Consider the following 60,948-nt stretch of genomic DNA (forward strand, 5'->3'; position numbering starts at 1 on the left):
AGTCTGCCTGTCTCTGTGTGTCTCAGTGTGTGTCTCTCAGTATGTGTGGCTATCAGTGTGTTTTTGTCTCTCTCTCAGTGTGTGTGTCTCTCTCAATCTGTGTGTCTCTCTCATTGTGAGTGTGTCTGGTTCTTAGCCAGTGTGTGTGTGTCTCTGTATGTGTATGTCCCTCAGTGTGTGTGTCTCTCAGTGCGTCTCTCAGTGCGTGTGTCCTTCTCAGTTTGCATGTCTCTGTGTGTCTCTGTGTGTGTCTCTCAGTGTGTTTTTGTCTCTGTCTCCATGTGTGTGTCTCTCTCAGGGTGTGTGTCTCTCACAGTGTGTTTCTCCTTCCCAGTGTGGATGTCTCTCTCTGTCTCAGTGTGTGTGTCTCTCCGACTGTGTGGGTCTCTGTATGCTATGTGTTCACTCTTTCACAGTGTGTGACTTGCTCATGTATGTGTCTTTCTCAGTGTGTGTGTGTTTGTCTGTCGCTCACAGTGTGTGTGGCTAATTCTCAGTGTGTGTGTGTCCTTTTCAGTATGTGTCTCTCTGTGTGTGTTTTTCACTGTGACTCTCACAGTGTCTCTGTTTGTGTGTCTCCCAGTGTGTCTCTCATTCCATGTGTGTGTTTCTGTCTCATTGTGTGTCTGCCTCAGTGTAGTGGGTCCCTTTCTTAGTGTCTGTGTGTTGCTCACTGTGTGTGTATGTCCCTCTAAGTTGTGTGTGTGTCTCTCTCTCAGTGTTTGTGTGTCTCTCTCAGTGTGTGAGTGTGTGACTCGCTCTCCTTGTTTAAGTTTCTCTCCCTCAGTGTGTGTGTGTGTGTGTGTGTGTGTGTGTGTCTAGCTCTCAGGAGTGTGTGTCTCTTCCTGGATGAGGCTGTCTCTCTGAGTGTGTGTGTCCCTCTAGTCTGCCTGTATCTGTGTGTGTCTCTCAGTATGTGTGTCTGTCTCAGTGTGTGTGTCTCTCTCATTGTGAGTGTGTCTGGTCTTGGCGTGTGTGTGTGTGTCTCTCTCTGTATGTATAGGTCTCTCAGTGTGTGTGCCTCTCAGTGTGTTTGTCCCTCTCAGTTTGCATGCCTCTGTATGTCTCTGTGTGTCCCTCCATGTACTTTTGTCTCTCTGTGTGTGTCTCTCGCTCAGTGTTCGTGTGTCTCTCAGTGTGTGAGTGTGTGTATTGCTCTCCCAGTTTGTTTCTCTCCCTCAGTGTGTGTGTATATCTTGGTCTCAGGAGTGTGTATATCTTCCTGGAGGAGGGTGTCTCTCTCAGTGTATATGTCCCTCTAGTCTGCCTGTCTCTCTGTGTCTCTGTGTGTGTCTCTCATAATGTGTGTCTCTGTGTGATTTTGTTTCTCTCTCAGTGTGTGTGTCTCTCTCAGTCACTGTGTCTTTCTCATTGTGAGTGTGTCTCGTTCTTAGCCTTTGTGTGTGTGTGTGTGTCTGTATGTATATGTCTCTCAGTGTGTGTGTCTCTCAGTTAGTGTCTCACTCAATATGTGTGTCCATGTCAGTTTGCATGTCTCTGTGTGTTTCTGTGTGTGTCTCTCAGTGTGTTTTTGTCTCTGTCTCAGTGTGTGTGTCTCTCTCAGGGTGTGTGTCTCTCACAGTGTGTTTCTCCTTCCCAGTGTGGATGTCTCTCGCTCTCTCAGTGTGTGTGTCTCTCAGACTGTGTGGGTCTCTGTATGTTGTGTGTTAACTCTTTCACAGTGTGTGACTTTCTCATGTGTGTGTCTTTCTTAGTGTGTGTGTGTGTTTGTCTGTCCCTCACAGTGTGCGTGGCTAACTCTCAGTGTGTGTGTATCCTTTTCAGTGTGTGTCCCTCTATGTGTGTGTTTCTCTGTGTGACTCTCACAGTGTCTCTGTTTGTGTGTCTCCAAGTGTGTCTGTCCATGTGTGTGTTTCTGTCTCATTGTGTGTCTGCCTCAGTGTAGTGGGTCTCTTTCATAGTGTCTGTGTATGTTGCTCAATGTGTGTGTCTCTTCCTCTAAGTTGTGTGTGTGTCTCTCTCTCAGTGTTTTTGTGTCTCTCTCTCTGTGTGAGGTTGTGTCTCACTCTCCGTGTTTAAGTTTCTCTCCCTTATTGTGTGTGTGTGTGTGTGTGTGTGTGTGTGTGTCTAGCTCTCAGGAGTGTGTGTCTCTTCCTGGATGAGAGTGTCTCTCTGAGTGTGTGTGTCCCTCTAGTCTGCCTGTTTCTGTGTGTGTCTCTCAGTATGTGTGTCTCTCAGTGTGTTTTTGTGCCTCAGTATGTGTGTCTGTCTCAGTGCGTGTGTCTCTCTCATTGTGAGTGTGTCTGGTTCTTGGTGTGTGTGTGTGTCTCTCTCTGTATGTGTATGTCTCTCAGTGAGTCTGTCTCTCAGTGTGTGTGTCCCTCTCAGTTTGCATGTCTCTATGTGTCTCTGTGTGTGTCTCTCAGTGTGTATTTGTCTCTCTCTCAGTGTGTCTCTCAGTGTGTGTGTTTCTCTGTATGTTGTGTGTTCACTCTTTCACAATGTGTGTCTTTCTCATGTGTGTGTTTCTTTCTCAGTGTGTGTGTGTGTCTGTCTGTCTCTCTCAGTGTGCATGGCTAAATCTCAGTGTGTGTGTGTCCCTTTCAGTGTGTGTGTCTCTGTGTGTGTGTTTCTGTCTGTGACTCACAGTGTCTCTGTTTGTGTGTCTCCCAGTGTATCTCTATCTCCATGTGTGTGTTTCTGTCTCATTGTGTGTCTGAATCAGTGTTTTGGGTCTCTTCTTAGTGTCTGTATGTTTCTCAATGTGTGTGTCTCTCCCTGTAAGTTGTGTGTGTGTCTCTCCTTCTAAGTTGTGTGTCTCTCTCAGTGTGTGAGCGTGTGTCTCGCTCTCCCAGTTTGTTTCTCTCCCTCAGTGTGTGTGTGTATATATCTCTCTCTCTGAGGAGTGTGTGTCTCTTCCTGGAGGAGGGTGTGTCTCTCAGTGTGCATGTCCCTCTAGTCTGCCTGTCTCTGTGTGTCTGTGTGTGTGTCTCTCAGTATGTGTGGCTATCAGTGTGTTTTTGTCTCTCTCTCAGTGTGTGTGTCTCTCTCAGTGTATGTGTCTCTCTCATTGTGAGTGTATCTATTTCATAGCCTGTATGTGTGTGTCTCTCTGTATGTATATGTCTCTGAGTGTGTGTGTCTCTCAGTGTGTGTTTCCCTCTCAGTTTGCATGTCTCTGTGTGTCTCTGTGTGTGTCTAACAGTGTGTTTTTGTCTTTCTCTCAGTGTGTGTGTTTCTCTGTATGTTGTGTGTTCAGTCTTTCTCAGTATGTGTCTTTGAATGTATGTGTCTTTATCATGTGTGTGTCTTTCTCAGTGTGTGTGTGTGTTTGTCTGTTTCTCTCAGTGTGCATGGCTAACTCTCAGTTTGTGTGTGTCGCTTTCAGTGTGTGCTTGTCTGTGTGTGTTGTTCTCACTGTGACTCTCAAAGTGTTTCTGTTTGTGTGTCTCCCAGTGTGTCTCTCACTCCATGTGTGTGTTTCTGTCTCATTGTGTGTCTGCCTCAGTGTTGTGGGTCTCTTCTTAGTGTCTGTGTGTTGCTCAATGTGTGTGTCTCTCCCTCTAAGTTGTGTCTGTCTCTCTCTCTCAGTGCTTGTGTGTCTCTCTCAGTGTATAAGTGTGTGTCTCACTCTCCTTGTTTAAGTTTCTCTCCCTCAGTGTGTGTGTGTGTATATCTCACTCTCAGGATTGTGTGTCTCTTCCTGGATGACGATGTCTCTCTCAGTGTGTGTGTCCCTCTCAGTTTGCATGTCTCTGTGTGTCTCTGTCTGTGTCTCTCCATGTACTTTTGTCTCTCTCTTGGTGTGTGTCTCTCTCTCAGTGTTTGTGTGTCTCTCTCAGTGTGTGAGTGTGTGTCTCTCTCTCCTTGTTTAAGTTTCTCTGCCTCAGTGTGTGTGTATAGCTCACTCTCAGGAGTGTGTGTCTCTTCCTGGATGAGGGTGTCTCCCTAACTGTGTGTGTGCCTCTAGTGTGCCTGTCTCTGTGTATCTCTGTGTGTGTCTCTCAATATGTATGTCTCTCAGTGTGTTTTTGGGTCTCAGTATGTGTGTCTGTCTCAGTGTGTGTGTCTCTTTCATTGTGAGTGTGTCTGGTTCTTGGTGTGTGTGTGTGTGTCTCCGTATGTGTATGTCTCTCAGTGTGTGTGTCTCTCAGTGTGTGTGTGTCCCTCTCAGTTTGCATGTCTCTGTGTGTCTCTGTGTGTGTCTCTCAGTGTGTTTTTGCGTCTAAGTGTGTGTGTGTCTCTCAGTGTGTGAGTCTCTCAGAGCGTGTGAGTATCTGTAGGTTGTGTGTTCACTCTTTCACAGTGTGTCTCTCTCTCAGTGTGATTGTGTCTGATTCTCAGTGTGTGTGTATGTGTCCATGTTTTTGTGTATCTCTCTGCAAGGGTATGTCTCTCAGTGTGTGTGTGTCTCTCAGTGTGTGTGTGTCTCTCTCTGTATGTGTATGTCTCTCAGTGTGTCTGTCTCTCAGTGTGTGTGCTGCTCTCAGTTTGCATGTCTCTGTGTGTGTGTCAGTGTGTTTTTGTCTCTCTCTCAGTGTGTGTCTTTCTCAGTGTGTGTCTTTCTCATGTGTGTGTCTTTCTCAGTGTGTGTGTGTGTGTTTGTTTGTCTGTCTCTCTCAGTGTGCATGCCTAACTCTCAGTGTGTGTGTGTCCTTTTCAGTATGTGTGTCTCTGAGTGTGTGTCCCTGTGTGACTCTCACAGTGTCTCTGTTTGTGTGTCTCCCAGGGTGTCTCATTCTCCATGTGTGTGTTTCTGTCTCATTGTGTGTCTGCCTCAGTGTAGTGGCTCTCTTTCATAGTGTCTGTATGTGTTGCTTAATATGTGTGTCTCTCCCTATAAGTTGCATGTGTCTCTCTCTCAGTGTTTGTATGTCTCTCTCAGTGTGTGAGTGTGTGTCTCGCTCACCTTGTTTAAGTTTCTCTCTCAGTGTGTGAGTGTGTGTCTCACGCTCCTTGTTTAAGTTTCTCTCCCTCAGTGTGTGTGTGTGTGTGTCTAGCTCTCAGGAGTGTGTGTTGTTTCCTGGATGAGGGTGTCTCTGTCAGTGTGTGTGTCCCTCTAGTCAGCCTGTCTCTGTGTGTGTCTCTCAGTATGTGTGTCTCTCAGTGTGTTTCGTGTGTCTCTCAGTGTGTGTGTCTCTCTCATTGTGAATGTGTCTGGTTCTTGGCGTGTGTGTGTGTCTCTCTCTGTATGTGTATGCCTCTCATTGTACTTAAGGCCCAGCCCCATATGCAAGGTCCCCAGTCTGAGATCCGGACGTCAGGAAGTCAGGCCCCCTAACCAGGTCTCCAGTCTGAGATCTGGATATGAGGAAGTGAAACCCCGCACATTGGGCTCATCCTACCCCAGGGCCGCCAAGGACCGGCAGCAGCTACAAGCTTCTCTGAGGTCTCCTCCGATTGGGGTCCAGAGCCCGCTCAGTCCTCCCTCAGGGTCCTCAACTTGAAACTCTGGAGGAGCCGGGCTTCTTCCCTCTGCTCACCTGAGGCCACGCCCCCTTTCCCAGGTCCCCAGTTTCTCTGAGACCTGGATGTCAGGAAATGCAACATGTGCTCATCCACCCTCTGTGCTCCCTGAGCCTTAATGTGAGGGTCCCGCCTCTGGTCAACACAAAGGGCATCCCCAGATCTGCCAGGGCTCAAGATGTGGTCCCTGAGGGATGATGAAAGGTAACCCCACTGATCCCTGCCCCTGCTGTCAGCCCTGGGCCACCCTGGTGGTGGGATGAGCACTTGGCAGCCTGTTCTGACTTGCGCATCTGCATCTCAGAGACATTAGGCAACTGTTAGAAGGGGCAGGGCCTCAGATGGGCAGGCGGGAAGATCTTAGTTATTTTGAGGGTCAAGGTGAGGACACTGAGGGAGGACTCAGGGGATGCTGGACCCCAGAGCATAGTGGGCTCTGGGAGGGCATAGGGCAGATGAACATATGCTGTATTTCCTCACATCCGGGGCTCAGAGACCCCACACCAGTGCTCTTGCCTGGAAAATCCCATGGACAGAGGAGCCTGGTAGGCTGCAGCCCACGGGTAAGTAAGAGTGGGACACGACTGAGCAACTTCACTTTCACGCATTGGACAAGGAAATGGCAACCCACTCCAGTGTTCTTACCTTGGGGAATCCCAGGGACGGGGGAGCCTGGTGGGCTTCTGTTTATGGGGTCACACAGAGTTGGACATGACTGAAGCGACTTAGCAGCAGCAGCAGGGCTCAGAGAGACTGAGGACCTGGTATAGGGGGCTGCCTTCCTAACATACAGGGTTCAGAATGGGTTCCTGGTATAGGGAGCAGACTTCCTGACATTTGGGTCTCAGAGAGACCAGGGCTGGGGGCTTAGTGTGGGAGGAGAGAGAATCAGAACTCCTACCCAGATACAAAGTGAGGTCCCTGAGAAGGACTGAAGGGATCCCAGGTTCGCGCCCCTGTCATTGGCCCTGGGAGCCCCTGGGGTGAGAAGAGCACACTAGGCATGTCCTGACTTCCTGACATCGTGGTATCTGAGAGACTGGGGACGTGATGTGAGGAGAAGAGACTCGGGTGCGGAGAGGACAGAGCCCAGGTGAGTCAGCTCTTGCCATCACCTTTAGCATCAGTCCTTCCAATGCATATTTGGGGTTGATTTCCTGTAGAATGGACTGGCTGATCTCCTTGCTGTCCAAGGGACTCTCAAGAGCCTTCCCCAGCACCACAGTGGTCCTATTTTATACATAGTCGTGTGTATCTGTTACTCTCAAACTCCTAATTTATCCCTTCCCCTGCTTTTCCTCTTTGGTAACCATAAATTTGTTCTCTGAGTCTGTTTCTGCTTTGTAAATAATTTCATTTGTATCATCTTTTTAGATTCCACATATAAGTGATACCATAGAATATTTGTCTTTCTCTTTCTGACTTCCTTCTCTTAATATGATAATCTAGGTCCATCTGTGTTGCCACAGATGGTATTACTTCATTATTTTTCATGGCTGAACTGTATTCCTGTGCGTGTGTGTGCATGTGTGTGTGTAAACCTTACATCTTCTTTATCCAATCATCCGTTGATGGACATTTGGGTTTCTTCCATATCTTGTCTCCTGTAAATAGTGCTGCAATGAACATTGGGTGCATGTATCTTTTCCTATTAGAGTTTCTGTCTTTTCCAGATATATATTTAGGAGTGGAATTGCTGGATCATCTGGTAGTTCTGTTTGTAGTTGTTTAAGGATCCTCCATACTGTTCTCCCTATTGACTGTACTCATTTACATTTCACCAACAATGTACAAGGGTTCCCTTTTCTCTGCACCCTCTCCAGCATTTATTCTTCACAGGTTTTATTGATGATGGCCATTCTGACCAGTGTAAGGCGAAATACTTCAGTGGAGTGTTGATTTGTATTAATCTAATAATTAGGACCATATGTTGAGCTTCTTTTCATGTGCCTGTTGGACATCTATGTCATCTTTGAAGAAAGAGTCTTCTTTGGAGAAGGGGTTTTGTGTCAGGGTCACACAGGCTGGGTGGCTCAAACTACAAACCGCATTGGTTCAGGAGGCCAGCAACTGAGGTCAAGGTGTCGACTGACGTTGGTTCTCATGATGGATGTGGAGAGTCTGTCCCATATCTGCCCCCTCACTTCTGGGGCTTTGCTGGCCATGGTGGGCATGTCTGGGCTTGGAGAGCTCTGCCTTCCTCCTCGCCCGGAGTTCTCCTCTGTGTTTGTCTGTCTCTAAATGTGTCCTTTGTATGGAGACAGCCATCCTGTTAGAGGAGGTTCCATCCTAATGAGCTCACTTGACCATCGTCAGCTCTAAGAAGACCTTTCCTTTGTCTGTAAGGTCCAGCGAGGTACAGGGGATTGAGACTCCAGCACCTGACTGAGGGGACACAATGTGACTCCTCACACCCTACAAAGGCTCTGAGGTAGGAACACACTGGAATGTTCTAAGGATGGAAGGATGGCCTTCATAGCTACTGGGGTGAATCCAGTGCTGAAGAAAGCAGGCCACTAGGGTAGGAGCCAAATCAGGTGGGGCCTTGTGGGCCTGTGAGAACTGTGGCTCTGCTGTGTTTGGGGAAAGAAAGGCCCGGAAGGCCCTGAGCTGGGTGCCTCTGGGACTTTGTCCCCGTCCTCACAGACACATGGAAACGGAGGCTCCCTGCAAGGTGCTGAGATGCTGCTGAGGTTCAGGACCGCAGCTCTGCTCCTCTGCCTCCACCCTCCTCCAGTAAACAAGGAACCCCAACCAGGTACAAGGAAAGAAGTGAGAATGGAGGTGCACGTGGTCATGTCCCCTACAGTCATGGGCTATCTCTCTATCCCTCGGCTCCTCCTCAGCGGTTGAACGAGGTGACAGTAACCTAGTGGGTTTTTTGAGGTTTGAATTCTGTGATCCTTGTGTGGTGCCATCCCAGGCCTGGCAAGGACACGTCCGTCCCAGTTGTTTCTGCTCTCTGTTCTTTCTCTAGGCTCTGGGCAGGGGCCAGTGCATCTGCTGACAGTGGAGGCCATGGTGTGGGAAGGGCTGGGAGGAAGGTGGCTCCCAAAGGTGAAGACACCTGGGGAAGACACCTGGCAGGGCGTCTGAGGTCCAGGGCAGCCCCAGGGTCAAGGCCAGATTGGTTAGCACAGATCTGTGCTCAGCATCCCTGGGCTAAGATGGAGGATCTGCAGAGCATGGGCAGTGATGGGGCCAGGGAGCTGAGGGTTGGGGTGGGGCCCAGGGCTGGGGGAAACCAAGCCCAGGACTGTGCCTGTCTGTGCTGGGAGAGGACCAGAGCCCAGCCACTGGGCTGTGAAGCCAGGGGACCCACCCTCTCTCCTGAGTGTTCCCAGGGTTTCGACTCCCCTGTCTTCAAACTCACCTCATGCCTCTCTCCTGCTGTCCCGCCCTCCTTCCTGACCTCCCCACAGACTGCATGTGATGGGCGGGTCCTCTGACTCGCCAACCCCTGTCTACAGACAGTGTGGAGATGGATGGAAGGAGCCAGCCCTCTGTGACCCTCCCCTCTGTGTCAGCAAGCTTGGAGGATGCTCGGACACGTGGGGCTGATGTCCGGCCCAGGGCTGTGAGCTCGGAGGCTGCTGTGTCAGGCTCCTGGCCTTTGTGGATCTGTGTTTCCACAGCCACGTGAGGCCCTAGGAGCCCTTGGAAATGAAGTTTGGCTGTCTGTCCTTCTGAAAGCCTTATCCAGGTTTCTTCTTAAATGGTGTCAGGAACCTGGAAACGTGGTGGCGGCCCAGCTGTGCAGACCTGGCACTGTACCCTGGCCATCCACATTGGGCACCGGACTGGGAGGATGTGGCCTGATGGGAGCTGCTGGAGCAGAGAGCTCCAGTGGATGAGCCCCGCCCAGATCCAGGTCTGCATGTGGCACTTGTCTCTGTGCATGTACATATGTGCATGTGTGTGCCCGGCAGAGAATGTGAGAGGCACCACAGCAGCACCCAGCCTGGGTTCCCCATCCCCACTGCCTGCAGCAGAGCCAGAGCAGATCCCCTGACTCCCTAGGGGTGAGGCCCCACAGCAACACCTGTGTGCTGGTGAATCACTTGGGGACCTGATGTCCACAGGCTCCCTGCTTGGGCCCTCCTGCTCTGCCCCTGCAGCCTGTAGTGGGCAGACTGAGAGCTGCCTGTGGCCTGGTGCGTTCCTGGAGCACCAGGCCTCTCCCTTTCATTTTGCTCCCTCCCTCGCTTGGCCTCGCCCTGAATTCCCTTTGCCGAGGTGAGCCCGCTGAAATGCTCAGACAGAGGATCCAGTTCACCCAGGTTCCCTTCCGTAATGCGGTCTTAGTCTCTAAGCAGGTGTGACTTGGAATCACCTTGTTCTCCTTCTGTGTCCTGTCTTTGCACGCAGGTCTCGTGGACATTGGGGTCACTTTGCTGTGCCCAGAAAACCTAGGTCCAGACAAGGTGGAGGAGCTGGAGAATCAAGCCCTGCTGCCTTGCATGCAACAGAAGTACTGACTGCACTCACCAACCCCTACTGGCTGGTGCAGCCTGCCCCAGGGAGGGCCGGGAAGGACATCTTCCAGGTGGACATCTTCGAGCACCTGATCCCCTTTGGGCAGAAGGCCTGTCCAGACTAGGCTCTCAAGTGGAAGGTGACTGAGACACCAGCACATGGTGACACTGCCCAGTCACCGCCGTGCCCTGGACATGCTCTCCTGGTTCAGTCTGAATTGGCCCTGCCTGGTGGTGGGCTGCCCACTTGGTGCAGGGCCAGGCCCTAGACTCCCATTGTGTGTTGCTGCTCTGGACTCAGCGAGAGTCTCCGGGACTTTGACCTTCACAAAAAAGTGGCATTGCCACTTGTTTCAGCCCTGCTGGGTCTGGGTGGTTGTGAATGTGTTGTTAAGAAACCGATTAGTGCTTTTCCCTCTATGTTCTGGTCCAAACTCCCCAATGTTGGAACAGTGTCCAGTGGGTGATGGGGGAGGGCCAGGGGCTGGACTGAGCATCAGCAGCCTGCAAGGCCTCCGGCACGTGGACAGGCCCACAGGCCCAGAAGCAGGCCTTGGTTTGTCCTTGCAGGTGACCCTTGCCCTGCTGAAAAGTGTCCCTTGGCTCACAAAGTGTGTGTGTTGGACGTGGCGCCTGGCTATTCCACATCCAAAGACAGCCTCTTAAATACAGCTGTGAGCTCAGAACGACAAGGGCTAGTGTTCATCTTGTGGAAACCTTGTACTTGTCTTTGGATTTGGGGTCATGTGTTTGCAAGGCCTTTGGCTGGTGAGGTCACCTTACTTTCCAGTAGGCCTCTTGGGGAGGCCCCTGGATTGGGAGCTGGAGACTCTCAGCTACTGATCAGAAACTTATGGCATCATCGGGGGACCCAGGAGCAGCCCCTTCTGCTTCAGGGTGCATGACTCATGGAAGGTGACATGACTCAAGGTCAGGAGCCCGGCCGGGCTGTCTGCTGAGTGGCAGGCAAGGCACAGGGACCAGTCCGTCCTGGGTTCGCTTCAGCGCTCAGCTTGTGGGTCAGACCCTTGGCCGAGCGTATGAAATGCTGCTGCTTCAGATGAGAATGGACCATGAGGACTGATCTGAAGCTTTCCTGGGGCGTGGGCTTCCAGCTCATGTGGCTCATCCAGTGCCGTGTGTGAATAGCATGGACAGATAGAAAGAACACAGACTCAAAGTTCTTGTTCAATTCTTTATTTACTCCAGTGAAGTTTTGCTTTACTTTATTAGAGCCAGAAATAGATTTTTGATTACAAGAGAGTGCTTTTGAGTGTCCCTGGGGACCTGGCAGCTCAGGGACTGGGGTTGTCCTTGAACTGCTCACAGAGGGCACGCTTGTAATCTGAGGACTCCTGCTCCTCTTCCACCTCAGGAGCCTCGTTTGGGGGCACAACTGAAACGGCCGCCTTCACGATGGAATAATAGGTGCCGTACATAATCATCACCAAACCATAACCTGGGTACTCTGGGGGGCTCTCGGACAGTTCCCCAGTGGTGTCCCTTCCATCAGTAGCTGGGGGTACAGATGTGGCATTGCTGGACGTACCCTCTCCACTGGGGCTTCTCTGTTCTCTGGGAAGATGGTTTGCCCGGCCTGCATGGCTACACTGCCCATAAACCAGAGGCCACAGAACACAAAAGAGTGCTGGCCGTGGGTTCCGTGAGCAGTTGGGGCTCCCTTCTGGGCCTTCTTGTCAGCCTCTTGGGTGGACTCATTGTGATGGAATCGAGGAGAGTGTCTGGTCGTCAACGCTCACTTCTTTCTCTTTGGAGTCGTTGTGCCAGCGGCGGGCTGAGCAGTTGTTATGGGGTTGCCTTTTGTCCAGATGTTCTGCAGGAAGAGAGGCTTGTCTCTCTGAAAGTTGGAGCTGTGATAGGTCTGAAAGGACATGGATTACTTTAGCCATTGTGGAGAAGAATAGCCATTCCTCGATGCCCTCCTCCCCACCACAGTCATGGCCTTCCCTAAGGAGGGAGATAAGGTCTCTTCATTCCTGGCAGGTTATGAGCCCCTAGCGAGTGTGCTCCCTAGAGCTCCCCTGGGGTCGGTCTCGCTTGAGGAGTTACTGGCGGTCCCTGACATCAAGTGGCCTCTCAGGATCTGGAGTCACCCATGTGGATCCTGTCTAAGGGGATTTATGGAACACGAAAGGCCCTGCTTTCTTCTCTTTCCTTAACCACCCTCTCATGAGAAAACAGTTCTCCTGGGAAATGAAAGCTGTCCCGCACTCGGCTCGTCTAGTCTAGTCTCCCTGGAAGGGCTTTCTTCTTTACCATCATCCTCTTTTTCCCCTCAGAGCTACCCAAAGGATGGATTTTACTGAACTCATACAGTTCCAGTTCACAGATGAAACTCTGGATGCTGTCTGTCTCAAAGATCCTGCCCACACCTCTGCCCTGGAGGACCTCTGTCTGGAAGAGATCTGCCTTGATGACCACTGTGTCTCCCTTGTTGTTCCAGTGCACAGAGGTGAAGGCCACATCCTCCACGATTATCCAGAGCTTCCTGGGGAAGGACAGCCTGAGGAGGGGGTTGTTCTCTTTCTTGTTGGCTGTTTCTGGGTTTGGGCCCTGTGGAGGGGCGGGTTGTCTTGGGAGCCCAAATCTAGGCTCTCAGGGTGGTCACCCTGCTTTGCCAAAACCTCCTCTGAATACACATTTGCATCGGGGAAGAATGGGGGTGTGTGTCTCCTGTTGCGGGCTCCCCGTCAGTTGATGGGGCCAGCGGAACTGTGTGCCTTGTTGGAACTCCGACTAGCCATGGAGCCAGTCTAGCTCAGGGGTATTCTGTACCCAAGCAGTGAACGCTCAGGGCAGAAGGGCCTCAGACCAGGGTTGGGGGGCCCCATAAATACTCTCTGGAGATTCTTGAATCTGGCAGCCAATTAAGTGGTCAGCTCCCTTAATTGTTTCATGATGTCACCGAGGTGATGTGGAGAGGCAGCCCTGCACCCAGTGTAGGGGAGGGGGGATGTGGACAGGGATGGGGTTCCCAGCTTGTTTCTTGTCTGAAAGTACAGAAAAACATGTTTCAGGTTGCCTGCAAAAGCTCTCATCTGCTGCCAGGCACCTTGTTTCAGGGGGCCAGGCCCTGGATGGGTTGACAAACGTGCCCCTGGCTCCACCTCCCTCCCTACCAATGGGCAGGCCTGTGGCTGGCTTCTGCTAAAGGGCCAGGCCCTGGTGAGCCCTGGTTCAGCTTCCACCAAGAGAGACCCCAGGGGTCAGATGGGCTCCTGGCGACTGTCCCTCCCAGAAGACCGGGTCCGTAGTGGGCTGGATGGCCTAGCCTGAGTTGTTGGTCACACCCCACCCCCAACCCCCATCCCTGTCTCCTTGCCCCTCTTCTGGCTTTGGTCTCTTCCAACTGGTGCTGCCGGTAGGTAGGTCCTGCTCAGATGGCCCCAAAGTCAGAGTCCTGTTGTCCTGTCCCCAGCAACCCCCAGGTCAAGCCCTCCCCAGAATAGGGCTGTGCTTGAGCAACAGTGAGAGTGACCTCACGTTCCACTTGACTGTTCCCCAAGCACCTGAGACACAGACTCCTCATGACGCCATGTAAGAGGGTACAGCCAGGTGCTCTGCTGAACTCGCAGCCTCCTGAGTTCTGCCCATCCCCAGACGTCATTCCCACTGAACACTACAGGTTGTTGCCTTCAGTTTCCATTTCTTCCTATAAAGACCGCTCTCATGGCTCACCTTGGGAACACCTGGGTGTGTGCTTTCCCTGCCCCCTTCCCAGAGTCCCAGACTCTGGGATTTAGACTCCCTGGAGGCTGACTCGAAATCCCTGTTTCCTTTCATAACTGGGGTGGTTTGGCTTCTGCTATCCCCAGTCCTGGCCTCCCACATCCAACTTGGGTGTCCCATGGGTACATGCCCTTTGAAGGACTTGATTGGGGGCTCAAGGTACAGCCTGTTCTGTTGAAAACAAGCATTTCACCGGTCCTCTCTGAGGCCCCCTCTGATCTTCTCCACCCCTGCCCCTGCCCCTGCCCCCACCAGCACTGTGGACCTGTTCTCCCTTACCCAGATGGCTGGTACATTGAATGATTTTGTTGGCTCACAGGTTAGGTGCTTTTCAAGGGGTCTCCTTTATACACACTCACTCCCAGGGGCAGTTCTTGAGTTGTTGAGCTAGATGTGACCAAAGGATGCCCCCGTCTACTTGTACTTGAAAATGGATGAGAGTCTGGGTGTGGAACTGGATGAAACCCAAGTGAGAGTCACCTGTCTTCACAGTACATGGACGATAGGGCAGTGGGTTTGGAGATGTGTGTTCTCTGACCTTTGTGGGCCACTCTTCTTCAAAATCACCATGTAGGGGACAGACCAGCACCTTGGAAAGGCCCACGTGTGAGGACCCTAGGGCACTGTCCCCCTAAGGACAGTGTCTCCCTAGTTCTGCCACTCAGCAGGGTCATTTGCCCTGTGTGAGGGCCACAGCCTGGTGTCTGAAAGGGGAGAGCTAAGAGGGTATGGAAGAGGCTCTCCCAGGGCATTTCGGCCTGAGGACTGGTGGCCAGAATGGAGCTTGCAGGCCTCGACTTGGGCTTGCTCCCTTGCCTTTGTGCTCCTAAACAGGTTGACAAGGCATTCCTTCAGGTCGGTTCATCTGACTGGAACATGACCCTGGAGGCTGTGATTGTCGGTGGAGACCTCTGGTCGTTCCTCTGAAGGGGACCGGAGACTGGTATCTGTGGGCAGCCTGGCTAGGTGGCCTTTCCTGCCCCCACCCACCCTGACTCGGGTCCTGAGGGAGCTGCGTTTTCTGGTCCCCACCCTCCAGGCACCACCTGGGGCCTGGCAGTGGGTTCACATGTCACCGAGGAGTCTTCGTCAGCTGGTGCTCGGAACACATGTATTGTGCACACACAAGCTCTCATGACATCACAGGCCTGCCCTTCTCAGCCTAGCTCTCCTGCCCCTGCACTCGGCGTCCCCGCCCCGGTGTCCGCAGTGCAGAGGCCCTCCAGCTGCTGCCCTCCCTCACTGAAGCTGGAGAGACCTGGAGCCTCGGGGGTCTGCCTGTGTTACCTTCCCTCCCATATCGGAGGAGGCTCCTATAGGAGCCTTATCCCAGTGGGTACTGGGACCATACAGTCAGGCCCTCCTCCCTCCTGCTCAGTGAGAAGCTGGTCAGCCTGGAAGGTTCAGTTGGGCAGGAGGCCCCATGGCAGCAGCAAGGACAGGGCACTGCCCTCACTTGGGAGGTACTGGGACTGGACAGAGACACCGGCCCCTGGCAGAGTCAGTTCTCAGCAAAGCACAGAGCAGCCCACAGTGCTTCTGATTCGCCTTGTCCCCTTCCTTCTGCCGGCCTGCTTTTTGTCACCCCAGAGACATCGTGTAGCACTAAGAGGAGGACGTGAGATGTCGGAAGGATGGGCCACAGCCTGGGCTGGGCGGGGAGGGCCGGGGCTCCAGAGGAATTGAGACCAGGGCTCTAAGCCCACGCTGGCCCTCACTAGCAGGTGGTTTTGGGAAGATGCCCAAGCCCCATGGCCTCAGTTCTTCGTCTGGGAGGCGAGCGGGTGTGAGGAGCCCTGTGTGTTGGGTTGCAGGATGGGCCCGAGGGACAGTACAGAGCTCGCAGGGCCTGGCGGCTGTTGGCACTGTGATGACAGGACAGGAATCTCGCACACTGCTGCCCCCAGACACTCCTCCACTCTCCACTGTGGGATGGGGTTGGCTGCTTTGTGGTCTAGGCATGTCAGAGAATAGGACCCTCAATAGGATGTGGAATAGCTAATCAGCCAAACAGGATGTTTCATAAATAAAACTAAGAAACTTTTCTACTTAGACCATAGTGGACCATAGTGTTTGTCACTCAGTCATGTCTGACTCTTTGCAATTCTGTGGACTGTAGCCTGCCAGTCTCCTCTGTCCATGGAATTCCTCAGGCAAGAATACTGGAGTGGGTTGCCATGCCCTTCTCTAGGCAATCTTCCTGACCCAGGAATCGAACCTGGGTCTCCCACAATGCAAACAGATTCTTCATCATTTTAGCTACCTGTTAAGCCCCATTTCCAGTTAGAGGACCTGTTAAATTTGGGTGTGGAGGAGTGTACCACCAGGACTCAAGCTGCTATAGGAAATAGAAGCAAGAACCAGTCTTTGCCTCTGCCTCAGCTGGTCTTCCAACCAAACCATTACTTTCCTTCATTGCAGCCCCAACAAAGGTCAATTCATTGATTATGATGGGCAAGTACAATCAAGATAATTTAAAGCTAATTAACACCTTATGATCTGAATCCCTTGGACCAGGAAAAAGAGGGTAGTTTCATGGATTTCTTGGGCACCACTTCAAGGGAGTGCGACCAAGTTCTGCAGAATTCCTAGCAGATATGGGGTATGACGGAAAAGGCAATGGCACCCCACTCCAGTACTCTTGCCTGGAAAATCCCATGGATGGAGGAGCCTGGTAGGCTGCAGTCCATGGGGTCGCTAAGAGTCGGATACGACTGAGCGACTTCACTTTCACTTTTCACTTTCACCCATTGGAGAAGGAAATGGCAACCCACTCCAGTGTTCTTGCCTGGAGAATCCCAGGGACGGGGGAGCCTGGTGGGCTGCCGTCTATGGGGTCGCACAGAGTCGGACACGACTGAGGTGACTTAGCAGCAGCATGGGGTATGAAAACACCTCATTTGCCCCTGTGATCAACAGCAATGTGACAAGAGCCAGGGCCCCTTCCTTCCTGCCCAAGAAAGAGATCTCTCTGGACTTTATCCAAGATGCAAAAGGACACCTCACAGCAATGATCCATTTCAGAATTTCCCGTCACCCCCCAGACACACTGTCTGCAAGTCTGAGGGCTGCCACCACCCAGCCTCATCACAATCACCTCCCACAGAAGGAACCCAGCTTTCCCAAGCTCCAAACCACCCTGGCTCAGGCACCAACAGCCCAACACTCCTCCTGTAACCCCACCACCCCGCCCTGGGTTGCATTGTTCATTGCGACTAGGGGATGTCTTTCCACCTTCCTCATGTGACTGCAGCTCCTAGACCGTCACTCTAGGTGTGGGGGTGTCCTGCTTCTCCTAGTGTCCCCACTGCTAACACAGCATTTCACAGAGCAGAGGCTCCATAAAGGTCTTTGGAATACACGAGCCAGTGAGCAGGGGGCTCAATTAATTATCTGCTACTTCCTAAAATAACCCAGGCAAATCCAAATAGAGAGAGATAATTTAGTTTTAGAAAATGACACACAAGAAGGACAGAACCATGAATTCACTACAATTACTTTTATCATCTAATTCTTCCTGCATCAATATTACTGCTAAGTAGGCTCACTTTTCCACAACAGTTCCAATTCCAATTCCATTGCATCCTGTTCAGGACCACAAAACACAATGGAAGAGTCTCCAGTCTCTCTTACAAAACAGTGAAGCTCTTGTTCTTGAACTGGGTAAGTACAAACACACTGTGATCAACATCATTCACTAAGTTAAGACACTGAAGTCTATTTAGCCTTCTACGAAAATAATCAAAGTTTGAAAGTTCTCTAAAGAAAACAGATGAATCCCCATGTCATCATAGAGAACAGGAACCCAAAGATGCTATACACCAGTTTCCCCAGCTGGCCTGGGCCAGCACTTCTGAGAAGGCTGATCTCTCCCTCTTCAATCACAGAGGGAAGGATCACCTGGATGCTGCTCTGGCTCAGGCCGCCTCGTCCTCCTCCCTTGCAGCCTCTGTAGACAGGGGTGGGAAGGCCCTCAAAGCCCTTTGTTTGACCCTGAGCAGAAATGCCATGACTTCCCACTTGCTGGTCTCCGCATAGGCCTGGGGAACCCACAGGAACTCAGAGCGGGCAGGGTGGCTGTCAGGCACCTGCCGGTATGCCAGGTACCCCTCCTGCACCCACGTGTGGGTAAGCAGCTCCCTGGGCTCCCCAAAGTTGCAGTGCTCACTCTTGACACACACACCCATCCTGCTGAGTGCTCCCCAGACCTTCTCCTCAGGGGCGTGGTCTGCATTCCACATGATGAGGCTGAGGACCAGCACCAGGAGGCTGGCCCTGGGCAGGCCCTGCCCACTGTTCAGCATCACATCATAGGTGAGGCCCATGGTGGGGACCATGATGTAGATGTGCTCCCTGGGTTCCACCTTCTTCACCTCCACACCACAGACCAGCTGCAGGCACTGTGAGGCTTGGCTGAAGACTGCCGGAAAGTGCTCCTGGTTATCCCTGAGGGCCTTCTTTAGCATTTTCACCTGGGAGGTCAGCTCCTTGGCTGGATACTTGAGCAGCAGGAACTTAATCAGGTTGGCCACCATCTCATTCAGAGCTACCGGGGGCAAGGGCAGAGACTGGTGGGGGGGCAGATGCAGTCTCCCCTGCCTCAGGCCCCAAGAGCTGAGCCTCCACTGGGCCCTGGGCCTGGGTCCTAAGTTCTTCCTCGGGCTTGCTCAGCTCACTCATCTCGACCATGAGGGCGATGCCTGGGATCAAACCACAGCCTGAGGCAGGAGTGAGGCGGGGGTGGGGGGGGGGGAGATGGGCACATATGGGGACCACGGGCCTGGATGGTGGAGAGAGGGGCTGTGAACAGCCTCAGCTGAAAACCACAGCCTGGACGGCCACAGGCCACTTACACATCTCCTCTTGAAAGGTGCTCTCAGACTTCACAGGGGCAAGCCTCCAGGGCATCCAGTCCCCTGGCTACCTGAAGAAGGAAGTGAGGTGTCTCCCCAGGGTGCAGTCAGCACAGTCCAAGATTTCCACAACTGACAAGGTAGTGGGATTAGGCCCTTGTGGGGTCCCCTCTGTTCTGGGATGGGGAGCCCCTGGTGCACACTCAGGGCACCCTCCTCATCTTGACTCCTGGTACTGCCTGGACCACCTCTGCTCTCTGACTTCAGGACATGGCCCTCAGACCTCTGCTTTTGCCTCCTGGTTCCTGGAGCTCCTGTGAGAGAAAGGGAGGAGGCAGCTGGGGGTATCCTGTGGCACAGCCCTGAGCCTTCTCTGACGGTACGAGCAGTGGACTCTGTGAGGTCCCCTCAGTTTTGTGTGGTGGGAGGTCCCCTCAGGGCTCTCTTGCAGTGCTCACCTTTCCCCTGGTACAATCTGGTCCCTACCCTCTGGGGACCTGCGAGGAAACTCAGAACAAGACCCTAGCCTGAACAAAAAGTGCTGAGGGGCCCCACATGAGGCTGCACCTGCCCAGGGAATCCCGCGGGTCCTAGGCTGGGGAGATGCTCGGTCCTCAACTCCTCCTCACGTCCTGCCTGGCCTCCCAGCACTGACCACAGGGGCGGGGGTCTGCTTAGTCCTCCATCAGGGTTGGTGTGTCCAGCCTCTGCTAACCTGAAGCCATCCGCACTCCACCCGAAAAACCTCATCTCACGAGGTCCCTAGGCCAGATGTCAAGAAACTGCTCACCCTGCTCACCCTGCTCTGGGCCCTCCAAGACCCTCCTGCAAGGGCCAAGATCCCTCCCTGTTGGGGTCTAACTGCCTCTGTCCCTCCTCGCATGGAGCCTGTACTCCAGGCAAGACCTGCAAGTGTCCTGTCTGCAATCTGGAGGCTCTGCTGCTTTCACCTGTCCCTCTGACAGGGATGTCAGGCAATGCGGCATGAGGTCGTCCTGCCTGGGGACTACCAGGGTTCCCTCTGGTCTGAGATCTGACTACCCTCAGTCCTCACTCAGGGTGTTCACCTTGACTTCTGGTGGACCTAGGCTCTGTCCTCTCCCCACCAGGAAAGGTGGGAAGAGGTCCCTGCTCCTCACACCAGGTCCCTACTCTCACAGACCCGGATCTCAGGAAGACAGGACAGACCAAGTGTGCTCTTCTCACCCCGAGGGCTCCCAGGGCCGATAACAGGGGCTGAGATCTGTGGGGTTCCATCAGTCTTACCTTGGGGTCCCTAGAGTCTTCACTTGGGGTCCCTTCAGTCGTCCCTCAGGGACCTCAACTTGTCTCTGTGTAGGACTTTGGATTCTCTCCTCTCCCCACTCATGCCCCATCCCTTATGTCAGGACCCCAGTTTCTCTGAGACCTGGATGTCAGGAAGTCAGCCCCCTATACCAGGTCCCCAGTCTCTCTGACACCCGGATGTCAGGAAACACAGCATGGTTCGTCTGCCCTGTGTCCTCCCAGGGCCCACTCTGCTCTGCGGTCCAGCAGCCCCTGAGTCCTCCCTCAGTGTCCTCACCTTGACCCTCAAAATAACTAAGATCTTCCCGCCTGCCCTTCTGAGGCCCTGCCCCTTCTAACAGTTGCCTAATGTCTCTGAGACGCAGATGCGCAAGTCAGAACAGGCTGCCAAGTGCTCATCCCACCACCAGGGTGGCCCAGGGCTGACAGCAGGGGCAGGGATCAGTGGGGTTGCCTTTCATCATCCCTCAGGGACCACATCTTGAGCCCTGACAGATCTGGGGATGCCCTTTGTGTTGACCAGAGGCGGGACCCTCACATCAAGGCTCAGGGAGCACAGAGGGTGGATGAGCACATGTTGCATTTCCTGACATCCAGGTCTCAGAGAAACTGGGGACCTGGGAAAGGGGGCGTGGCCTCAGGTGAGCAGAGGGAAGAAGCCCGGCTCCTCCAGAGTTTGAAGTTGAGGACCCTGAGGGAGGACTGAGCGGGCTCTGGACCCCAATCGGAGGAGACCTCAGAGAAGCTTGTAGCTGCTGCCGGTCCTTGGCGGCCCTGGGGTAGGATGAGCCCAATGTGCGGGGTTTCACTTCCTCATATCCTGATCTCAGACTGGAGACCTGGTTAGGCGGCCTGACTTCCTGACGTCCGGATCTCAGACTGGGGACCTTGCATATGGGGCGGAGCCTTAGGTGGTCCAATTCCCAGGTCTGGTGGGGTGTCAGGTTGAGGACCCTGAGGAGGAACTAGAGGACCCTGAACTCCAATCAGAGGACACCTCAGAGAAGCTCATCTCTGCCGTCAGTCCAGGGCAACTGTGGGGGTAGGATGAGCGCAGCAGGCATGGTCTGACTTCCTGACATCCGGGTCTTGGAGAGACTGGGGCCCTGGTATAAGGGGCGGGGCTTCAGCTGGGGAGAGGCGAGAATCCCAGGTCCCGGCCGGAGGCAGGTGAGGTGCCTGAAGGAGGACTGAGGGGACCCTGCATGAGGACCGACGGAACCCCACAGATCCCCGCCCCTGTAGTCGGCCCTGGGAGCACATTCTGTCTGTCTGCCTTTCTCACATGCTGGTCTCAGAGAGACTGGGGATCTTGTGAAAGCGGAGGGGTCTCAAAATGGCGGACGGGACAGTCTCCGGTCCTGCCTGAGGGCCAGGCTGCATGCAAGGATGGACTGAGGCGGAAAGACCCCAACAGGGAGGCAGGGATCCTAGCCCTTGTGGGGACTCTTGGAGGCCCTAGAGTGGGGTGAGCAGTTTCTTGACTTCTGGCTTAGGGACCTCGGGAGGTGAGGTTTTTTCTGGGCGGAGGGCAGAGGCTTCAGGTCGGCAGAGGCTGAACTCCCCAAACCCGAGGGAGGACTAAGCAGACCCCCACCCCTGTGGTCAGTGCTGGGAGGCCAGGCAGGACGTGAGGAGGAGCTGATGACCGAGCATCTCCCCAGCCTAGGACCCACAGGAAGCCCTGGGCAGGTTCAGCAGCGTGTGGAGCCCCTCAGCGCTTTCTGTGGAGGCTGGGGTCTTGTTCTGAATTTCCATGCAGGTCCCCAGAGGGGAGGGACCAGGTCGTGCCAGGGGCAAGGTGAGCACTACAAGGGAGCCCTGAGGGGACCTCCCGCCACACAACTGGGGGGACCTCACAGAGTCCACCCCTCGTACTGTCACAGAAGGCTCAGGGCAGTGCCACAGGATACCCCCGAGCTGCCCCCTCCCTTTTTCTCACAGGAGCTGCAGGAACCAGGAGGCGAAGGCAGAGGGCTGCAGCTGGTGTCCTGAGGTCAGAGGGCAGAGGAGGTCCAGGCAGCACCAGGGGTCAAGGTGAGGAGGGTACCCTGAGTGTGCACCAGGGGCTCCCCACCCCAGAACAGAAGGGACCCCACAGGGGCCTAATCCCCCACCTTGTCAGCCTTGGAAATCTTGGACTGTGCTGACTGCACCCTGCGGAGCCACCTCACTTCCTCCTTCCGGTAGCCAGGGGACTGGCTGCCCTGGAGGCTTGCCCCTGTGAGGTCTGAGAGCACCCACCCCTCAAGAGGAGACCTGTAGGTTGCCTGTGTCAGTCCGCCCAGGGTGTGGTGCTCAGCTGAGGCCATTCACAGCCCCTCTCTCCCCCAGCCTGGCCTGTGGTCCCCATCTGTCACCCTGGCTGACTCCTGTCTGTGGTTTGATCCCAGGTATCGCGCTCGTGGTCGAGATGAGTGAACTGAGCAAGCCCGAGGAAGATTTTCAGGACCCTGGCGAGGCCCAGGGCCCGGTGAATGTGCAGCTCTTGGGGGCTGAGGCAGGGGTGGCTGCATCCGCCTCGGCCTCCTCCCCCACAGTGTCCTCCTTAGGCACTGGGGAGTCCTTGCCCCAGGAAGCGCTGAATGAGATGATAGCTAGCCTAATGAAGTTCCTGCTCCTCAAGTATCGAGCCAAGGAGCTGACCTCCCAGGCGGAAATGCTGAATAAGGTCCTCAGGGATAACCAGGAATACTTCCCGGTGGTCTTCAACCAAGCCTCGCAGTGCCTGCAGCTGGTCTTTGGCGTGGAAGTGAAGGAGGTGGACCCCAGGGAGCACATCTACATCATGGTCCCCATCCTGGGCCTCACCTGCAACGCAATGCTGAACAGTGGGCAGAGCATCCCCAAGGCTGGCCTCCTGGTGCTGGTCCTTAACCTGATCATGCGGAATGGAGACCGTGCCCCTGAGGAGAAGGTCTGGGGAGCACTCAGCAGATTGGGTGTGTGTGTCGGGAGTGTGCACTGCATCTTTGGGGAGCCCAGGGCGCTTCTGACCCACGCGTGGGTGCAGGAGGGGTACCTGGAGTACCGGCAGGTGCCTTACAGCCACCCTGCTCGCTATGAGTTCCTGTGGGGTCCCCGGGCTTATGCGGAGACCAGCAAGTGGGAAGTCATGGCATTTCTGCTCAGGGTCAAACAAAGGGCTTTGAGGACCTTCCCACTGCAGTCTGCAGAGGCTGCAAGGGAGGAGGATGAGGTGGCCTGAGCCAGAGCAGCATCCAGGTGATCCTTGGCTCTGAGATTGAAGAGGGAGCGGTCAGCCTTCTCAGAAGTGAGGGCCTGGGGCAGTTTGGGGAACCAGTGTATCAGCTTCTTTGCATTCCTGTTCTGTACGATGACGTGGAGATTCACCAGTTCTCCTTAGAAAATTTTCAAACTTTGATTGTTTTCATAGAAGGCTAAATAAACTTCAGTGTCTTAGCTTCATGAATGATGCTGATCACAGTGCGTTTGTGCTTACCCAGTTCGTGAGCAAGAGTTTTGCTGTTTCGTAAAAGAGATCGGAAACTCTTCCATTGTATTTTGTGGTCCTGAACAGGATGCAATGGAATTGGAATTAGAACTGTTGTGGAAAAGTGAGCTTGCTTAGCAGTAATATTGATGATGGAAGAGATGATAAAAGTAATTGTAGTGAATTCATGGTTCTGTCCTTCTTGTGTGTCATTTTCAAAAACTAAATAATCTCTTGTTCATTTGGATTTGCCTGGGTTATTTAAGGAATCAGCAGATAATGAATTGAGCCCCCCGCTCACTGGCTTGTGTATTCTGAAGACCTTTATGGAGCCACTGCTCCATGAAAGGCTGGGTTAGCAGTGGGGACACTAGGAGAAGCCGGACACCCCCCACACCATGAGCGATGATCTAGGAGCCGTAGTCACACGAAGAAGGTGGAGAGAAGTCCCCTAGTCACACTAAACCGGGCAACACAGGGCGGGGCGGTCAGGCTCCTAGAGGAATGCTGGAATGTCAGTGTCTGAGCCAGGGCGTTCTGGGGGCTTTGGGAAGCTGGGTTCCTTCTGTGGGAGGTGATCGTGATGAGGCTGCGTGGTGGCATCCCTCAGACTTGCAGGCAGTGTGTCTTGGGGGTGACGGGAAAGTCTGAAACAGATCATTGCTGTGAGGTATCCTTTTGCATCTTGGATAAAACACAGAGAGATCTCTTTCTCGGGCAGGAAAGAAGGGGTCCTGACTGTTGTTGCATTGGTGTTGACCACAGGGGAAAAGGACGTGTTTTCTACCACTGCCCCACCATCTGCTTGGAATCCTGGAGAAGAGCAAATGTTGCTTTGAAGTATGGCCCAGCAGTCCCTGGGCTGGCCCTCTACTCTCTGTCCTGGGAAAGCGGATTACCAAGTATATTGAAATGACCATTTATTTGGTCATCTGGACTTTATTTTGGCCACTTGTGCACATGCTCTAGATTTCAGAGGGATGAAATGAGTGAAGAGAAGCTGCCAAGTGGAGAAATCCTGCTGGGTGACTGGATCCTGGGAACTTTGATTCCCAGCTGGGAAAGACACTGCTCCGCACCCCTCAAACACATGCATACACCCAGGTTGAATAATATAACCCCTAAGAGGAAAACACACAGAGCAGCGATTTTGACGGTTTTTTTATTTATCTTAGACTCAGAGTCTGAGATCCAAATGACAAAAGAGATACGTACTAGCCAGAAAAGATGCAACATCCACCAGTGTCCATGGCTTCAGGCAGGTTCAGAAGTGTGGAGGCAGCAGAGACTCAACAGGTTAAGGCTGTGCCTGGCATCAGATGACAGGAGCGAGTTCCGGGCCTAAGGAGGTGGTGAGGTTACTGCAGTGCGGTGTGCGGGTGGGTGCAGGGGGCTGAAGGGGCCGCTCTCCCTGCTGAGTGCCAGAGAACAACGGGAACAGATGTGATTCTGGCCGCGTACGTGGCATCTGCCACATAGTCAGTGGACACTTGGAAATGGTTGAGAATTTCAAGACCCGTGTGACCTGCTCAGACTCTCTTCCCCAAAACAAAGGAGATTGTGTCATTATAAGTTCTAACCGCTGCTCTTTGTTGAGCATCTGCTAGGCAGTGTGGAATTGGAGAGCTGTCAGGCATTCAGTTGGGGAAGGCAATGGCACCCCACTCCAGTACTCTTGCCTGGAAAATCCCATGGATGGAGGAGCCTGGTAGGCTGCAGTCCATGGGGTCGCTACGAGTCGGACATGACTGAGCAACTTCACTTTCACTTTTCACTTGCATGCATTGGAGAAGGAAATGGCAACCCACTCCAGTGTTCTTGCCTGGAGAATCCCAGGGACGGGGGAGCCTGGTGGGCTGCTGTCTGTGGGGTGGCGCAGAGTCGGACACGACTGAAGCGACTTAGCAGCAGCAGCAGCAGCAGCAGGTGTTCAGTCACTTCTTGTCTTCCTCTCTCCATGCACACATGGGGACACGGCCCTGCCAAGGCCTCTTCACTTTGGAAGGGTCATGTGATGACCCGTGACCAGTGAATTTGGAAAAGAAGCATTTTTTTTTTTTTTTTTTGTCACGACCATTTGTTTTGAAGGGACACGGGTGCCTGGGAGTTAATCATCAAGTCAGGACAACACACAGACATAGACAACTCTGAGTGAGGCTTCTCTCCCAGAGACTAAAGTCCTGCACTTCTGATCCTTGAGAGAGGCTGGCCCACAGGGAGCTGGCTGAAGGAATTCCACCCACCCCCACCCACAGCCTGCCACCACCCCCGGTGAGAGGCACTGAAAGCCCCTTCGGGGCTCTGCCCGGTCTCCCATCAGGAGGACAGCAGCCAGCTGCCAAAGGTCTCTGTTGGGGTTGGGAGCATACTCCCCATGGGCCCCAGTCATGAGGCCTCCCACCCCTGCTGCCCACAGTGCCCCCTCTCCCTCAGAACCTGGCCTTGGGTTTTGTCCTGCCTGCCCCCCTCCCCCACCCTCCCCCACTGAGAACGGCTTAGGCCCTGGTCCTGATGACCTCATGTGTGTATCTTTATCTGGAAGTCCCAGGGCAGCATCGCCTTCCACGGTGCTTCATCTCGAACCCGCAGGACTTGACGCAGCCCCTGGGCGAGTCTCCTCATGGTGGGTCAGTAGTAATCATTGCCATGGATGTGCGGGGCACATCTATATAATCCTGAGGTGTATCAGACCATTCCCTGTGGAATCCCACGTGTTGGAGTAAACTCAGGGTCTTTGAATGTGACTGTTAGGTCATGGCTTTTGAGCCTGAGTAAGAGAGGCAGAGGGGTGTCTGGTCAGCCACCCGTGGAGACAGCTAGGAGCCAGTCGGGCTGTTTGAGCAGAGGACAGGCTCTAGCAGATGGCAGGGATCGTACCCAGGACGCTCTCCTAGGTGCCAGAGGCCACAGACTCCAATGAGGATTTGGAAAGGAACCAGGGAGGAGAGGAATCTGGCCTCCCAGGGGTGCAGGCTGTGCAGAGGGTCGGCTGCCCCAGAGAGGTGGAAGCAGCAAGGCCCTGGGGATCCCATCTGACTTGCCCGGGACTGGCCAGGAGAGGGAGGGGGGAGCAGATGCTGCTGCAGGTGAGCTGCCACCCCGGCCTCCATGAGGACATCCGTGCTCTGGGGCCAAGGCCAGGACCACAGCCCCAGGTTTCACTCCAGGATGGATACGTGACAGCTCTCATAACAGGTACTCCTCATGCCCCTTATTGGATATGACTGTTAGGTGTGGTTGGGTTCTTGCTCTGGGTACATAAGAACCTCAGGCCTTTGGCTGCTAGGAGGCCCAAACTGCCCCCTGTCCCCCACCGACTTTTCTGGAGGTCAATTCCAGGATCCAGCATCTTCTGCAACAGCCTCTGTGTGGAAACACACCACCCTGTTCCCAAGCTGATCTTGCCCAGGGCATCAGCGATTGGACAGGCGCCTCCCCTGGCTTAAGGAGTCTCAGTGAATGTTCTGCTCTTCTGAGAAGGCCCTGTGTTTCCTCATGGCTTCCCTGGAGGCTCTGTTAAAGAATCCGCCTGCAATGTGGGAGACGCAAGTTTGATCCCTGGGTGGGAAGGTACTCTAGAGGAGGAAATGGCAGTCCACTCAAGTATTCTTGCCTGGGAAATCCCACGGACAGAGGAGCCCGGGGGACTGCATTCCATGGGGTCGCAAAGAGTCGGATATGGCTGTGCGACTGAGCACACTCTCATGTATGCACAGCTAAAGGTTTGCTCTGGACTCTTTTATCTTTGGCAAGACACTGACCCGTGCTGGAACTTGCCAGACTTCTTCTGTGGCAGATAACACTGGCAATCGTCTTAAAGTGGATTTTGGGCAATACAGGGTTCCAGGTCTACCCCTGGCCTCCAGGTGGTGGCTCTTCCCATATCCAGGCAAAACATCATGAGGTTGGATCAGGGTAGTGTTTGTGGGGCTTGATAAAAAAGTGGATCCAGAGATGTTTCTGTGGTGGAAGAGGCCCAGTTAGTATATTCTATGGGGTTGGAGGTTAAGGGAGAGGAAAAGCTGAAGATAATTTAGCAAGGGTTGTTTCAGACTTACAGGTTCTGTGTGCTTGCATTTGGTTTCCTTTCTTTTTCCTTTTTTTTTTTTTTTTAAATTGTGTCTTTTTCTTTTTTTTTCTTTTTTACTTTACAATATTGTATTGGTTTTGCCCTTTTTTAAACATACTCAGCATCTTTTCTCCAAAGTTTCGTTGTCTTTTTTTTTTTTTTATTTTGAAACTGTCAATAGACTTTAATTTGAGCTTTTCCATTGTAACCCTTTAAGATTTGAATAATATTTGTGAAAATCGTGGACTTCTCATATGCCCTCACCCAGTTTCCCCGCTTACTAATATCTTACATTAATATGATACATTTATTACTGAGGAATTACTGAGGAAGTATTAATGAGGAAGTATTGATGCATTATTTATTATCAACTAAAGCCCATACTTTACTCAGATTTCTATAGGTTTTACCCACTCCAGGATCCTGGCCAGGAAACCAGCCTAACATTTAGTTGTAATGTCTCCTTGGCTTCCCCATAGCTTTAACATTTCTTTGTTTTGGATGATATTGACAGTTTTGAGGAGTACTCAGTAGATGTTTTGTACAATGTCCCTTGATTGGGATTTGTCTGATATTTTACCCGTACCTAGTCTTGGAGTACGGAGAAGGCAATGGCACCCCACTCCAGTACTCTTGCCTGGAAAATCCCATGGATGGAGGAGCCTGGTAGGCTGCAGTCCATGGGGTCACTAAGAGTTGGGCACGACTGAGCGACTTCACTTTCACTTTTCACTTTCATGCATTGGAGAAGGAAATGGCAACCCACTCCAGTGTTCTTGCCTGGAGAATCCCAGGGACGGGGGAGCCTGGTGGGCTGCCGTCTATGGGGTCGCACAGAGTCGGACACGACTGAGGTGACTTAGCAGCAGCATGGGGTATGAAAACACCTCATTTGCCCCTGTGATCAACAGCAATGTGACAAGAGCCAGGGCCCCTTCCTTCCTGCCCAAGAAAGAGATCTCTCTGGACTTTATCCAAGATGCAAAAGGACACCTCACAGCAATGATCCATTTCAGAATTTCCCGTCACCCCCCAGACACACTGTCTGCAAGTCTGAGGGCTGCCACCACCCAGCCTCATCACAATCACCTCCCACAGAAGGAACCCAGCTTTCCCAAGCTCCAAACCACCCTGGCTCAGGCACCAACAGCCCAACACTCCTCCTGTAACCCCACCACCCCGCCCTGGGTTGCATTGTTCATTGCGACTAGGGGATGTCTTTCCACCTTCCTCATGTGACTGCAGCTCCTAGACCGTCACTCTAGGTGTGGGGGTGTCCTGCTTCTCCTAGTGTCCCCACTGCTAACACAGCATTTCACAGAGCAGAGGCTCCATAAAGGTCTTTGGAATACACGAGCCAGTGAGCAGGGGGCTCAATTAATTATCTGCTACTTCCTAAAATAACCCAGGCAAATCCAAATAGAGAGAGATAATTTAGTTTTAGAAAATGACACACAAGAAGGACAGAACCATGAATTCACTACAATTACTTTTATCATCTAATTCTTCCTGCATCAATATTACTGCTAAGTAGGCTCACTTTTCCACAACAGTTCCAATTCCAATTCCATTGCATCCTGTTCAGGACCACAAAACACAATGGAAGAGTCTCCAGTCTCTTTTACAAAACAGTGAAGCTCTTGTTCTTGAACTGGGTAAGTACAAACACACTGTGATCAACATCATTCACTAAGTTAAGACACTGAAGTCTATTTAGCCTTCTACGAAAATAATCAAAGTTTGAAAGTTCTCTAAAGAAAACAGATGAATCCCCATGTCATCATAGAGAACAGGAACCCAAAGATGCTATACACCAGTTTCCCCAGCTGGCCTGGGCCAGCACTTCTGAGAAGGCTGATCTCTCCCTCTTCAATCACAGAGGGAAGGATCACCTGGATGCTGCTCTGGCTCAGGCCGCCTCGTCCTCCTCCCTTGCAGCCTCTGTAGACAGGGGTGGGAAGGCCCTCAAAGCCCTTTGTTTGACCCTGAGCAGAAATGCCATGACTTCCCACTTGCTGGTCTCCGCATAGGCCTGGGGAACCCACAGGAACTCAGAGCGGGCAGGGTGGCTGTCAGGCACCTGCCGGTATGCCAGGTACCCCTCCTGCACCCACGTGTGGGTAAGCAGCTCCCTGGGCTCCCCAAAGTTGCAGTGCTCACTCTTGACACACACACCCATCCTGCTGAGTGCTCCCCAGACCTTCTCCTCAGGGGCGTGGTCTGCATTCCACATGATGAGGCTGAGGACCAGCACCAGGAGGCTGGCCCTGGGCAGGCCCTGCCCACTGTTCAGCATCACATCATAGGTGAGGCCCATGGTGGGGACCATGATGTAGATGTGCTCCCTGGGTTCCACCTTCTTCACCTCCACACCACAGACCAGCTGCAGGCACTGTGAGGCTTGGCTGAAGACTGCCGGAAAGTGCTCCTGGTTATCCCTGAGGGCCTTCTTTAGCATTTTCACCTGGGAGGTCAGCTCCTTGGCTGGATACTTGAGCAGCAGGAACTTAATCAGGTTGGCCACCATCTCATTCAGAGCTACCGGGGGCAAGGGCAGAGACTGGTGGGGGGGCAGATGCAGTCTCCCCTGCCTCAGGCCCCAAGAGCTGAGCCTCCACTGGGCCCTGGGCCTGGGTCCTAAGTTCTTCCTCGGGCTTGCTCAGCTCACTCATCTCGACCATGAGGGCGATGCCTGGGATCAAACCACAGCCTGAGGCAGGAGTGAGGCGGGGGTGGGGGGGGGGGAGATGGGCACATATGGGGACCACGGGCCTGGATGGTGGAGAGAGGGGCTGTGAACAGCCTCAGCTGAAAACCACAGCCTGGACGGCCACAGGCCACTTACACATCTCCTCTTGAAAGGTGCTCTCAGACTTCACAGGGGCAAGCCTCCAGGGCATCCAGTCCCCTGGCTACCTGAAGAAGAAAGTGAGGTGTCTCCCCAGGGTGCAGTCAGCACAGTCCAAGATTTCCACAACTGACAAGGTAGTGGGATTAGGCCCTTGTGGGGTCCCCTCTGTTCTGGGATGGGGAGCCCCTGGTGCACACTCAGGGCACCCTCCTCATCTTGACTCCTGGTACTGCCTGGACCACCTCTGCTCTCTGACTTCAGGACATGGCCCTCAGACCTCTGCTTTTGCCTCCTGGTTCCTGGAGCTCCTGTGAGAGAAAGGGAGGAGGCAGCTGGGGGTATCCTGTGGCACAGCCCTGAGCCTTCTCTGACGGTACGAGCAGTGGACTCTGTGAGGTCCCCTCAGTTTTGTGTGGTGGGAGGTCCCCTCAGGGCTCTCTTGCAGTGCTCACCTTTCCCCTGGTACAATCTGGTCCCTACCCTCTGGGGACCTGCGAGGAAACTCAGAACAAGACCCTAGCCTGAACAAAAAGTGCTGAGGGGCCCCACATGAGGCTGCACCTGCCCAGGGAATCCCGCGGGTCCTAGGCTGGGGAGATGCTCGGTCCTCAACTCCTCCTCACGTCCTGCCTGGCCTCCCAGCACTGACCACAGGGGCGGGGGTCTGCTTAGTCCTCCATCAGGGTTGGTGTGTCCAGCCTCTGCTAACCTGAAGCCATCCGCACTCCACCCGAAAAACCTCATCTCACGAGGTCCCTAGGCCAGATGTCAAGAAACTGCTCACCCTGCTCACCCTGCTCTGGGCCCTCCAAGACCCTCCTGCAAGGGCCAAGATCCCTCCCTGTTGGGGTCTAACTGCCTCTGTCCCTCCTCGCATGGAGCCTGTACTCCAGGCAAGACCTGCAAGTGTCCTGTCTGCAATCTGGAGGCTCTGCTGCTTTCACCTGTCCCTCTGACAGGGATGTCAGGCAATGCGGCATGAGGTCGTCCTGCCTGGGGACTACCAGGGTTCCCTCTGGTCTGAGATCTGACTACCCTCAGTCCTCACTCAGGGTGTTCACCTTGACTTCTGGTGGACCTAGGCTCTGTCCTCTCCCCACCAGGAAAGGTGGGAAGAGGTCCCTGCTCCTCACACCAGGTCCCTACTCTCACAGACCCGGATCTCAGGAAGACAGGACAGACCAAGTGTGCTCTTCTCACCCCGAGGGCTCCCAGGGCCGATAACAGGGGCTGAGATCTGTGGGGTTCCATCAGTCTTACCTTGGGGTCCCTAGAGTCTTCACTTGGGGTCCCTTCAGTCGTCCCTCAGGGACCTCAACTTGTCTCTGTGTAGGACTTTGGATTCTCTCCTCTCCCCACTCATGCCCCATCCCTTATGTCAGGACCCCAGTTTCTCTGAGACCTGGATGTCAGGAAGTCAGCCCCCTATACCAGGTCCCCAGTCTCTCTGACACCCGGATGTCAGGAAACACAGCATGGTTCGTCTGCCCTGTGTCCTCCCAGGGCCCACTCTGCTCTGCGGTCCAGCAGCCCCTGAGTCCTCCCTCAGTGTCCTCACCTTGACCCTCAAAATAACTAAGATCTTCCCGCCTGCCCTTCTGAGGCCCTGCCCCTTCTAACAGTTGCCTAATGTCTCTGAGACGCAGATGCGCAAGTCAGAACAGGCTGCCAAGTGCTCATCCCACCACCAGGGTGGCCCAGGGCTGACAGCAGGGGCAGGGATCAGTGGGGTTGCCTTTCATCATCCCTCAGGGACCACATCTTGAGCCCTGACAGATCTGGGGATGCCCTTTGTGTTGACCAGAGGCGGGACCCTCACATCAAGGCTCAGGGAGCACAGAGGGTGGATGAGCACATGTTGCATTTCCTGACATCCAGGTCTCAGAGAAACTGGGGACCTGGGAAAGGGGGCGTGGCCTCAGGTGAGCAGAGGGAAGAAGCCCGGCTCCTCCAGAGTTTGAAGTTGAGGACCCTGAGGGAGGACTGAGCGGGCTCTGGACCCCAATCGGAGGAGACCTCAGAGAAGCTTGTAGCTGCTGCCGGTCCTTGGCGGCCCTGGGGTAGGATGAGCCCAATGTGCGGGGTTTCACTTCCTCATATCCTGATCTCAGACTGGAGACCTGGTTAGGCGGCCTGACTTCCTGACGTCCGGATCTCAGACTGGGGACCTTGCATATGGGGCGGAGCCTTAGGTGGTCCAATTCCCAGGTCTGGTGGGGTGTCAGGTTGAGGACCCTGAGGAGGAACTAGAGGACCCTGAACTCCAATCAGAGGACACCTCAGAGAAGCTCATCTCTGCCGTCAGTCCAGGGCAACTGTGGGGGTAGGATGAGCGCAGCAGGCATGGTCTGACTTCCTGACATCCGGGTCTTGGAGAGACTGGGGCCCTGGTATAAGGGGCGGGGCTTCAGCTGGGGAGAGGCGAGAATCCCAGGTCCCGGCCGGAGGCAGGTGAGGTGCCTGAAGGAGGACTGAGGGGACCCTGCATGAGGACCGACGGAACCCCACAGATCCCCGCCCCTGTAGTCGGCCCTGGGAGCACATTCTGTCTGTCTGCCTTTCTCACATGCTGGTCTCAGAGAGACTGGGGATCTTGTGAAAGCGGAGGGGTCTCAAAATGGCGGACGGGACAGTCTCCGGTCCTGCCTGAGGGCCAGGCTGCATGCAAGGATGGACTGAGGCGGAAAGACCCCAACAGGGAGGCAGGGATCCTAGCCCTTGTGGGGACTCTTGGAGGCCCTAGAGTGGGGTGAGCAGTTTCTTGACTTCTGGCTTAGGGACCTCGGGAGGTGAGGTTTTTTCTGGGCGGAGGGCAGAGGCTTCAGGTCGGCAGAGGCTGAACTCCCCAAACCCGAGGGAGGACTAAGCAGACCCCCACCCCTGTGGTCAGTGCTGGGAGGCCAGGCAGGACGTGAGGAGGAGCTGATGACCGAGCATCTCCCCAGCCTAGGACCCACAGGAAGCCCTGGGCAGGTTCGGCAGCGTGTGGAGCCCCTCAGCGCTTTCTGTGGAGGCTGGGGTCTTGTTCTGAATTTCCATGCAGGTCCCCAGAGGGGAGGGACCAGGTCGTGCCAGGGGCAAGGTGAGCACTACAAGGGAGCCCTGAGGGGACCTCCCGCCACACAACTGGGGGGACCTCACAGAGTCCACCCCTCGTACTGTCACAGAAGGCTCAGGGCAGTGCCACAGGATACCCCCGAGCTGCCCCCTCCCTTTTTCTCACAGGAGCTGCAGGAACCAGGAGGCGAAGGCAGAGGGCTGCAGCTGGTGTCCTGAGGTCAGAGGGCAGAGGAGGTCCAGGCAGCACCAGGGGTCAAGGTGAGGAGGGTACCCTGAGTGTGCACCAGGGGCTCCCCACCCCAGAACAGAAGGGACCCCACAGGGGCCTAATCCCCCACCTTGTCAGCCTTGGAAATCTTGGACTGTGCTGACTGCACCCTGCGGAGCCACCTCACTTCCTCCTTCCGGTAGCCAGGGGACTGGCTGCCCTGGAGGCTTGCCCCTGTGAGGTCTGAGAGCACCCACCCCTCAAGAGGAGACCTGTAGGTTGCCTGTGTCAGTCCGCCCAGGGTGTGGTGCTCAGCTGAGGCCATTCACAGCCCCTCTCTCCCCCAGCCTGGCCTGTGGTCCCCATCTGTCACCCTGGCTGACTCCTGTCTGTGGTTTGATCCCAGGTATCGCGCTCGTGGTCGAGATGAGTGAACTGAGCAAGCCCGAGGAAGATTTTCAGGACCCTGGCGAGGCCCAGGGCCCGGTGAATGTGCAGCTCTTGGGGGCTGAGGCAGGGGTGGCTGCATCCGCCTCGGCCTCCTCCCCCACAGTGTCCTCCTTAGGCACTGGGGAGTCCTTGCCCCAGGAAGCGCTGAATGAGATGATAGCTAGCCTAATGAAGTTCCTGCTCCTCAAGTATCGAGCCAAGGAGCTGACCTCCCAGGCGGAAATGCTGAATAAGGTCCTCAGGGATAACCAGGAATACTTCCCGGTGGTCTTCAACCAAGCCTCGCAGTGCCTGCAGCTGGTCTTTGGCGTGGAAGTGAAGGAGGTGGACCCCAGGGAGCACATCTACATCATGGTCCCCATCCTGGGCCTCACCTGCAACGCAATGCTGAACAGTGGGCAGAGCATCCCCAAGGCTGGCCTCCTGGTGCTGGTCCTTAACCTGATCATGCGGAATGGAGACCGTGCCCCTGAGGAGAAGGTCTGGGGAGCACTCAGCAGATTGGGTGTGTGTGTCGGGAGTGTGCACTGCATCTTTGGGGAGCCCAGGGCGCTTCTGACCCACGCGTGGGTGCAGGAGGGGTACCTGGAGTACCGGCAGGTGCCTTACAGCCACCCTGCTCGCTATGAGTTCCTGTGGGGTCCCCGGGCTTATGCGGAGACCAGCAAGTGGGAAGTCATGGCATTTCTGCTCAGGGTCAAACAAAGGGCTTTGAGGACCTTCCCACTGCAGTCTGCAGAGGCTGCAAGGGAGGAGGATGAGGTGGCCTGAGCCAGAGCAGCATCCAGGTGATCCTTGGCTCTGAGATTGAAGAGGGAGCGGTCAGCCTTCTCAGAAGTGAGGGCCTGGGGCAGTTTGGGGAACCAGTGTATCAGCTTCTTTGCATTCCTGTTCTGTACGATGACGTGGAGATTCACCAGTTCTCCTTAGAAAATTTTCAAACTTTGATTGTTTTCATAGAAGGCTAAATAAACTTCAGTGTCTTAGCTTCATGAATGATGCTGATCACAGTGCGTTTGTGCTTACCCAGTTCGTGAGCAAGAGTTTTGCTGTTTCGTAAAAGAGATCGGAAACTCTTCCATTGTATTTTGTGGTCCTGAACAGGATGCAATGGAATTGGAATTAGAACTGTTGTGGAAAAGTGAGCTTGCTTAGCAGTAATATTGATGATGGAAGAGATGATAAAAGTAATTGTAGTGAATTCATGGTTCTGTCCTTCTTGTGTGTCATTTTCAAAAACTAAATAATCTCTTGTTCATTTGGATTTGCCTGGGTTATTTAAGGAATCAGCAGATAATGAATTGAGCCCCCCGCTCACTGGCTTGTGTATTCTGAAGACCTTTATGGAGCCACTGCTCCATGAAAGGCTGGGTTAGCAGTGGGGACACTAGGAGAAGCCGGACACCCCCCACACCATGAGCGATGATCTAGGAGCCGTAGTCACACGAAGAAGGTGGAGAGAAGTCCCCTAGTCACACTAAACCGGGCAACACAGGGCGGGGCGGTCAGGCTCCTAGAGGAATGCTGGAATGTCAGTGTCTGAGCCAGGGCGTTCTGGGGGCTTTGGGAAGCTGGGTTCCTTCTGTGGGAGGTGATCGTGATGAGGCTGCGTGGTGGCATCCCTCAGACTTGCAGGCAGTGTGTCTTGGGGGTGACGGGAAAGTCTGAAACAGATCATTGCTGTGAGGTATCCTTTTGCATCTTGGATAAAACACAGAGAGATCTCTTTCTCGGGCAGGAAAGAAGGGGTCCTGACTGTTGTTGCATTGGTGTTGACCACAGGGGAAAAGGACGTGTTTTCTACCACTGCCCCACCATCTGCTTGGAATCCTGGAGAAGAGCAAATGTTGCTTTGAAGTATGGCCCAGCAGTCCCTGGGCTGGCCCTCTACTCTCTGTCCTGGGAAAGCGGATTACCAAGTATATTGAAATGACCATTTATTTGGTCATCTGGACTTTATTTTGGCCACTTGTGCACATGCTCTAGATTTCAGAGGGATGAAATGAGTGAAGAGAAGCTGCCAAGTGGAGAAATCCTGCTGGGTGACTGGATCCTGGGAACTTTGATTCCCAGCTGGGAAAGACACTGCTCCGCACCCCTCAAACACATGCATACACCCAGGTTGAATAATATAACCCCTAAGAGGAAAACACACAGAGCAGCGATTTTGACGGTTTTTTTATTTATCTTAGACTCAGAGTCTGAGATCCAAATGACAAAAGAGATACGTACTAGCCAGAAAAGATGCAACATCCACCAGTGTCCGTGGCTTCAGGCAGGTTCAGAAGTGTGGAGGCAGCAGAGACTCAACAGGTTAAGGCTGTGCCTGGCATCAGATGACAGGAGCGAGTTCCGGGCCTAAGGAGGTGGTGAGGTTACTGCAGTGCGGTGTGCGGGTGGGTGCAGGGGGCTGAAGGGGCCGCTCTCCCTGCTGAGTGCCAGAGAACAACGGGAACAGATGTGATTCTGGCCGCGTACGTGGCATCTGCCACATAGTCAGTGGACACTTGGAAATGGTTGAGAATTTCAAGACCCGTGTGACCTGCTCAGACTCTCTTCCCCAAAACAAAGGAGATTGTGTCATTATAAGTTCTAACCGCTGCTCTTTGTTGAGCATCTGCTAGGCAGTGTGGAATTGGAGAGCTGTCAGGCATTCAGTTGGGGAAGGCAATGGCACCCCACTCCAGTACTCTTGCCTGGAAAATCCCATGGATGGAGGAGCCTGGTAGGCTGCAGTCCATGGGGTCGCTACGAGTCGGACATGACTGAGCAACTTCACTTTCACTTTTCACTTGCATGCATTGGAGAAGGAAATGGCAACCCACTCCAGTGTTCTTGCCTGGAGAATCCCAGGGACGGGGGAGCCTGGTGGGCTGCTGTCTGTGGGGTGGCGCAGAGTCGGACACGACTGAAGCGACTTAGCAGCAGCAGCAGCAGCAGCAGGTGTTCAGTCACTTCTTGTCTTCCTCTCTCCATGCACACATGGGGACACGGCCCTGCCAAGGCCTCTTCACTTTGGAAGGGTCATGTGATGACCCGTGACCAGTGAATTTGGAAAAGAAGCATTTTTTTTTTTTTTTTTTGTCACGACCATTTGTTTTGAAGGGACACGGGTGCCTGGGAGTTAATCATCAAGTCAGGACAACACACAGACATAGACAACTCTGAGTGAGGCTTCTCTCCCAGAGACTAAAGTCCTGCACTTCTGATCCTTGAGAGAGGCTGGCCCACAGGGAGCTGGCTGAAGGAATTCCACCCACCCCCACCCACAGCCTGCCACCACCCCCGGTGAGAGGCACTGAAAGCCCCTTCGGGGCTCTGCCCGGTCTCCCATCAGGAGGACAGCAGCCAGCTGCCAAAGGTCTCTGTTGGGGTTGGGAGCATACTCCCCATGGGCCCCAGTCATGAGGCCTCCCACCCCTGCTGCCCACAGTGCCCCCTCTCCCTCAGAACCTGGCCTTGGGTTTTGTCCTGCCTGCCCCCCTCCCCCACCCTCCCCCACTGAGAACGGCTTAGGCCCTGGTCCTGATGACCTCATGTGTGTATCTTTATCTGGAAGTCCCAGGGCAGCATCGCCTTCCACGGTGCTTCATCTCGAACCCGCAGGACTTGACGCAGCCCCTGGGCGAGTCTCCTCATGGTGGGTCAGTAGTAATCATTGCCATGGATGTGCGGGGCACATCTATATAATCCTGAGGTGTATCAGACCATTCCCTGTGGAATCCCACGTGTTGGAGTAAACTCAGGGTCTTTGAATGTGACTGTTAGGTCATGGCTTTTGAGCCTGAGTAAGAGAGGCAGAGGGGTGTCTGGTCAGCCACCCGTGGAGACAGCTAGGAGCCAGTCGGGCTGTTTGAGCAGAGGACAGGCTCTAGCAGATGGCAGGGATCGTACCCAGGACGCTCTCCTAGGTGCCAGAGGCCACAGACTCCAATGAGGATTTGGAAAGGAACCAGGGAGGAGAGGAATCTGGCCTCCCAGGGGTGCAGGCTGTGCAGAGGGTCGGCTGCCCCAGAGAGGTGGAAGCAGCAAGGCCCTGGGGATCCCATCTGACTTGCCCGGGACTGGCCAGGAGAGGGAGGGGGGAGCAGATGCTGCTGCAGGTGAGCTGCCACCCCGGCCTCCATGAGGACATCCGTGCTCTGGGGCCAAGGCCAGGACCACAGCCCCAGGTTTCACTCCAGGATGGATACGTGACAGCTCTCATAACAGGTACTCCTCATGCCCCTTATTGGATATGACTGTTAGGTGTGGTTGGGTTCTTGCTCTGGGTACATAAGAACCTCAGGCCTTTGGCTGCTAGGAGGCCCAAACTGCCCCCTGTCCCCCACCGACTTTTCTGGAGGTCAATTCCAGGATCCAGCATCTTCTGCAACAGCCTCTGTGTGGAAACACACCACCCTGTTCCCAAGCTGATCTTGCCCAGGGCATCAGCGATTGGACAGGCGCCTCCCCTGGCTTAAGGAGTCTCAGTGAATGTTCTGCTCTTCTGAGAAGGCCCTGTGTTTCCTCATGGCTTCCCTGGAGGCTCTGTTAAAGAATCCGCCTGCAATGTGGGAGACGCAAGTTTGATCCCTGGGTGGGAAGGTACTCTAGAGGAGGAAATGGCAGTCCACTCAAGTATTCTTGCCTGGGAAATCCCACGGACAGAGGAGCCCGGGGGACTGCATTCCATGGGGTCGCAAAGAGTCGGATATGGCTGTGCGACTGAGCACACTCTCATGTATGCACAGCTAAAGGTTTGCTCTGGACTCTTTTATCTTTGGCAAGACACTGACCCGTGCTGGAACTTGCCAGACTTCTTCTGTGGCAGATAACACTGGCAATCGTCTTAAAGTGGATTTTGGGCAATACAGGGTTCCAGGTCTACCCCTGGCCTCCAGGTGGTGGCTCTTCCCATATCCAGGCAAAACATCATGAGGTTGGATCAGGGTAGTGTTTGTGGGGCTTGATAAAAAAGTGGATCCAGAGATGTTTCTGTGGTGGAAGAGGCCCAGTTAGTATATTCTATGGGGTTGGAGGTTAAGGGAGAGGAAAAGCTGAAGATAATTTAGCAAGGGTTGTTTCAGACTTACAGGTTCTGTGTGCTTGCATTTGGTTTCCTTTCTTTTCCTTTTTTTTTTTTTTTTAAATTGTGTCTTTTTTTTTTTTTTTCTTTTTTACTTTACAATATTGTATTGGTTTTGCCCTTTTTTAAACATACTCAGCATCTTTTCTCCAAAGTTTCGTTGTCTTTTTTTTTTTTTTTATTTTGAAACTGTCAATAGACTTTAATTTGAGCTTTTCCATTGTAACCCTTTAAGATTTGAATAATATTTGTGAAAATCGTGGACTTCTCATATGCCCTCACCCAGTTTCCCCGCTTACTAATATCTTACATTAATATGATACATTTATTACTGAGGAATTACTGAGGAAGTATTAATGAGGAAGTATTGATGCATTATTTATTATCAACTAAAGCCCATACTTTACTCAGATTTCTATAGGTTTTACCCACTCCAGGATCCTGGCCAGGAAACCAGCCTAACATTTAGTTGTAATGTCTCCTTGGCTTCCCCATAGCTTTAACATTTCTTTGTTTTGGATGATATTGACAGTTTTGAGGAGTACTCAGTAGATGTTTTGTACAATGTCCCTTGATTGGGATTTGTCTGATATTTTACCCGTACCTAGTCTTGGAGTACGGAGAAGGCAATGGCACCCCACTCCAGTACTCTTGCCTGGAAAATCCCATGGATGGAGGAGCCTGGTAGGCTGCAGTCCATGGGGTCACTAAGAGTTGGGCACGACTGAGCGACTTCACTTTCACTTTTCACTTTCATGCATTGGAGAAGGAAATGGCAACCCACTCCAGTGTTCTTGCCTGGAGAATCCCAGGGACGGGGGAGCCTGGTGGGCTGCCGTCTATGGGGTCGCACAGAGTCGGACACGACTGAGGTGACTTAGCAGCAGCATGGGGTATGAAAACACCTCATTTGCCCCTGTGATCAACAGCAATGTGACAAGAGCCAGGGCCCCTTCCTTCCTGCCCAAGAAAGAGATCTCTCTGGACTTTATCCAAGATGCAAAAGGACACCTCACAGCAATGATCCATTTCAGAATTTCCCGTCACCCCCCAGACACACTGTCTGCAAGTCTGAGGGCTGCCACCACCCAGCCTCATCACAATCACCTCCCACAGAAGGAACCCAGCTTTCCCAAGCTCCAAACCACCCTGGCTCAGGCACCAACAGCCCAACACTCCTCCTGTAACCCCACCACCCCGCCCTGGGTTGCATTGTTCATTGCGACTAGGGGATGTCTTTCCACCTTCCTCATGTGACTGCAGCTCCTAGACCGTCACTCTAGGTGTGGGGGTGTCCTGCTTCTCCTAGTGTCCCCACTGCTAACACAGCATTTCACAGAGCAGAGGCTCCATAAAGGTCTTTGGAATACACGAGCCAGTGAGCAGGGGGCTCAATTAATTATCTGCTACTTCCTAAAATAACCCAGGCAAATCCAAATAGAGAGAGATAATTTAGTTTTAGAAAATGACACACAAGAAGGACAGAACCATGAATTCACTACAATTACTTTTATCATCTAATTCTTCCTGCATCAATATTACTGCTAAGTAGGCTCACTTTTCCACAACAGTTCCAATTCCAATTCCATTGCATCCTGTTCAGGACCACAAAACACAATGGAAGAGTCTCCAGTCTCTCTTACAAAACAGTGAAGCTCTTGTTCTTGAACTGGGTAAGTACAAACACACTGTGATCAACATCATTCACTAAGTTAAGACACTGAAGTCTATTTAGCCTTCTACGAAAATAATCAAAGTTTGAAAGTTCTCTAAAGAAAACAGATGAATCCCCATGTCATCATAGAGAACAGGAACCCAAAGATGCTATACACCAGTTTCCCCAGCTGGCCTGGGCCAGCACTTCTGAGAAGGCTGATCTCTCCCTCTTCAATCACAGAGGGAAGGATCACCTGGATGCTGCTCTGGCTCAGGCCGCCTCGTCCTCCTCCCTTGCAGCCTCTGTAGACAGGGGTGGGAAGGCCCTCAAAGCCCTTTGTTTGACCCTGAGCAGAAATGCCATGACTTCCCACTTGCTGGTCTCCGCATAGGCCTGGGGAACCCACAGGAACTCAGAGCGGGCAGGGTGGCTGTCAGGCACCTGCCGGTATGCCAGGTACCCCTCCTGCACCCACGTGTGGGTAAGCAGCTCCCTGGGCTCCCCAAAGTTGCAGTGCTCACTCTTGACACACACACCCATCCTGCTGAGTGCTCCCCAGACCTTCTCCTCAGGGGCGTGGTCTGCATTCCACATGATGAGGCTGAGGACCAGCACCAGGAGGCTGGCCCTGGGCAGGCCCTGCCCACTGTTCAGCATCACATCATAGGTGAGGCCCATGGTGGGGACCATGATGTAGATGTGCTCCCTGGGTTCCACCTTCTTCACCTCCACACCACAGACCAGCTGCAGGCACTGTGAGGCTTGGCTGAAGACTGCCGGAAAGTGCTCCTGGTTATCCCTGAGGGCCTTCTTTAGCATTTTCACCTGGGAGGTCAGCTCCTTGGCTGGATACTTGAGCAGCAGGAACTTAATCAGGTTGGCCACCATCTCATTCAGAGCTACCGGGGGCAAGGGCAGAGACTGGTGGGGGGCAGATGCAGTCTCCCCTGCCTCAGGCCCCAAGAGCTGAGCCTCCACTGGGCCCTGGGCCTGGGTCCTAAGTTCTTCCTCGGGCTTGCTCAGCTCACTCATCTCGACCATGAGGGCGATGCCTGGGATCAAACCACAGCCTGAGGCAGGAGTGAGGCGGGGTGGGTGGGGGGGGGGAGATGGGCACATATGGGGACCACGGGCCTGGATGGTGGAGAGAGGGGCTGTGAACAGCCTCAGCTGAAAACCACAGCCTGGACGGCCACAGGCCACTTACACATCTCCTCTTGAAAGGTGCTCTCAGACTTCACAGGGGCAAGCCTCCAGGGCATCCAGTCCCCTGGCTACCTGAAGAAGAAAGTGAGGTGTCTCCCCAGGGTGCAGTCAGCACAGTCCAAGATTTCCACAACTGACAAGTAGTGGGATTAGGCCCTTGTGGGGTCCCTCTGTTCTGGGATGGGGCAGGCCCTGGTGACACACTCAGGGCACCCTCCTCATCTTGACTCCTCTGGTACTGCCTGGACCACCTCTGCTCTCTGACTTCAGGACATGGCCCTCAGACCTCTGCTTTTGCTCCTGGTTCCTGGAGCTCCTGTGAGAGAAAGGGAGGAGGCAGCTGGGGGTATCCGTGGCACAGCCCTGAGCCTTCTCTGACGGTACGAGCAGTGGACTCTGTGAGCGTCCCCTCAGTTTTGTGTGGTGGGAGGTCCCCTCAGGGCTCTCTTGCAGTGCTCACCTTTCCCCCTGGTACAATCTGGTCCCTACCCTCTCTGGGGACCTGCGAGGAAACTCAGAACAAGCCTAGCCTGAACAAAAAGTGCTGAGGGGCCCACATGAGGCTGCACCTGCCCAGGGATCCCGCGGGTCCTAGGCTGGGGAGTGCTCGGTCTCAACTCCTCCTCACGTCCTGCCTGGCCTCCCAGCACTGACCACAGGGGCGGGGGTCTGCTTAGTCCTCCATCAGGGTTGGTGTGTCCAGCCTCTGCTAACCTGAAGCCATCCGCACTCCACCCGAAAAACCTCATCTCACGAGGTCCCTAGGCCAGATGTCAAGAAACTGCTCACCCTGCTCACCCTGCTCTGGGCCCTCCAAGACCCTCCTGCAAGGGCCAAGATCCCTCCCTGTTGGGGTTCTAACTGCCTCTGTCCCTCCTCGCATGGAGCCTGTACTCCAGGCAAGACCTGCAAGTGTCCTGTCTGCAATCTGGAGGCTCTGCTGCTTTCACCTGTCCCTCTGACAGGGATGTCAGGCAATGCGGCATGAGTCGTCCTGCCTGGGGACTACCAGGGTTCCCCTCTGGTCTGAGATCTGACTACCCTCAGTCCTCACTCAGGGTGTTCACCTTGACTTCTGGTGGACCTAGGCTCTGTCCTCTCCCCACCAGGAAAGGTGGGAAGAGGGTCCCTGCTCCTCACACCAGGTCCCTACTCTCACAGACCCGGATCTCAGAAGACAGGACAGACCAAGTGTGCTCTCTCACCCCGAGGGCTCCAGGGCCGATTAACAGGGGCTGAGATCTGTGGGGTTCATCAGTCTTACCTTGGGCGTCCCTAGAGTCTTCACTTGGGGGTCCCTTCAGTCGTCCCTCAGGGACCTCAATTGTCTCTGTGTAGGGACTTTGGATTCTCTCTCTCCCACTCATGCCCCATCCCTTATGTCAGGACCCCCAGTTTCTCTTGAGACCTGGATGTCAGGAAGTCAGCCCCTATACCAGGTCCCCAGTCTCTCTGACACCCGGATGTCAGGAAACACAGCATGGTTCGTCTGGCCCTGTGTCCTCCCAGGGCCCACTCTGCTCTGCGGTCCAGCAGCCCCTGAGTCCTCCCTCAGTGTCCTCACCTTGACCTCAAAATAACTAAGATCTTTCCCGCCTGCCCATCTGAGGCCCTGCCCCTTCTAACAGTTGCCTAATGTCTCTGAGACGCAGATGCGCAAGTCAGAACAGGCTGCCAATGCTCATCCCACCACCAGGGTGGCCCAGGGCTGACAGCAGGGGCAGATCAGTGGGGTTGCCTTTCATCATCCCTCAGGACCACATCTTGAGCCCTGACAGATCTGGGGATGCCCTTTGTGTTGACCAGAGGCGGGACCCTCACATCAAAGGCTCAGGGAGCACAGAGGGTGGATGAGCACATGTTGCATTTCCTGACAATCCAGGTCTCAGAGAAACTGGGGACCTGGGAAAGGGGGCGTGGCCTCAGGTGAGCAGAGGGAAGAAGCCCGGCTCCTCCAGAGTTTGAAGTTGAGGACCCTGAGGGGAGGACTGAAGCGGGCTCTGGACCCCAATCGGAGGAGACCTCAGAGAAGCTTGTAGCTGCTGTCGGTCCTTTGGCGGCCCTGGGGTAGGATGAGCCCAATGTGCGGGGTTTCACTTCCTCATATCCTGATCTCAGACTGGAGACCTGGTTTAGGCGGCCTGACTTCCTGACGTCCGGATCTCAGACTGGGGACCTTGCATATGGGGCGGAGCCTTAGGTGGTCCAATTCCCAGTCTGGTGGGGGTGTCAGGTTTGAGGACCCTGAGGAGGAACTAGAGGACCCTGAACTCCAATCAGAGGACACCTCAGAGAGCTCATCTCTGCCGTCAGTCCAGGGCAACTGTGGGGGTAGGATGAGCGCAGCAGGCATGGTCTGACTTCCTGACATCCGGGTCTTGGAGAGACTGGGCCCTGGTATAAGGGGCGGGGCTTCAGCTGGGGAGAGGCGAGAATCCCAGGTCCCGGCCGGAGGCAGGTGAGGTGCCTGAAGGAGGACTGAGGGACCCTGCATGAGGACCGACGGAACCCCACAGATCCCCGCCCCTGTAGTCGGCCCTGGGAGCACATTCTGTCTGTCTGCCTTTCTCACATGCTGGTCTCAGAGAGACTGGGGATCTTGTGAAAGCGGAGGGGTCTCAAAAATGGCGGACGGGACAGTCTCCGGTCCTGCCTGAGGGCCAGGCTGCATGCAAGGATGGACTGAGGCGGAAAGACCCCAAACAGGGAGGCAGGATCCTAGCCCTTGTGGGGACTCTTGGAGGCCCTAGAGTGGGGTGAGCAGTTTCTTGACTTCTGGCTTAGGACCTCGGGAGGTGAGGTTTTTTCTGGGCGGAGGGCAGAGGCTTCAGGTCGGCCAGAGGCTGAACTCCCCAAACCCGAGGGAGGACTAAGCAGACCCCCACCCCTGTGGTCAGTGCTGGGAGGCCAGGCAGGACGTGAGGAGGAGCTGATGACCGAGGCATCTCCCCAGCCTAGGACCCACAGGAAGCCCTGGGCAGGTTCGGCAGCGTGTGGAGCCCCTCAGCGCTTTCTGTGGAGGCTGGGGGTCTTGTTCTGAATTTCCATGCAGGTCCCCAGAGGGAGGGACCAGGTCGTGCCAGGGGCAAGGTGAGCACTACAAGGGAGCCCTGAGGGGACCTCCCGCCACACAACTGGGGGGACCTCACAGAGTCCACCCCTCGTACTGTCACAGAAGGCTCAGGGCAGTGCCACAGGATTACCCCCGAGCTGCCCCCTCCCTTTTTCTCACAGGAGCTGCAGGAACCAGGAGGCGAAGGCAGAGGGCTGCAGCTGGTGTCCTGAGGTCAGAGGGCAGAGGAGGTCCAGGCAGCACCAGGGGTCAAGGTGAGGAGGGTACCCTGAGTGTGCACCAGGGGCTCCCCACCCCAGAACAGAAGGGACCCCACAGGGGCCTAATCCCCCACCTTGTCAGCCTTGGAAATCTTGGACTGTGCTGACTGCACCCTGCGGAGCCACCTCACTTCCTCCTTCCGGTAGCCAGGGGACTGGCTGCCCTGGAGGCTTGCCCCTGTGAAGTCTGAGAGCACCCACCCCTCAAGAGGAGACCTGTAGGTTGCCTGTGTCAGTCCGCCCAGGGTGTGGTGCTCAGCTGAGGCCATTCACAGCCCCTCTCTCCCCCAGCCTGGCCTGTGGTCCCCATCTGTCACCCTGGCTGACTCCTGTCTGTGGTTTGATCCCAGGTATCGCGCTCGTGGTCGAGATGAGTGAACTGAGCAAGCCCGAGGAAGATTTTCAGGACCCTGGCGAGGCCCAGGGCCCGGTGAATGTGCAGCTCTTGGGGGCTGAGGCAGGGGTGGCTGCATCCGCCTCGGCCTCCTCCCCCACAGTGTCCTCCTTAGGCACTGGGGAGTCCTTGCCCCAGGAAGCGCTGAATGAGATGATAGCTAGCCTAATGAAGTTCCTGCTCCTCAAGTATCGAGCCAAGGAGCTGACCTCCCAGGCGGAAATGCTGAATAAGGTCCTCAGGGATAACCAGGAATACTTCCCGGTGGTCTTCAACCAAGCCTCGCAGTGCCTGCAGCTGGTCTTTGGCGTGGAAGTGAAGGAGGTGGACCCCAGGGAGCACATCTACATCATGGTCCCCATCCTGGGCCTCACCTGCAACGCAATGCTGAACAGTGGGCAGAGCATCCCCAAGGCTGGCCTCCTGGTGCTGGTCCTTAACCTGATCATGCGGAATGGAGACCGTGCCCCTGAGGAGAAGGTCTGGGGAGCACTCAGCAGATTGGGTGTGTGTGTCGGGAGTGTGCACTGCATCTTTGGGGAGCCCAGGGCGCTTCTGACCCACGCGTGGGTGCAGGAGGGTACCTGGAGTACCGGCAGGTGCCTTACAGCCACCCTGCTCGCTATGAGTTCCTGTGGGGTCCCCGGGCTTATGCGGAGACCAGCAAGTGGGAAGTCATGGCATTTCTGCTCAGGGTCAAACAAAGGGCTTTGAGGACCTTCCCACTGCAGTCTGCAGAGGCTGCAAGGGAGGAGGATGAGGTGGCCTGAGCCAGAGCAGCATCCAGGTGATCCTTGGCTCTGAGATTGAAGAGGGAGCGGTCAGCCTTCTCAGAAGTGAGGGCCTGGGGCAGTTTGGGGAACCAGTGTATCAGCTTCTTTGCATTCCTGTTCTGTACGATGACGTGGAGATTCACCAGTTCTCCTTAGAAAATTTTCAAACTTTGATTGTTTTCATAGAAGGCTAAATAAACTTCAGTGTCTTAGCTTCATGAATGATGCTGATCACAGTGCGTTTGTGCTTACCCAGTTCGTGAGCAAGAGTTTTGCTGTTTCGTAAAGAGATCGGAAACTCTTCCATTGTATTTTGTGGTCCTGAACAGGATGCAATGGAATTGGAATTAGAACTGTTGTGGAAAAGTGAGCTTGCTTAGCAGTAATATTGATGATGGAAGAGATGATAAAAGTAATTGTAGTGAATTCATGGTTCTGTCCTTCTTGTGTGTCATTTTCAAAAACTAAATAATCTCTTGTTCATTTGGATTTGCCTGGGTTATTTAAGGAATCAGCAGATAATGAATTGAGCCCCCCGCTCACTGGCTTGTGTATTCTGAAGACCTTTATGGAGCCACTGCTCCATGAAAGGCTGGGTTAGCAGTGGGGACACTAGGAGAAGCCGGACACCCCCCACACCATGAGCGATGATCTAGGAGCCGTAGTCACACGAAGAAGGTGGAGAGAAGTCCCCTAGTCACACTAAACCGGGCAACACAGGGCGGGGCGGTCAGGCTCCTAGAGGAATGCTGGAATGTCAGTGTCTGAGCCAGGGCGTTCTGGGGGCTTTGGGAAGCTGGGTTCCTTCTGTGGGAGGTGATCGTGATGAGGCTGCGTGGTGGCATCCCTCAGACTTGCAGGCAGTGTGTCTTGGGGGTGACGGGAAAGTCTGAAACAGATCATTGCTGTGAGGTATCCTTTTGCATCTTGGATAAAACACAGAGAGATCTCTTTCTCGGGCAGGAAAGAAGGGGTCCTGACTGTTGTTGCATTGGTGTTGACCACAGGGGAAAAGGACGTGTTTTCTACCACTGCCCCACCATCTGCTTGGAATCCTGGAGAAGAGCAAATGTTGCTTTGAAGTATGGCCCAGCAGTCCCTGGGCTGGCCCTCTACTCTCTGTCCTGGGAAAGCGGATTACCAAGTATATTGAAATGACCATTTATTTGGTCATCTGGACTTTATTTTGGCCACTTGTGCACATGCTCTAGATTTCAGAGGGATGAAATGAGTGAAGAGAAGCTGCCAAGTGGAGAAATCCTGCTGGGTGACTGGATCCTGGGAACTTTGATTCCCAGCTGGGAAAGACACTGCTCCGCACCCCTCAAACACATGCATACACCCAGGTTGAATAATATAACCCCTAAGAGGAAAACACACAGAGCAGCGATTTTGACGGTTTTTTTATTTATCTTAGACTCAGAGTCTGAGATCCAAATGACAAAAGAGATACGTACTAGCCAGAAAAGATGCAACATCCACCAGTGTCCGTGGCTTCAGGCAGGTTCAGAAGTGTGGAGGCAGCAGAGACTCAACAGGTTAAGGCTGTGCCTGGCATCAGATGACAGGAGCGAGTTCCGGGCCTAAGGAGGTGGTGAGGTTACTGCAGTGCGGTGTGCGGGTGGGTGCAGGGGGCTGAAGGGGCCGCTCTCCCTGCTGAGTGCCAGAGAACAACGGGAACAGATGTGATTCTGGCCGCGTACGTGGCATCTGCCACATAGTCAGTGGACACTTGGAAATGGTTGAGAATTTCAAGACCCGTGTGACCTGCTCAGACTCTCTTCCCCAAAACAAAGGAGATTGTGTCATTATAAGTTCTAACCGCTGCTCTTTGTTGAGCATCTGCTAGGCAGTGTGGAATTGGAGAGCTGTCAGGCATTCAGTTGGGGAAGGCAATGGCACCCCACTCCAGTACTCTTGCCTGGAAAATCCCATGGATGGAGGAGCCTGGTAGGCTGCAGTCCATGGGGTCGCTACGAGTCGGACATGACTGAGCAACTTCACTTTCACTTTTCACTTGCATGCATTGGAGAAGGAAATGGCAACCCACTCCAGTGTTCTTGCCTGGAGAATCCCAGGGACGGGGGAGCCTGGTGGGCTGCTGTCTGTGGGGTGGCGCAGAGTCGGACACGACTGAAGCGACTTAGCAGCAGCAGCAGCAGCAGCAGGTGTTCAGTCACTTCTTGTCTTCCTCTCTCCATGCACACATGGGGACACGGCCCTGCCAAGGCCTCTTCACTTTGGAAGGGTCATGTGATGACCCGTGACCAGTGAATTTGGAAAAGAAGCATTTTTTTTTTTTTTTTTGTCACGACCATTTGTTTTGAAGGGACACGGGTGCCTGGGAGTTAATCATCAAGTCAGGACAACACACAGACATAGACAACTCTGAGTGAGGCTTCTCTCCCAGAGACTAAAGTCCTGCACTTCTGATCCTTGAGAGAGGCTGGCCCACAGGGAGCTGGCTGAAGGAATTCCACCCACCCCCACCCACAGCCTGCCACCACCCCCGGTGAGAGGCACTGAAAGCCCCTTCGGGGCTCTGCCCGGTCTCCCATCAGGAGGACAGCAGCCAGCTGCCAAAGGTCTCTGTTGGGGTTGGGAGCATACTCCCCATGGGCCCCAGTCATGAGGCCTCCCACCCCTGCTGCCCACAGTGCCCCCTCTCCCTCAGAACCTGGCCTTGGGTTTTGTCCTGCCTGCCCCCCTCCCCCACCCTCCCCCACTGAGAACGGCTTAGGCCCTGGTCCTGATGACCTCATGTGTGTATCTTTATCTGGAAGTCCCAGGGCAGCATCGCCTTCCACGGTGCTTCATCTCGAACCCGCAGGACTTGACGCAGCCCCTGGGCGAGTCTCCTCATGGTGGGTCAGTAGTAATCATTGCCATGGATGTGCGGGGCACATCTATATAATCCTGAGGTGTATCAGACCATTCCCTGTGGAATCCCACGTGTTGGAGTAAACTCAGGGTCTTTGAATGTGACTGTTAGGTCATGGCTTTTGAGCCTGAGTAAGAGAGGCAGAGGGGTGTCTGGTCAGCCACCCGTGGAGACAGCTAGGAGCCAGTCGGGCTGTTTGAGCAGAGGACAGGCTCTAGCAGATGGCAGGGATCGTACCCAGGACGCTCTCCTAGGTGCCAGAGGCCACAGACTCCAATGAGGATTTGGAAAGGAACCAGGGAGGAGAGGAATCTGGCCTCCCAGGGGTGCAGGCTGTGCAGAGGGTCGGCTGCCCCAGAGAGGTGGAAGCAGCAAGGCCCTGGGGATCCCATCTGACTTGCCCGGGACTGGCCAGGAGAGGGAGGGGGGAGCAGATGCTGCTGCAGGTGAGCTGCCACCCCGGCCTCCATGAGGACATCCGTGCTCTGGGGCCAAGGCCAGGACCACAGCCCCAGGTTTCACTCCAGGATGGATACGTGACAGCTCTCATAACAGGTACTCCTCATGCCCCTTATTGGATATGACTGTTAGGTGTGGTTGGGTTCTTGCTCTGGGTACATAAGAACCTCAGGCCTTTGGCTGCTAGGAGGCCCAAACTGCCCCCTGTCCCCCACCGACTTTTCTGGAGGTCAATTCCAGGATCCAGCATCTTCTGCAACAGCCTCTGTGTGGAAACACACCACCCTGTTCCCAAGCTGATCTTGCCCAGGGCATCAGCGATTGGACAGGCGCCTCCCCTGGCTTAAGGAGTCTCAGTGAATGTTCTGCTCTTCTGAGAAGGCCCTGTGTTTCCTCATGGCTTCCCTGGAGGCTCTGTTAAAGAATCCGCCTGCAATGTGGGAGACGCAAGTTTGATCCCTGGGTGGGAAGGTACTCTAGAGGAGGAAATGGCAGTCCACTCAAGTATTCTTGCCTGGGAAATCCCACGGACAGAGGAGCCTGGGGGACTGCATTCCATGGGGTCGCAAAGAGTCGGATATGGCTGTGCGACTGAGCACACTCTCATGTATGCACAGCTAAAGGTTTGCTCTGGACTCTTTTATCTTTGGCAAGACACTGACCCGTGCTGGAACTTGCCAGACTTCTTCTGTGGCAGATAACACTGGCAATCGTCTTAAAGTGGATTTTGGGCAATACAGGGTTCCAGGTCTACCCCTGGCCTCCAGGTGGTGGCTCTTCCCATATCCAGGCAAAACATCATGAGGTTGGATCAGGGTAGTGTTTGTGGGGCTTGATAAAAAAGTGGATCCAGAGATGTTTCTGTGGTGGAAGAGGCCCAGTTAGTATATTCTATGGGGTTGGAGGTTAAGGGAGAGGAAAAGCTGAAGATAATTTAGCAAGGGTTGTTTCAGACTTACAGGTTCTGTGTGCTTGCATTTGGTTTCCTTTCTTTTTCCTTTTTTTTTTTTTTTAAATTGTGTCTTTTTCTTTTTTTTTCTTTTTTACTTTACAATATTGTATTGGTTTTGCCCTTTTTTAAACATACTCAGCATCTTTTCTCCAAAGTTTCGTTGTCTTTTTTTTTTTTTTTATTTTGAAACTGTCAATAGACTTTAATTTGAGCTTTTCCATTGTAACCCTTTAAGATTTGAATAATATTTGTGAAAATCGTGGACTTCTCATATGCCCTCACCCAGTTTCCCCGCTTACTAATATCTTACATTAATATGATACATTTATTACTGAGGAATTACTGAGGAAGTATTAATGAGGAAGTATTGATGCATTATTTATTATCAACTAAAGCCCATACTTTACTCAGATTTCTATAGGTTTTACCCACTCCAGGATCCTGGCCAGGAAACCAGCCTAACATTTAGTTGTAATGTCTCCTTGGCTTCCCCATAGCTTTAACATTTCTTTGTTTTGGATGATATTGACAGTTTTGAGGAGTACTCAGTAGATGTTTTGTACAATGTCCCTTGATTGGGATTTGTCTGATATTTTACCCGTACCTAGTCTTGGAGTACGGAGAAGGCAATGGCACCCCACTCCAGTACTCTTGCCTGGAAAATCCCATGGATGGAGGAGCCTGGTAGGCTGCAGTCCATGGGGTCACTAAGAGTTGGGCACGACTGAGCGACTTCACTTTCACTTTTCACTTTCATGCATTGGAGAAGGAAATGGCAACCCACTCCAGTGTTCTTGCCTGGAGAATCCCAGGGACGGGGGAGCCTGGTGGGCTGCCGTCTATGGGGTCGCACAGAGTCGGACACGACTGAGGTGACTTAGCAGCAGCATGGGGTATGAAAACACCTCATTTGCCCCTGTGATCAACAGCAATGTGACAAGAGCCAGGGCCCCTTCCTTCCTGCCCAAGAAAGAGATCTCTCTGGACTTTATCCAAGATGCAAAAGGACACCTCACAGCAATGATCCATTTCAGAATTTCCCGTCACCCCCCAGACACACTGTCTGCAAGTCTGAGGGCTGCCACCACCCAGCCTCATCACAATCACCTCCCACAGAAGGAACCCAGCTTTCCCAAGCTCCAAACCACCCTGGCTCAGGCACCAACAGCCCAACACTCCTCCTGTAACCCCACCACCCCGCCCTGGGTTGCATTGTTCATTGCGACTAGGGGATGTCTTTCCACCTTCCTCATGTGACTGCAGCTCCTAGACCGTCACTCTAGGTGTGGGGGTGTCCTGCTTCTCCTAGTGTCCCCACTGCTAACACAGCATTTCACAGAGCAGAGGCTCCATAAAGGTCTTTGGAATACACGAGCCAGTGAGCAGGGGGCTCAATTAATTATCTGCTACTTCCTAAAATAACCCAGGCAAATCCAAATAGAGAGAGATAATTTAGTTTTAGAAAATGACACACAAGAAGGACAGAACCATGAATTCACTACAATTACTTTTATCATCTAATTCTTCCTGCATCAATATTACTGCTAAGTAGGCTCACTTTTCCACAACAGTTCCAATTCCAATTCCATTGCATCCTGTTCAGGACCACAAAACACAATGGAAGAGTCTCCAGTCTCTCTTACAAAACAGTGAAGCTCTTGTTCTTGAACTGGGTAAGTACAAACACACTGTGATCAACATCATTCACTAAGTTAAGACACTGAAGTCTATTTAGCCTTCTACGAAAATAATCAAAGTTTGAAAGTTCTCTAAAGAAAACAGATGAATCCCCATGTCATCATAGAGAACAGGAACCCAAAGATGCTATACACCAGTTTCCCCAGCTGGCCTGGGCCAGCACTTCTGAGAAGGCTGATCTCTCCCTCTTCAATCACAGAGGGAAGGATCACCTGGATGCTGCTCTGGCTCAGGCCGCCTCGTCCTCCTCCCTTGCAGCCTCTGTAGACAGGGGTGGGAAGGCCCTCAAAGCCCTTTGTTTGACCCTGAGCAGAAATGCCATGACTTCCCACTTGCTGGTCTCCGCATAGGCCTGGGGAACCCACAGGAACTCAGAGCGGGCAGGGTGGCTGTCAGGCACCTGCCGGTATGCCAGGTACCCCTCCTGCACCCACGTGTGGGTAAGCAGCTCCCTGGGCTCCCCAAAGTTGCAGTGCTCACTCTTGACACACACACCCATCCTGCTGAGTGCTCCCCAGACCTTCTCCTCAGGGGCGTGGTCTGCATTCCACATGATGAGGCTGAGGACCAGCACCAGGAGGCTGGCCCTGGGCAGGCCCTGCCCACTGTTCAGCATCACATCATAGGTGAGGCCCATGGTGGGGACCATGATGTAGATGTGCTCCCTGGGTTCCACCTTCTTCACCTCCACACCACAGACCAGCTGCAGGCACTGTGAGGCTTGGCTGAAGACTGCCGGAAAGTGCTCCTGGTTATCCCTGAGGGCCTTCTTTAGCATTTTCACCTGGGAGGTCAGCTCCTTGGCTGGATACTTGAGCAGCAGGAACTTAATCAGGTTGGCCACCATCTCATTCAGAGCTACCGGGGGCAAGGGCAGAGACTGGTGGGGGGGCAGATGCAGTCTCCCCTGCCTCAGGCCCCAAGAGCTGAGCCTCCACTGGGCCCTGGGCCTGGGTCCTAAGTTCTTCCTCGGGCTTGCTCAGCTCACTCATCTCGACCATGAGGGCGATGCCTGGGATCAAACCACAGCCTGAGGCAGGAGTGAGGCGGGGGTGGGGTGGGGGGGGGGAGATGGGCACATATGGGGACCACGGGCCTGGATGGTGGAGAGAGGGGCTGTGAACAGCCTCAGCTGAAAACCACAGCCTGGACGGCCACAGGCCACTTACACATCTCCTCTTGAAAGGTGCTCTCAGACTTCACAGGGGCAAGCCTCCAGGGCATCCAGTCCCCTGGCTACCTGAAGAAGAAAGTGAGGTGTCTCCCCAGGGTGCAGTCAGCACAGTCCAAGATTTCCACAACTGACAAGGTAGTGGGATTAGGCCCTTGTGGGGTCCCCTCTGTTCTGGGATGGGGAGCCCCTGGTGCACACTCAGGGCACCCTCCTCATCTTGACTCCTGGTACTGCCTGGACCACCTCTGCTCTCTGACTTCAGGACATGGCCCTCAGACCTCTGCTTTTGCCTCCTGGTTCCTGGAGCTCCTGTGAGAGAAAGGGAGGAGGCAGCTGGGGGTATCCTGTGGCACAGCCCTGAGCCTTCTCTGACGGTACGAGCAGTGGACTCTGTGAGGTCCCCTCAGTTTTGTGTGGTGGGAGGTCCCCTCAGGGCTCTCTTGCAGTGCTCACCTTTCCCCTGGTACAATCTGGTCCCTACCCTCTGGGGACCTGCGAGGAAACTCAGAACAAGACCCTAGCCTGAACAAAAAGTGCTGAGGGGCCCCACATGAGGCTGCACCTGCCCAGGGAATCCCGCGGGTCCTAGGCTGGGGAGATGCTCGGTCCTCAACTCCTCCTCACGTCCTGCCTGGCCTCCCAGCACTGACCACAGGGGCGGGGGTCTGCTTAGTCCTCCATCAGGGTTGGTGTGTCCAGCCTCTGCTAACCTGAAGCCATCCGCACTCCACCCGAAAAACCTCATCTCACGAGGTCCCTAGGCCAGATGTCAAGAAACTGCTCACCCTGCTCACCCTGCTCTGGGCCCTCCAAGACCCTCCTGCAAGGGCCAAGATCCCTCCCTGTTGGGGTCTAACTGCCTCTGTCCCTCCTCGCATGGAGCCTGTACTCCAGGCAAGACCTGCAAGTGTCCTGTCTGCAATCTGGAGGCTCTGCTGCTTTCACCTGTCCCTCTGACAGGGATGTCAGGCAATGCGGCATGAGGTCGTCCTGCCTGGGGACTACCAGGGTTCCCTCTGGTCTGAGATCTGACTACCCTCAGTCCTCACTCAGGGTGTTCACCTTGACTTCTGGTGGACCTAGGCTCTGTCCTCTCCCCACCAGGAAAGGTGGGAAGAGGTCCCTGCTCCTCACACCAGGTCCCTACTCTCACAGACCCGGATCTCAGGAAGACAGGACAGACCAAGTGTGCTCTTCTCACCCCGAGGGCTCCCAGGGCCGATAACAGGGGCTGAGATCTGTGGGGTTCCATCAGTCTTACCTTGGGGTCCCTAGAGTCTTCACTTGGGGTCCCTTCAGTCGTCCCTCAGGGACCTCAACTTGTCTCTGTGTAGGACTTTGGATTCTCTCCTCTCCCCACTCATGCCCCATCCCTTATGTCAGGACCCCAGTTTCTCTGAGACCTGGATGTCAGGAAGTCAGCCCCCTATACCAGGTCCCCAGTCTCTCTGACACCCGGATGTCAGGAAACACAGCATGGTTCGTCTGCCCTGTGTCCTCCCAGGGCCCACTCTGCTCTGCGGTCCAGCAGCCCCTGAGTCCTCCCTCAGTGTCCTCACCTTGACCCTCAAAATAACTAAGATCTTCCCGCCTGCCCTTCTGAGGCCCTGCCCCTTCTAACAGTTGCCTAATGTCTCTGAGACGCAGATGCGCAAGTCAGAACAGGCTGCCAAGTGCTCATCCCACCACCAGGGTGGCCCAGGGCTGACAGCAGGGGCAGGGATCAGTGGGGTTGCCTTTCATCATCCCTCAGGGACCACATCTTGAGCCCTGACAGATCTGGGGATGCCCTTTGTGTTGACCAGAGGCGGGACCCTCACATCAAGGCTCAGGGAGCACAGAGGGTGGATGAGCACATGTTGCATTTCCTGACATCCAGGTCTCAGAGAAACTGGGGACCTGGGAAAGGGGGCGTGGCCTCAGGTGAGCAGAGGGAAGAAGCCCGGCTCCTCCAGAGTTTGAAGTTGAGGACCCTGAGGGAGGACTGAGCGGGCTCTGGACCCCAATCGGAGGAGACCTCAGAGAAGCTTGTAGCTGCTGCCGGTCCTTGGCGGCCCTGGGGTAGGATGAGCCCAATGTGCGGGGTTTCACTTCCTCATATCCTGATCTCAGACTGGAGACCTGGTTAGGCGGCCTGACTTCCTGACGTCCGGATCTCAGACTGGGGACCTTGCATATGGGGCGGAGCCTTAGGTGGTCCAATTCCCAGGTCTGGTGGGGTGTCAGGTTGAGGACCCTGAGGAGGAACTAGAGGACCCTGAACTCCAATCAGAGGACACCTCAGAGAAGCTCATCTCTGCCGTCAGTCCAGGGCAACTGTGGGGGTAGGATGAGCGCAGCAGGCATGGTCTGACTTCCTGACATCCGGGTCTTGGAGAGACTGGGGCCCTGGTATAAGGGGCGGGGCTTCAGCTGGGGAGAGGCGAGAATCCCAGGTCCCGGCCGGAGGCAGGTGAGGTGCCTGAAGGAGGACTGAGGGGACCCTGCATGAGGACCGACGGAACCCCACAGATCCCCGCCCCTGTAGTCGGCCCTGGGAGCACATTCTGTCTGTCTGCCTTTCTCACATGCTGGTCTCAGAGAGACTGGGGATCTTGTGAAAGCGGAGGGGTCTCAAAATGGCGGACGGGACAGTCTCCGGTCCTGCCTGAGGGCCAGGCTGCATGCAAGGATGGACTGAGGCGGAAAGACCCCAACAGGGAGGCAGGGATCCTAGCCCTTGTGGGGACTCTTGGAGGCCCTAGAGTGGGGTGAGCAGTTTCTTGACTTCTGGCTTAGGGACCTCGGGAGGTGAGGTTTTTTCTGGGCGGAGGGCAGAGGCTTCAGGTCGGCAGAGGCTGAACTCCCCAAACCCGAGGGAGGACTAAGCAGACCCCCACCCCTGTGGTCAGTGCTGGGAGGCCAGGCAGGACGTGAGGAGGAGCTGATGACCGAGCATCTCCCCAGCCTAGGACCCACAGGAAGCCCTGGGCAGGTTCGGCAGCGTGTGGAGCCCCTCAGCGCTTTCTGTGGAGGCTGGGGTCTTGTTCTGAATTTCCATGCAGGTCCCCAGAGGGGAGGGACCAGGTCGTGCCAGGGGCAAGGTGAGCACTACAAGGGAGCCCTGAGGGGACCTCCCGCCACACAACTGGGGGGACCTCACAGAGTCCACCCCTCGTACTGTCACAGAAGGCTCAGGGCAGTGCCACAGGATACCCCCGAGCTGCCCCCTCCCTTTTTCTCACAGGAGCTGCAGGAACCAGGAGGCGAAGGCAGAGGGCTGCAGCTGGTGTCCTGAGGTCAGAGGGCAGAGGAGGTCCAGGCAGCACCAGGGGTCAAGGTGAGGAGGGTACCCTGAGTGTGCACCAGGGGCTCCCCACCCCAGAACAGAAGGGACCCCACAGGGGCCTAATCCCCCACCTTGTCAGCCTTGGAAATCTTGGACTGTGCTGACTGCACCCTGCGGAGCCACCTCACTTCCTCCTTCCGGTAGCCAGGGGACTGGCTGCCCTGGAGGCTTGCCCCTGTGAGGTCTGAGAGCACCCACCCCTCAAGAGGAGACCTGTAGGTTGCCTGTGTCAGTCCGCCCAGGGTGTGGTGCTCAGCTGAGGCCATTCACAGCCCCTCTCTCCCCCAGCCTGGCCTGTGGTCCCCATCTGTCACCCTGGCTGACTCCTGTCTGTGGTTTGATCCCAGGTATCGCGCTCGTGGTCGAGATGAGTGAACTGAGCAAGCCCGAGGAAGATTTTCAGGACCCTGGCGAGGCCCAGGGCCCGGTGAATGTGCAGCTCTTGGGGGCTGAGGCAGGGGTGGCTGCATCCGCCTCGGCCTCCTCCCCCACAGTGTCCTCCTTAGGCACTGGGGAGTCCTTGCCCCAGGAAGCGCTGAATGAGATGATAGCTAGCCTAATGAAGTTCCTGCTCCTCAAGTATCGAGCCAAGGAGCTGACCTCCCAGGCGGAAATGCTGAATAAGGTCCTCAGGGATAACCAGGAATACTTCCCGGTGGTCTTCAACCAAGCCTCGCAGTGCCTGCAGCTGGTCTTTGGCGTGGAAGTGAAGGAGGTGGACCCCAGGGAGCACATCTACATCATGGTCCCCATCCTGGGCCTCACCTGCAACGCAATGCTGAACAGTGGGCAGAGCATCCCCAAGGCTGGCCTCCTGGTGCTGGTCCTTAACCTGATCATGCGGAATGGAGACCGTGCCCCTGAGGAGAAGGTCTGGGGAGCACTCAGCAGATTGGGTGTGTGTGTCGGGAGTGTGCACTGCATCTTTGGGGAGCCCAGGGCGCTTCTGACCCACGCGTGGGTGCAGGAGGGGTACCTGGAGTACCGGCAGGTGCCTTACAGCCACCCTGCTCGCTATGAGTTCCTGTGGGGTCCCCGGGCTTATGCGGAGACCAGCAAGTGGGAAGTCATGGCATTTCTGCTCAGGGTCAAACAAAGGGCTTTGAGGACCTTCCCACTGCAGTCTGCAGAGGCTGCAAGGGAGGAGGATGAGGTGGCCTGAGCCAGAGCAGCATCCAGGTGATCCTTGGCTCTGAGATTGAAGAGGGAGCGGTCAGCCTTCTCAGAAGTGAGGGCCTGGGGCAGTTTGGGGAACCAGTGTATCAGCTTCTTTGCATTCCTGTTCTGTACGATGACGTGGAGATTCACCAGTTCTCCTTAGAAAATTTTCAAACTTTGATTGTTTTCATAGAAGGCTAAATAAACTTCAGTGTCTTAGCTTCATGAATGATGCTGATCACAGTGCGTTTGTGCTTACCCAGTTCGTGAGCAAGAGTTTTGCTGTTTCGTAAAAGAGATCGGAAACTCTTCCATTGTATTTTGTGGTCCTGAACAGGATGCAATGGAATTGGAATTAGAACTGTTGTGGAAAAGTGAGCTTGCTTAGCAGTAATATTGATGATGGAAGAGATGATAAAAGTAATTGTAGTGAATTCATGGTTCTGTCCTTCTTGTGTGTCATTTTCAAAAACTAAATAATCTCTTGTTCATTTGGATTTGCCTGGGTTATTTAAGGAATCAGCAGATAATGAATTGAGCCCCCCGCTCACTGGCTTGTGTATTCTGAAGACCTTTATGGAGCCACTGCTCCATGAAAGGCTGGGTTAGCAGTGGGGACACTAGGAGAAGCCGGACACCCCCCACACCATGAGCGATGATCTAGGAGCCGTAGTCACACGAAGAAGGTGGAGAGAAGTCCCCTAGTCACACTAAACCGGGCAACACAGGGCGGGGCGGTCAGGCTCCTAGAGGAATGCTGGAATGTCAGTGTCTGAGCCAGGGCGTTCTGGGGGCTTTGGGAAGCTGGGTTCCTTCTGTGGGAGGTGATCGTGATGAGGCTGCGTGGTGGCATCCCTCAGACTTGCAGGCAGTGTGTCTTGGGGGTGACGGGAAAGTCTGAAACAGATCATTGCTGTGAGGTATCCTTTTGCATCTTGGATAAAACACAGAGAGATCTCTTTCTCGGGCAGGAAAGAAGGGGTCCTGACTGTTGTTGCATTGGTGTTGACCACAGGGGAAAAGGACGTGTTTTCTACCACTGCCCCACCATCTGCTTGGAATCCTGGAGAAGAGCAAATGTTGCTTTGAAGTATGGCCCAGCAGTCCCTGGGCTGGCCCTCTACTCTCTGTCCTGGGAAAGCGGATTACCAAGTATATTGAAATGACCATTTATTTGGTCATCTGGACTTTATTTTGGCCACTTGTGCACATGCTCTAGATTTCAGAGGGATGAAATGAGTGAAGAGAAGCTGCCAAGTGGAGAAATCCTGCTGGGTGACTGGATCCTGGGAACTTTGATTCCCAGCTGGGAAAGACACTGCTCCGCACCCCTCAAACACATGCATACACCCAGGTTGAATAATATAACCCCTAAGAGGAAAACACACAGAGCAGCGATTTTGACGGTTTTTTTATTTATCTTAGACTCAGAGTCTGAGATCCAAATGACAAAAGAGATACGTACTAGCCAGAAAAGATGCAACATCCACCAGTGTCCGTGGCTTCAGGCAGGTTCAGAAGTGTGGAGGCAGCAGAGACTCAACAGGTTAAGGCTGTGCCTGGCATCAGATGACAGGAGCGAGTTCCGGGCCTAAGGAGGTGGTGAGGTTACTGCAGTGCGGTGTGCGGGTGGGTGCAGGGGGCTGAAGGGGCCGCTCTCCCTGCTGAGTGCCAGAGAACAACGGGAACAGATGTGATTCTGGCCGCGTACGTGGCATCTGCCACATAGTCAGTGGACACTTGGAAATGGTTGAGAATTTCAAGACCCGTGTGACCTGCTCAGACTCTCTTCCCCAAAACAAAGGAGATTGTGTCATTATAAGTTCTAACCGCTGCTCTTTGTTGAGCATCTGCTAGGCAGTGTGGAATTGGAGAGCTGTCAGGCATTCAGTTGGGGAAGGCAATGGCACCCCACTCCAGTACTCTTGCCTGGAAAATCCCATGGATGGAGGAGCCTGGTAGGCTGCAGTCCATGGGGTCGCTACGAGTCGGACATGACTGAGCAACTTCACTTTCACTTTTCACTTGCATGCATTGGAGAAGGAAATGGCTTGCATTTGGTTTCCTTTCTTTTTCCTTTTTTTTTTTTTTTTAAATTGTGTCTTTTTCTTTTTTTTTCTTTTTTACTTTACAATATTGTATTGGTTTTGCCCTTTTTTAAACATACTCAGCATCTTTTCTCCAAAGTTTCGTTGTCTTTTTTTTTTTTTATTTTGAAACTGTCAATAGACTTTAATTTGAGCTTTTCCATTGTAACCCTTTAAGATTTGAATAATATTTGTGAAAATCGTGGACTTCTCATATGCCCTCACCCAGTTTCCCCGCTTACTAATATCTTACATTAATATGATACATTTATTACTGAGGAATTACTGAGGAAGTATTAATGAGGAAGTATTGATGCATTATTTATTATCAACTAAAGCCCATACTTTACTCAGATTTCTATAGGTTTTACCCACTCCAGGATCCTGGCCAGGAAACCAGCCTAACATTTAGTTGTAATGTCTCCTTGGCTTCCCCATAGCTTTAACATTTCTTTGTTTTGGATGATATTGACAGTTTTGAGGAGTACTCAGTAGATGTTTTGTACAATGTCCCTTGATTGGGATTTGTCTGATATTTTACCCGTACCTAGTCTTGGAGTACGGAGAAGGCAATGGCACCCCACTCCAGTACTCTTGCCTGGAAAATCCCATGGATGGAGGAGCCTGGTAGGCTGCAGTCCATGGGGTCACTAAGAGTTGGGCACGACTGAGCGACTTCACTTTCACTTTTCACTTTTCACTTTCATGCATTGGAGAAGGAAATGGCAACCCACTCCAGTGTTCTTGCCTGGAGAATCCCAGGGACGGGGGAGCCTGGTGGGCTGCCGTCTATGGGGTCGCACAGAGTCGGACACGACTGAAGTGACTTAGCAGCAGCAGCAGCAATCTTGGATTACGAGTTTGCGGGAGGAATATTACTGATAAAAATCCCATTC

General features: G+C 54.0%; 4 protein-coding genes and 5 pseudogenes across 4 annotated transcripts; 4 read left to right on the forward strand and 5 right to left on the reverse strand.

Moving 5' to 3' along the window:
- Window positions 1-11,099: 11,099 nt before the first annotated feature.
- LOC783093 (heat shock transcription factor, X-linked member 3-like) lies at window positions 11,100-13,530 on the reverse strand (annotated as a pseudogene).
- Window positions 13,531-16,204: 2,674 nt separating this feature from the next.
- On the reverse strand, window positions 16,205-18,342 carry LOC783013 (melanoma-associated antigen 10-like; annotated as a pseudogene).
- Window positions 18,343-20,921: 2,579 nt separating this feature from the next.
- On the forward strand, window positions 20,922-23,000 carry LOC618806 (melanoma-associated antigen 10-like). The gene is made up of 3 exons (NM_001206356.1): window positions 20,922-20,962; window positions 21,737-21,829; window positions 22,186-23,000. Exon 3 carries the CDS (start codon window positions 22,206-22,208, stop codon window positions 22,998-23,000), a length of 795 nt encoding a protein of 264 aa, NP_001193285.1. The 5' UTR covers window positions 20,922-20,962; window positions 21,737-21,829; window positions 22,186-22,205.
- A 5,954-nt stretch (window positions 23,001-28,954) lies between these two features.
- On the reverse strand, window positions 28,955-29,997 carry LOC112445071 (melanoma-associated antigen 10-like; annotated as a pseudogene).
- A 1,563-nt stretch (window positions 29,998-31,560) lies between these two features.
- LOC112445159 (melanoma-associated antigen 10-like) lies at window positions 31,561-36,917 on the forward strand. Its single transcript, XM_024988749.2, has 3 exons — window positions 31,561-32,617; window positions 33,392-33,484; window positions 33,841-36,917. The coding sequence occupies exon 3, from the start codon at window positions 33,861-33,863 to the stop codon at window positions 34,653-34,655; it is 795 nt and encodes a 264-aa protein (XP_024844517.1). The 5' UTR covers window positions 31,561-32,617; window positions 33,392-33,484; window positions 33,841-33,860; the 3' UTR covers window positions 34,656-36,917.
- Window positions 36,918-39,129: 2,212 nt separating this feature from the next.
- On the reverse strand, window positions 39,130-41,651 carry LOC112445095 (melanoma-associated antigen 10-like). The gene has a single exon (XM_059883596.1). It carries the CDS (start codon window positions 41,648-41,650, stop codon window positions 40,880-40,882), a length of 771 nt encoding a protein of 256 aa, XP_059739579.1. The 5' UTR covers window position 41,651; the 3' UTR covers window positions 39,130-40,879.
- A 2,577-nt stretch (window positions 41,652-44,228) lies between these two features.
- Window positions 44,229-46,574, forward strand: LOC112445097 (melanoma-associated antigen 10-like; annotated as a pseudogene).
- A 2,789-nt stretch (window positions 46,575-49,363) lies between these two features.
- On the reverse strand, window positions 49,364-53,307 carry LOC132344356 (melanoma-associated antigen 10-like; annotated as a pseudogene).
- Window positions 53,308-54,874: 1,567 nt separating this feature from the next.
- On the forward strand, window positions 54,875-60,040 carry LOC112441479 (melanoma-associated antigen 10-like). Its single transcript, XM_024988744.2, has 3 exons — window positions 54,875-55,931; window positions 56,706-56,798; window positions 57,155-60,040. Exon 3 carries the CDS (start codon window positions 57,175-57,177, stop codon window positions 57,967-57,969), a length of 795 nt encoding a protein of 264 aa, XP_024844512.1. The 5' UTR covers window positions 54,875-55,931; window positions 56,706-56,798; window positions 57,155-57,174; the 3' UTR covers window positions 57,970-60,040.
- Window positions 60,041-60,948: the final 908 nt, after the last annotated feature.

The sequence above is a fragment of the Bos taurus genome, chromosome X, assembly GCF_002263795.3.
Source record: "Bos taurus isolate L1 Dominette 01449 registration number 42190680 breed Hereford chromosome X, ARS-UCD2.0, whole genome shotgun sequence".
Classification (NCBI taxonomy): domain Eukaryota; kingdom Metazoa; phylum Chordata; class Mammalia; order Artiodactyla; family Bovidae; genus Bos; species Bos taurus.

Coding starts and splice junctions, on each gene's coding strand:
- LOC618806 (NM_001206356.1), top strand. CDS start 22,206: ATGAGTGAACTGAGCAAGCCCGAGGAAGATTTTCAGGACCCTGGCGAG.
- LOC112445159 (XM_024988749.2), top strand. CDS start 33,861: ATGAGTGAACTGAGCAAGCCCGAGGAAGATTTTCAGGACCCTGGCGAG.
- LOC112445095 (XM_059883596.1), bottom strand. CDS start 41,650: ATGGTCGAGATGAGTGAGCTGAGCAAGCCCGAGGAAGAACTTAGGACC.
- LOC112441479 (XM_024988744.2), top strand. CDS start 57,175: ATGAGTGAACTGAGCAAGCCCGAGGAAGATTTTCAGGACCCTGGCGAG.